This window comes from Glycine max, chromosome 17 (assembly GCF_000004515.6).
Source record: "Glycine max cultivar Williams 82 chromosome 17, Glycine_max_v4.0, whole genome shotgun sequence".
Taxonomy (NCBI): Eukaryota; Viridiplantae; Streptophyta; class Magnoliopsida; order Fabales; family Fabaceae; genus Glycine; species Glycine max.
The window spans coordinates 34985795-35057883 of NC_038253.2; the positions used below are offsets into that span (position 1 = coordinate 34985795).

Genomic DNA, 72089 nt, shown 5'->3' on the forward strand with positions numbered 1-72089 from the left:
TGGTGGTCGTGGGTGGTGGAGATAGAGATGTTAAGATTTAGGTGGACGTTTCAAGAGGAGGAGAGTGAAAAATCGTGTATTTCACGCTGAAGAACATATTTATAATCTGCAGATTTCGCTTAGCAAACTCGTCTCACTAAGCGGGAATCCAGTTTTGGCGTTAAACATGACTTTTCACTCTGAGCGCAATTTCTCTCGGGTTGAGATTTGCACTGAGCAAGACATTTCATGCTAAGCGCAATTATTTTTGTGTTGAACGCAACATTTCGCGCTAAGGAGGAATTGCGCTTATTGTGCTTCTCGCACTAAGCGAGATCCCAATGGTCAAACCTTGGGGACGTGGGTTAAAAACCTACAATCCAAATGTGAAGGTGATCCAACAGTTAACGAGTCCATGATCACAGTTTTATCGGGATAGGTTTAGGTAAAACTTGAAATGTCATAATTTCAACCTAAGTCAATAAAACTTCACATAACTCAACATCCACATCAAGCAAATCACACATGGTCAGTTCACACAACACCTCAACTTATTCAAATCAATCAAATAATCAAATAACATAGGAAAATACATTAAACATCGATTTCCAATTAACAAAATTTTAGGGCGTTACAGATTGTCTCCCTATTTACTCCACCATTTAAAAACCAGTCCAAATCCTCAAACCCAACAAACTCCACCCCTGTCTTCTCATGGGATTGTCAAACCAAACAAAAAGTATATCCTTCTAAACCATATCGCAAAATCACCTCTTCCTCGTAATCTCGTGTCGACCCTTAAAGACCCAAATTGGAAAATGGCTATGGATGATGAATATAATGCTCTTATTAAAAATAAGATGTGGGAGTTGGTGCCCCATCTGATTGATGTGAATATTATTTGGTTTATGTGGATTTTTGGACATAAAGAAAAATTTGATGGTTCTTTTGAGAGGCATAAAGCTTGACTTGTAGGTGATGGTAAAACTCAACAGGTTGGCGTGGATTGTGACGAAACCTTTAGTCTGGTGGTCAAACCAGCAACTATTCATATTGTCCTCAATATTGTTGTCTCCAAAGCTTGGCCTATACATCAACTTGTGGTTAAAAATGCATTTTTGCATGGAGAACTAAAAGAAATTGTGTATATTCATTAGCCCATGGGTTTTAGGGACCCAAATCATCCTAATTATGTTTGTTTATTGATGAAATCTTTGTATGGGCTCAAGCAAGCTTCTCAAGCCTGGTATAAGTGATTTGTTGATTATATCTCCACTGTTGGGTTCTCTCACAGCAAGTCAAATCACTCTCTTTTCATCTATAGTAAAGGTACTCATATGGCTTACATTCTTCTGTATGTGGATGATATTATATTAATTGCCTCCTCTAATTAATGATCTTCGCTAGTCTATCGTGTCACATCTAAGTTCAAAATTTTCCATGAAAGACTTGGGGCCATTGAGTTATTTCTTGGGTCTATTTTTATCTCAGAAAAAGTATGTAGAAGAATCATCGAACGGGCTTGCATGTCTTTTTGTAAGCCAACTATGACTTCGGTAGATACTAAATTGAAGCTGAGTGCTACTTCTAGCACACCTTATGCTGATACATCACATTATTAAGCTTTGCAAGTGCCCCCTGTCGCAACCTACCCTTCGACGGGAGGGCGAGGCGAGATACACGGGTGCGTTTTCCAAAAAGAAAACGTGTGGGAGTCGTCACCAATATTTATTCGAGGAAAACGTTAGAAAAACCAAAAAGAGGATCTGCAAATTTTAAAAATAAGGGTTCAAGAGTTATTCACGCGCAGTGAAGGTATTAACACCCCACATGCCCGTCACATGAGACGGAAGCCTTTAATCGAGTGTGCAAAATCATGACTTTAATATTATTTATTTTCCCTTTTATGTTTTTTTTTTACTTTTTGGGATTGACAAGAGTGTTGCCCTTGCTCCTACGTATCCTTAAGTGAGATGAGGAACTCAGACCTACGTAGTTATTTAAAAGCAAGAAAGTTATGCGTTACATTGATTTTAAACTTTTGAAAAGTTCATTTTAACCAACAAAAATATAAGAGACCGTTAAGGCGTTGAACCTTGAACGGATTCAAGCGACTTTTGTGAATGAAAACTCAATTACATGTTGAGTTCATCTTGGTTTCACTTATTTACTTTCAATCTTGTTAAAAGACAACTTGTGATGTAAATGATCAGTCAAAACTCACTTTACGAGAAGAAAAGAGATTACTGATGATAAAAGGATGAGATGAAGATGTGCAAAGCAACAAAGAGGACCCCTAAGGGTGCATAGATTGTATCCAAATTCTTAAAATAAGTACTAACCGGATGACAAACGAAGAACACCGAATGAAGAACGATGTAGAAGTCGATTACGGTCGCAATTCGGTAGTTCCTTGGCCTCGTTTTTCTCTTTTTTCTTCTTCTTCTCTTCAAATTTCACCGACTCCTTTCAATGTTTGAAATTTGAACCCTTTCTTCAACCCCCCTCATGCCTATTTAAAGGAAATGAGGGGGTTTTGGTGGATTTGCAGCTCGCCCAGGCAAGTTGTTGCTTCAACCTGAAGTAACCTTGCTCGCCCAAGTGAGCCAATGGTCATAAAAAGCTTTAAAATGACCCTTTTGCCCTTCCTTTTGGGTATTTTCCGCATTCCTTACTGAAACATCGAATAATCTTTCATCTTGTGCAACAACTGGTGTTAAACAACTCAATTCGGCTAGCGAGAATCAAAACATTAGCAAATGATAGTCCCCAAACGAAATTAGGGTCTGACACCCCCTAATATCTAACCTTCATGAGGCCCGACAAATCATATGTTGTGCAACAAATTTTCTTATTCATGCATAATCCGATGGAGGAACACATGCATGCTCTTAAGCGAATTATACGCTACATTTAGGGCACTCTGAATTATGGGTTGCATCTTTATCCATCCTCAACAACCACTCTCCATTCTTATACTGATGTTGATTAGGGTGGATGTTCATATACCAGATGTTTGACATCTGGTTGTTGTGTTTTTCTTGGTGATAATTTGATCTCTTGGTCCTCTAAATGGTAGGTTACTTTTTCTCGTTCTAGTGCAGAAGCCGAATATCGAGGGGTCACAAATGTAGTTTCTAAGTCTTGTTGGTTAAGAAACCTTCTTCCTAGAGCTTCATTGTCCTATTCAAAAAGCTACATTATTCTACTGTGACAATGTTAGGGCGATTTATCTTTTTGGAAATCCTATTCAACACCAAGCACTAAACTTATTGAAATGGATATTCACTTTGTTCGCGAAAAGGTTGCTCATGGACAAGTATTGTCTTACATGTTATGTCGCGTTATCAAATTGCAAATATTTTCACGAAACGGCTTCCATTGGTTCTATTTGAAGATTTTTGGGACAGTCTCAACGTACAACAACCTTACGCGATTTGGACCGTAACATCAAGATTTTTAAGTGTCCACAATTATAACACAACTGTAATTGGGATTGCATCAATCGCATTTGTCCAAGGTTTACCGCGATATCAATAAATATGACAAAATCACAACACAACCGGGACCGATATTTAAAACTTCCGCATGTATGAGTAATTGTAGTTTAGTTCAATATCAAAAGAATATATGTATGATAGTAGCCTAGGCTGTATTCAGAAGTTGTGAATACCTATTTCATAGAGAGCTACTGTAGTATTAAGACAAATTTAAGAATTTTGCTACAGTTGTTTTTTACTCAATAGGTAAATGGATACGTTGAGAAAAAGAGAAAGGAAAACAAAATTTCAGTACCAAATTTTTTATTTTTAGAATACCAGAAAATTTCTCTATGTTGAATTGTCTAATGGCATGACTACTCATGTTTAGTCTAAAGATTTTGATATAGTCAATATTTAGATCAATAATTAAATTTAGAATTACTCTACTTTGGAAAAAATTAGTGTATAAATTAACTTACTTTATATGCAAATTTAAATGTTGCGGGGCGGGGGTACAATTTATCTTCAAATAAAAAATCCATGGGATTCATATTTCAAGGCTAGAAATGTGACCAAGATTTCGGGGGGAGAAATTGGGAAACGACTATCTGAGTTCTATGTTTAGTCTCCTTAACCATATAGAGTGCAAGATCATGTGAAATACATCAAATCTCTTGGCAGGGCGATTCAGTGTAAAATGTCTCCTCACAGCCTTCACTCCTTCCTTGAGCTTCCTATACTTATCTTCCGAAATTGCACTAAGAATCTCTTTCAACCTAGGAATATCCGAAACATCCACCTGCACTGAAAATGCCTCCCATTGCAGCACATCACTGAAGGGCAACACATAGTACTCAGACAGGATCACGGGCACGCATTCGGCGTAGATTGCCTCCACGATTCTGGGGCTAGCCACTTCGTGCCCACTTGGACAGAGACAGAACTTGGAGGTGAGCATGAAGGAGTAATAGTCTAGGTCTTTGGGGAGGTACTCGTAGACACGAATGACGTCGTTTTCGTCGTGGTTTTTCCAGTGGCCGAGGAGGGCGGGGCGGATTGGACCATGCAAACCACCGGAGAAGAAGGCGAGGTAGCGGCGGGGGGCAGTGTCCGGTGGTGGTGAGAGGAGCTTGGGGGACACTTCACCTCCGTAGAGGTGGATTTCTGGTAAGGATACGTCTTTTCGAGGGTTGAAGCCCTCTGAAGTGTTGGCGTTGCACAAGACACGGATTGAGGTGTTGTAGAGGAAGGGGTTGCCCTGTGATGCATGAGGACCCTGCAGAAAACCAGGGGACATAAAACAAATTTGTCAAACAAAAATAAGCAACCAACAGAAACGGAGAAAAAGTATACACTTAATAAATATAGATATTATAAGATGTATGATGTAATAAAAAGATAAAAAAATAACATGTATTGATAAAATATGTAAAAATTAAAATAGTGAGATATTTAAATATCATCTATTTCTAATAAAAAGAAAAGAAAAATGTATAAAAAAGAAAAAAAAAACCACTAGTTTTAATTAGATGTTTGAAAATTTATAGTATTAAAGTATCATAGCTCTAATTCAAATTAAACGAGTTGTTCATTTTATTTTTGTACAAAATTCTTGGTATTCCAAAGTTTGTTGGGTTTCACTAACAAGCTTTTTCAAAGTCTACTATCTTTATTGGAAACAATGGGAATGCATTACACCAGTGTTTTAGGGTATGTTTGGTTTGCATTTTTATTTTCTGTTTTCATTTCTTGTTTTTATTTTCTGAAAACTGTTTTCATTTTTAAAAGATTTAGAATTCTGAAAATATGTTTGATTTAACTTCTTGTTTTCTACTTTCAAGAAATAAAAACATTGAAAATGCGTTTTTAAAAAAAAAAGTTATTTTTAAATTTACTTAAAATTACATTCTTTGTCATCGTACTTTCATTTTATTCAAAATGAGGTTCCTAATTTCAACTGAAAATGAGATTTTATTGTTTCCAGTTTTTGGTTCGTTTGAAAAATATTTTCACTGAAAATAAAAACAGAAATCCAACTAAACACATTTTCATCATCATTTTCTATTTCCAGTGAAAATGAAAACAGAAAACAACCAAATCAAAAACCGCTTAATTAGTAGAGGACCACCACTTGCCTATTTTCCAAAGCTTTTGGTGCACGCTGCGGTCCATATACACGATGATTTCTCCTAAATTAGAAATGTCTAAGGTCCTCCATATGCTTAAACAACCACAGTTGGTAACAAGTTGTTCACTTTGACATTTCGGACAGGAAGCAAAATTTAACAAATGCATCACGCCTGCTTTAATGCATGGCTAGTGCTGGGCGATCACATGATTCAATTATATCATTAACATGGATAAATTATACTATGGCCTGGAATTATGTGATCTCAATTAGTTTATATATATATATATATATATATATATATATATATATATATATATTCCTTATTTTCTAATTTATTGGATCATAAACTTATCAATTAGTTTATATGTAATATGTAATCGTTTTTTAACCTATAAGAAAAGTTAATAACTTGTCATTATGTCATATATATGAAAATTAATCAGATTATTTTAATAATTTCTTCTAAAGGAAAATAAAAAAAAGGTGTAACAATCCAAGTAACTAAAAGTACCAATATAAACAAGAAAGGGACTAGAACTAACCCAATCATGACAGGCAAGCATGAAGTGGTCGGCACCATGAGTTATATTCCAGAAGGGGTGCCTTGTAGAAACGACTCTTACATAGTCAGAGACAAACTTCTTTAAAGGGGTGACGTTGAATGAGAGTGGAGTATAAAGGTACTTGACCATCCAAGTGACACTGAATGGCAAGAAGAAAACGTGAGCAGCGTTGGGGTCGTTGGTCCTAAACCTTCCAGCACCGTGTTCCATCTCATGGAGGAACCTCCCTTCAATGGAGTATATGTCCTTGCACGGGCCATCGTGAGCGATTGGTAGGTCACCGTCTGGGTATACGTACACCTTGAATATTTTCTCCATCTCCAAGTAGCTCCTGTAACAAAAATAATATTAGTTTTTACTTTGGAAAAATATACTTGGACTCCCAAATGTTATTAATTAACACCTAATGAGAGAAAAAAAAAAGAGAGAAGAAAAATATGCAATTATAATAGATGATATGATGTCATAAAAAATAATGAAAAGTGTTGATAGAATATTTTAAATTGTAAGATGTATAAATATTATTGCTGTTTTACTGTACCCCAAGATTTTTTAGAAATTGATTCGTGATTTTTGACATCTAAATACACAAACACTCGGTTAACCTTTATTATTTTTCACTATTTTGTTATCATGTTATCAACCAATTGGTTGCTATATGTGTAATGTTAATTAAAGACAAAATTAATATATATGCATGGATGATTGGAACCAACAAGGTGAGGAGGTGTTGGTTTTTGTTTGATATTTGGCCGGGCGTAGGCTAAAGGCGAAATGACAGTTTAGGGATAATTTTTTTTTTCTAAATTACTAAATGGGAATAAATCTTAAATATATACCAAAAAAAAGTAAGTGGTAAAATATCCACGATGGTTGAGTTGAAAGTCATAAATTATTTTATAATTTTTATTTTTTTTCTACTAAAGTCATAAAAACTATGATTTATGATTTTTTTATTTTTTTTAAATGCGACTTTAAAGTTATAAATTATTTACGACTTTAAAGTATTAAATAATTTTATTTAAATTGATATTTTTATTTTTAGTTTTATTTAATATTTTTATACTTTTATATATTTTATATTTAATATTTTCTATGTTTTCATATATTGTTTTATTTAATATTTTTATATTTTTTATATTGTTTTATTTAATATATTTTTTATAAATGAAACACTAATAAAATAAAGTTTTAGTTATATGTATGACTTTAAAGTTAAGCTCGTTAGAATATATACTGCAATTAGGAAAAAATATAAAAAATATTAAATAAAAAAATTCAAAAATATTAAATAAAACTAAAACTAAAAATATTAATTTAAATAAAATTATTTAAAACTTTAAAGTTGGATAAAAAAATAAGAAGTTATAAATTTTTTTATGACTTTAATAGAAAAAAATAAGAAGTAAAAGTGGTAAAATAATTTACGACTTGGTTTTGAGATATTTTATCACTTATTTTTTTTTTGAGTATTTATTTAAAACTTATTCCTATTGATAATTTAGAAAAAAAATTATCCCTAAAGGATTGTTTTGCCTAGGTTAGAGTAATAATTGCCTTGACCCACCTTTTATACTCAAGACTTCTCGTGTCGCTAGACTTGGCGTTTCTTGTGCTTACTAGGTTCCATCTTTATTAGCAACTTCATTTGGCATATTAAAAACAAAATTATTATGCACTAGTGATCAACCATGTGTATTAATTGTGACGCGTTAATATGTTTGGAACATTTGATCATTAGAAAGCTCAAACATGTGGGGAGAAATAAGTGGAAACGTGTGGTGTGTTTGGGAAGAGTAAATCGAATTCAAAACATAACATGATCGAAATGTAGGGTAATAAAATAATTAAAACAATAATTTAATATCTCAAAAATTAAAATGTATTTCAATATTTTGTAAATATTTAGGATGATAAAGATTAGTTAACAATAATCTCATGTGAAAAACCTCAGCGCGATGTCTAATTGTCTATAAATAACGTCAAATGTTAGCCAAAACATCTCATATCAAAATTAAATATGAATATCAAGGAAATTTAGTTCATTTAGTTGAGTGATGTGAGTCAATTGTTGTAAATTCTATAGTATTAGGGTTCAATTCCTACCTTTAAATAAAAAAAAAACTAATAATGATTTTTTTCTAATGAAATGATAAAACATGCATGGTCCTTTCAGGAAAAGAAAATCCTCTAGATTTGATATTTGAACTACACCCAGGGGATTTTGTGATGTGTGAGTGTGAAGGTTAGAATTTTAATTTAGTTGTATACTTTTTAATAATTTAAAAATCACAAAATAAAAATTGAAATGTTGAAATTCCAACCCTGGAAGATCCCGATAATTGAGACTTTTATCAAGTGAGACATTTTAGTCTTTCGATCTGTTGTAGCAAAGGTATTCGTGTAATAGTAATAATATTCACATAAATTTCTCTTAATACTTTTATAATAAGTAGAGATAAGAATAGAAAAAAGAGATGTGTAAAAAAAATTATTGTAAAATAAATATTATGAAGAATAACGTTATCATTCATCGGAATAAAATACTATTAATAAAAAACGGAATAAAGTATTTTGTCACCATCATTTTCCAATGTTGTCATATATTCAATTTGTTTTCAATTATTGCACAATTACTAATTAATCCTCATACATAAAGGTTTACCTTTTTTTGTGAACTCTTAAGCATTACTCCTATAATTTAGAATCACGTGGCTCTTAATGCAGTCCTATTAAATAGTTTTGGAATACTAATGATTTTTGTTTTAGAAACATTGGAATACTAATGATGATGATATATAACAGAAACACACAAAGGAAAGAATGTTATATTATATTATTCTATTTATTTATACTATTTTTTTAATGTACAAGGCCTAATATACCACCCAATTAATAATGGTTCAGCTGATCATCCTTTAAAGGTGTTGATTGGTTGCTTATTGAAATTAATGAATAGCAAACATGGTGTTGGGACCAGTCTGCATCTGCAATGATGACTACTAAGTTTCCAACATTGCATGCCAATCTGTTGAGACCGGTTAAGTAAGAAACACTTTAAAACCCCTTCCCTTTCTTTCTTATAATTTAAGACTTACATGAATTGAATCATGGAAGATTTGTATGTTACCACTTACCACTAGCACTGCTGGAGTAATGCAATAATAAAAAAGTTCATAAATTGATTTCTTCCCTATCCCTTTTTCATGATTCACAAGGATGAGTGTGAAACTACGAAGCGAATGAATCAATACTAGCGCACTCCGGCACTCCCTTATCGTACATCAGAAGAAAAGATCAAACTATAATGTATTTTTTTTTTCTTTTTGAAAAAAAAAAAGTGAATATCTTTTTTCGTGGCATAAAAATGTTATGGCCGGTGGCGGTGACTTGTAAGCAAAGAGTGAATAAGCTTTTCAATTTTGATTATAGTACTAGAGAATATTTTTAGGATTAAAGTACAGTAATGGTTTATTTTTAATTATTATAAAAAACACGCAAGCATAAAATCAATTACAATATTTTGATTTTAATTCTTTATTTTCATAACAATTAGTATTGCACTTTATTCTTTACATTTTACTTTTATAGAAGATAAATCTGTTTTAATAATAATATTAATAATTATTACTTATATATATATATATATATATATATATATATATATATATATATATATATATCCTATTTCGAAACACAATTAAACACGAGTATCTCTTTTTATGGAAAATTCAAAGTATAATAATTCATTACTTTGTAAAAAAATATCCTTTAAATTAACCAATACTTTAATTATTTATGTTTTGTTATATAATTTAATTTTGATACAATTTTTTCACACAAATAACTAATAAGATCAAATTTTACGTTTGATTTTTAAAATAACTATTATAAAAGATGATAATTATTAATTATATTATTTAAATATGTAAAGAAGAGAAAAAATTATGATCGCAGTCAAAAATTTAATTTAACATCAGTGCAATGATAGTTCAAGATTGTTTTTGGTATATAAAGAAGAAGAAAAAGTTATATAAAAATACAAAAGTTGAATCTTCATGCTTGAAGAGTATATTTCTTCTATCAGTATAAAATATTTTATTAGTATGTTCTCATTAAATTCTTTTATTATTAACTTATTACTAGTGTGTGGTAATATTTTTTTGCACTAGTATGCTAATATTGTATCTTCAAGTTTAGGTTTCGAAAGAGTGTTGACACGCGGACATTTTTACTCATTCTAGGTTCTGTCAGTTCTTATTATTTTTCTCTTTTTATGATTTTATCTATTTATAATACTTATATATATTTTTTTAATTAATCTCTCTAAATCTAAGTATTCATAAAATATTTTCCCTCGTGAAAAAAGAGGTGTTGGTGGAAGGTGTTACCGATAAAACAAGCGGGCGTTACGATAGATAGCTCCGGCGGGAACGTAGCGGTGGTAGCTGTCATCACGCGCGGTGGTTGCCACACTAAGATTGCTTCTCTCACCTTCTGATTCCGACGCAACCTTCCGCATCGCAGCTCTCGCTGCCGCGAGTCTTTGTTCGAGTTTTCCTACCTTCCTCTGTTCACACTCAAATCAACTCATAATAATCAATTCACTTATTCCCTTCGATTCTTTCTCGAAAATAAATTCATAATCAGAGAAAAAAGCAAACACTAAAAAGGAAAACAGAATCCAAATTAACGCCGATAATTAACGCAACAGAATCTGCCGTTTCTAAACTCTCGGAGATTAGTAACTCATCGAAACAAAATCAACGGGAGAGAGGGAGAGAGAGAGAGAGAGAATAAAATTAAATTAAAAAAAGTAGAACTTACGGTAGCTGTTCGGTTGCGGAACTTGTTCCGGCGAAGTTCGCCGGAGTTTCCGACGGCGTGGAGTTGATTCTCACTGGAGAGCTTCGTTCGGAGACTATCCAGAGGAACGGAATACGCAGGTTTTGAACCGGCAATAATTGGCGCGAATTCGAGTAACTGACATGGACGCAGCACCACGACGATGATGAACGAAAGTAGAATCAGCGACAAAATTGGAGAGAGGAGATATTTACGTGGAATCTCCATTAAACAGAGGTAGGAGCGTTTGGTTGGTGAGATTCTTTTTTTTTTTCCTCGAGAAAATGTGAGAAAGTGATCGGAAAGTGAGAGTGAAGTGATACAGATTCAGAGAGTGAATGTTTTAGCTTGTTGAGGCGCATGTCTCTGTTATATATGTTTGATGATTTTAATTGATAAATGTTTTATACATTTGTGACAGTTTATTTCACGAATGATTTTTTTATTCTCAAAATTTTTATTTTATGAAAATGTAACATAAAAATGTTATTTCTAAGTATTATTAAAAAATATTTAATTAATTATTAAAATTGATTAAGATTATTTTTTATATTTCCATTAATAATTAAAATTTATGTTTAGTTGAGTTTTTTTTTCTGAAAATATATATTATAATTATTAAAATATTTGTATTACAAAATTTTTTATTGCACCCCTTGTTTCATTTTCATGTGTTTCACAATTACCATAATTGAAAGAAAATCAAGAATTGTCTATTAAAAGAGAAGCATGGGAGAAAAAGGAAAAAAATTATCATAAAATATAAGAATGAAACTCACAATAAATCAAATTGCGGCTATATTAATTGTGCAAGAATAAAATTTACATGATTGGAAAAAAAATTAATTATATATCATAAAGGAACCATGAGATAGTAGTGAAATAGTGGTTAGTAAGAGGACATATATGAATTTTTACTTCTGAAGAAGTATACATGTCTCATGAGAATAATTTTTACTCACCACATTTGTCTGGACTAAATAGTGATAAAACATGAAATAATATCTTTCTCACTAATAAAATATCCCATGATTAATTTTTTTTATGATCTCAACGAATGTGGGATAATTTTTTTTTATGATGTATTCTTAAAAATAATTAAATAGTCCGTGAAACAAACATATCCTTTCATTTTGTTAATTAATGTATTAATGTGACTTACCAAGATTTTTTTTGACTTACCGGGAAATCAGAGGTAAATAGGTAATATAGAAATGTTGTTTGAGATTGTGTTTTTCTAGACTAAATACACATATCTTCCATGAGACAATTATGTTCAAATATGATTGAACCGCTGTGAGCGACAAATGCTTGAGGCTATTTGAATATAAAAAAAAAAAAACTATGATTTAAATATGCAAAACTGTATTAAAATTTAAAAATAATTTTTGAATTAGTTTAATTATTTATATGATCTTATATTTACACATTCTTTAGATTTTGTTTTTCTAACTATAGTTTTAACATCAAGTCCAATTAGAAACAATGACTATTTTTCATTGGTAATTACCAGTACACACAAAATAGATATTTTTATTTATTTTTTAACACGATTAATTTTATACTCAAGTGTTAATAGCCCTTTTAGGCTTTAGTCCATACATCTTAAAATTATTTGTTTTAACTCCCACATGTACACTTTTCACTCCATTTTTAGTTGTTAAACCATACACACTTTGTTTTTTATAAGAATACCACATACACTTTTTAAACCATTCTAGTTCTTACACATACATTTTAATTTGTTCAAGTTTTTGTCATATAAAATTGTAGAGATTAAAAATTCCTTTTTAATTTATATTTATAGGAATTAAAAAGTGTAATTTCACTACTAGTAAATATGTCTTTAACATCGATATGTTAACATCAATTTTTCAACAAATCCTTGTTGCTTGATATTGTTAACATTAGTTTTTGAAAAACTTGTGTTTTTGCTCAAATTAAATATGTTTCAGTGTTTTGTTCTCGTGGTCATTGTGACTCAACCAAACCCTCTGGGACTTCAAGGAACCTCTCGAGGCAAACCCTATGTGACTTCAATCCTTCACAACAGTGCATTTGAATCCCTCCACGACTTGAAATCCTCCATGGCAGCACTTATGAATTCCTCCACAATGGTGCTTCAAGTCCACTGCTTGCTGGCATGGTGTGAACCCACTGCTCTTCTCTCTCTCTCTGGGTAAGTTTGTGTTCTGAAGTTTTATTTTTTAAACATTATAAGATATCAATGTTTGATTCTGCATTGATGCGGTGGCACGGTCATTGATGGCGAAGGTGAAGGCTTTAACAAAGATCGTGGGGCTAGACATGGTGCTTAACGCGAGGGAGGTGTTGGTTGGGCTATACAGCAAGACGCTGAAGGAGTTCCGGAAGGTTCTCAAAGACGAAGGGTACCATAATGCCATGGAGAGCTTCACCAAGCACAGACTCAGCGTGTGCAAGGAGGAGGAGGACTAGGAGAACATCAAGAAATACCATTGTTGCGGCCAAGTTGAGGAGCTCATCGAGGAGGCTCAAGACGAGCTCAAGCTCATTTTGTTTTTGGTTTTTACATAGAATTAACTTTTCTTCTTGCTTGGTCTAGGAAAGAGAGATGTGGCTACTAGAAATTGTCAATTGTTGGAAAAGAAGGAAGGCATCTTTCACTAGAAAATGATGGGAAACAAGGTTAATTTTGCATGTTGCTTTGTCATATCACCATATCCTTATTTAGCAGTCAATAAAATTGGGATTCCCCATATTTTGCTTTAAGATTATCATATCCTGAGGTGACGATTGTAACTAGGTATCACTCAATGTCCATATTTGTTATTTTCTTAGTTTATGTTATAATTTTCTAAAGTGTATTCAATTTAGTAATATGATATAATATCACAACATGTATACATTTATGAATGGTTCTTGTTGAATTTGGAGGGAGTTAGGATAGAATAGCTTGATTGATATTGCTTGAGTGTGTAGTGCTTATTGTAATGCCTCAATTTATTTTTGTTGAAATATTGCTTTAAAATCGTATAAATAATAAATATTACAAAATATGCATCATTAAATCTAGTTGATAAAATATCTCAATATTTTTTTTCTTTTGGGAAACAAAGGAACACGTATACATATATATGTTGCACTTGATTAAAACATATACATATAATTAAAATGCTTCTGAATAAAGAGTATTATCAAAACACGTTTTCTATTTTAAAACCATTTAGAAAGTTATTGTCATTTTTCTTCCACAAAACTAAATATTGATAAATTGAAAGAAATACGTAATTATACATAATGATCTTCTATGGCCCTTAAGATATAAACATAGATGTACCGACACTATTAGAAAATATGCTTTCTACATCGGTTATTTATGACTTTCAACATCGGTTTTTGAACCGATATTGAAAGTACCAACGTTGATAGTATTATCGTTAACATCGGTTTTTTAAAAACCGATGTTAACGTAAAATTACCAACATCGATTATATAAATAACCGATGTTGCTAATATGAATTACACCCAGAAAATGTATATTAATGTTGAAAGTTAACATCGGTTTTTACAAAAAAACCGATGTTAACGAATGTGTTAATGTTGACAGTTAACATCGGTTTTCTGTAAAAAAAAAAAAAACGATGTTAACAAATGTGTTACTATTGACAGTTAACATCGGTTTTTTAAACAACCGATGTTAACGTTAATTAACATCAATTTTCTGTAAAAATCGATGTTAACGAATTTGTTAATGTTGACAGTTAACATCGGTTGTTTGTAAAAAACCGATGTTAACGAATGTGTTACTATTGACAGTTAACATCGGTTTTTTCAAAAAACCGATAAAAAACTGATGTTAACGCATGTGTTGCTATTGATAGTTAACATCGATTTTTATAAAAAAAAAACCGATGTTGTTTTCATGAATTTTTTTTTAAATAATGTCTCTATTTTTACAAAAAAAACCAAAATTTAACCTGTAAATTTAAAATCAGACCACACAGCATACAACATATATCATTTGCATTCTGTTTTCAAATAAATTTTAGCAAAAAACTAGCTATCAACAAAGGTTATTGAATGTTAAGATGAAACAACAATTGTAAAAAATGTAATGCAAAGTATGTAAACTAATTAATTAACCTAAAGTTACATAGTTGTCTAAAATCCTATGTTTGATGTTTAACTTTTAGATAATATTGTGCCCACTGTATGCGAAGTGCCTTGAATCTCTCTACTTCCAATGGTCTAACTTCATTAAAATACTGCATGATCAAATAAAAAAATAAATTAATAATGTAATAACAATTATAAAAAAACTAACTTTGTTTGAAATAAACAATTACCGTCTCCCAATTATTCCTGAAAGATCCTAAGATTATCGTGGACATCCAGTGCATCACGTAGTAGCCACATTCAGTGATTCCTTTTTGTCTATTACACTAAATACATAATGAAATTTAGATATTAATTAAACGTTAACTACAATTAGTGTACACACACATAAAATATATATAAGTAGAACTTTTATTTAAATCACGTACCTTAACAACAATCCACCAAGCAGCAGTCTTGGATTTCGGTTGTGGAGTATCATCAAGTCCTTTCAAAGCACTAGTGTTGAATATGAGGAACATTAAAATATTGATGTTGTTGAGTTATGCCAATGAAAATGTATTGAAAACAATACTGACCTGTTAATTATTCCTTTAAGGTAGTTGTCTGGCCTGTTATGTAAAGAACAAAACCAGACAACTAGGTTTTTCTTAGGCAGAATGACGACCATTTGCCAGTGTCCACTACAGTAGAGACGAATATGAGTTATTGTGGTAGTATAGATTATTTAAATTCAATTATTGTGTTTGACTTACCCATTCAGGTAGGCTCCAAGGTAAACATCTTTTTTTGAACTCTGTACCCAACTCTTGATGTAACTTTCGCATTCAAATTGTGATTGTCCAGATCTCTGAATGGACTGTGGCTCGAGAAATCCATACACATCAGAATTCCCCGCTCGCACACTTGTCTCAGTCAGATGGCTATGTTGTTAAGTCAAAGTTAATTATGTATGAATTTAAAATAATTACTTTGGTAATTAATAGTAATCTAAAATGACTTACAGAATCCACAACTGTATAACAGATATGCTGAGACATTGACCACCGTGTGCAATTTCAGGGAGATCTTCGTGCTTTATATACAACGGGAAGTTTTGATTAAACACCCCGAATATGGTACCATCCCACATAACCTGGAGCGGCTTCAAAAACAGTTGTGGGATGGTCAATGTCATCAGGTACAGGGGATCATCGACCTCTTCATCTAGGCTTTCTGGAGGTTTTGCTGGAGACACAGTTGCATGTTGATAAAACATAGTTAATTAGCAAGTTTTGATTACAGTGAACAAATTAATTGAAAAAAATAAACATATAATCAGAGTAAAATACATGTTCTGATAAACGCTTCACAAGATGTGTTGGCCAAGCAAGGAAGGTGTTAAGTGCCTGCCCCACTAAGGTAACCTCGTCAGTGGGTACAGGAACGAGAGCCTCTGCATCTTTAACCTCCTCAACACCAACCTTGACTTGGCCATGCAACAAAGGGATGTTGTGAACTGTTGTGGATCCCTCGTAAAGTCTTCCTAGGGCAACCAAGCGGGAAGGATTTTCTTCAATATATAGCCCGCATTTGTCTGAGTCACCCGTCCCTGGATCGTTCCCTGAGGGAGCAACACAACTCTCCTTTGTGTTGACACGAGGACCTGAGGGACCAACCTCTGGCTCTAGAGGTAGTGCAATTCCCTGTGATTGCATCTGAGACTGAAACTGGGACTGCATCTGGCTGAAGGATTCCATCATCTTTCGAGTCACTTTTTCTGTTGGGTCAGCTGTTCTAGGTCTTCAAGAGGCATGGAGGAAGAACCGCGGGACGTTCGTGAAGTTGATCCAAAGTATTGCTTTATGGTGACACCGGCTCCAACAGCACGAACACAGCTAGGGTGCTCTGGTCACCCAATGGCAGCAGTCAGGATATCCTGACGTCCATGGGGACGAACGATCCCTGTGACGCCTGCTCGTCCAAAGACTCCTGTATCGAACACATAATTGTCCAAGGAATTCACAAAATACACAAAGATAATTACAATTATTAATTAAAAATGACTTACAATCCTATCAGCTATTTCCTTTGCTGCCTCAGACGTCATCTGTCCAGTTTTCTTCGTGCGGGCCATCTTCCATTTCACGTGGCGTTTGATGGGAGATGGAGGGTCAATGATGCCCTTAGTGCTTCCAGACTGGGCAGCTTCTTCCAGTCTTTTCTTTGTCTTCTCAGTCATGAGCTTTTCTTCTAAATATTCATAACCCCCACGAGACAATATGTGGGGGGCAGTGTTTTGCTTCTGGGAGGCTTGTGCCTTTATCCTCACATCCTGCAAAAGTTCAAATAAGTTCAAATAACACATATAATAACATTCACATTCTAGAAAGTTCAAATAAGTTATCAATGATTTTTTACTAATTTATATTTTAAAATTTTAATATATTATAAAACACGTATAATAACATTCATATTCTAGAAAGTTCAAATATTTAATAATTCACTTCGTATACCAGCACCCAAAATACAGTAGATAAGAAAACAGTCAATAAATATTAAATAGAAGTAATAAATAAAAAGAGAAAGAAAGAGCATGAGATTGTAGTATAGGGATCCGTTGGCATTTGGCAATGGCGGGTCTCCCCTTTCTCCTCTACTTTAAATCTTGACTATCAATTTTTGTCTCAAACTACAAAATACAGATCCCCAACATCACCAATCTCAATACCAGTTTCTCCTTAATTTAATAATTATAAATCTCTCTCGAATCTTCGCTGTTTCAGTTTCAGTCTCAGTCTCCCTCCCCTTCCATGCACAGTGACTCCTCACCCTTCACTTCACTCACTCTCACGCGCTTCCCTCAATCAATAAATGCAGACCAGAAGACTAATTAAATGATACAGTGATAATAATAAAAGAAAGAAAAAGGTATGAAGAAGAGAAAGTGGACCATTGCACCATGCCAACTGCATGTATATGATTGCCACGTAGCAATTCCAAATTGGTAGTTCCACTTTAACACACTTATTTTTGTTGGTGATCATCATGAGTGTCCTTTGCCTTATTTTTGTTGCTCGCAAAAGAAGCAACTTCCATGAAACCCGCAATGGCCAAGGCTCCACCGAACACAACAAGCCACACAATCCCACCTTCGCCGCCAATGCTTAAGCTTCTAATTAATGGGTGGATTTTCTTCCTTGCTTGGTTATTTGTGATTACGGTCCTTTTGTCCTCCATGTTTATCTTTTTGTTGCTTAACCTTTTCTTGTTCCTTTGTTTCTTGAAAGTGCAAAATAACACCAAACCTAGGGATGAAGTTGATCTTAAAAAGGAGGTTTTATCGTAGAGAATGAGAGTGAGAGAAACATGAGAGACAGAAGCGGGCTTGTTCGTTTTGTCCAGATTCATTACTTGCATGGCATCTTCTTAGGCCACCCACACATCAACAAGAATGATCCGTGAATTCACCCTTGCGTGACACATGCTTGCATATCAGCCACGATTTGTTCTTATCAACTCTCCCCAATTCTAGCTTGTTCTTCTAGCATAACCATCGACTAATAAATGTTCACTATTCAAATCAAGCTACTTAATCCTGCCTTGTGTACCTATCCCTTGTTCCTCCATAAATACCCCATTGTATTCCTATCCCTTGTTCCTCTCACTTCATTCATTCACTCCTAACACACTTACCTTCTACTTCTACCTCTCACCCCATACCCCTCTTTTCCAAACTCTCTCCTCTCTTTTTGTCCCACCCGTGTGGAAAATAACACCAAACTAAAGCAAAAACAATAATGCCAACACCAACATCAACGACAGTGTTTGCTGGTGTAGAAACTCCTAATGGAGACTCTTCTAACACCAATCCTCATCCCAAACACACCCCTCAAGAATCGCGTGACCTCTCTCCTTTTTTGTCTTGTTCTTACCCCCATCACTCTTAAGGTATTTATTGTTACATTATTATACACAATAACTAATTAATAAACGTACTGGTGAAGCTTCTTCTTCTTCATTATGCGACAGTGAAGCATGTTCTTCTCCGGCGTGGACACCCACACCTCATTCTCTGATATCGGGACACTGACATGGGCTGCGACAGGTCCAAGGTGAAGGACTTCCCCACGGTGGTTCTGTGCAGAGAGCGAAAGGCGTTCCTCAAAGCCGCATCAGAGCAACGCTACGCTCTCACCACTGCACACGTGGCGTATTTCCATTCGCTGAGTGAAATCGGCGACGCCCTTCACAAGTTCGCCGAACAAGACCTCACCACCACCACCGGTTCCTCCTCTTCGGTTCTCACATTACCCTCGGAAACCAAAAGCATCAACAATAACAAACTCTCACATTACCCTCTTCCCCTTCTATAGCATCTAATGAAAAAAAAAACTATGAAAAACAAAACGAATGGCTTAATTCACTGGTCAGCCTATAGTTGTTCATGAAATATGTGACACTAATTTTGAATAAAACCCTAAGATAAAGCATTCAACAATATAAATAAAATTAGGGCAAAAAACCAATGACGTGTACCTCTATGCTGATTTAGCTCTACTTTGTGACATAATTTTTAAATATTAGAGAAATAGACCTCATAAATAATTAAAAATAACATGTGATAGTCTCAATGTTTATCATAACATCATTTTGTCAAACAAATAAAGTTGACGGCAAAATCTAAAGATAAAGAAAAGTTTGAAGACTTTGACAAACCAAATGTTTTTTCAAATATTAAAATTAGAATTTAAAAAAAATAGACTGAAAATAATTAATCTGAAATGTTTTTTCTTTGTTTCTTCTTTCCTAAATATGATTACTAAAATATATTTAATTGAGTATTAAAATAACTTTTGACAAAAAAAATTCATCACTATTTAAATATAATTCTTTTACTTTGTTTCTTCTTTCCTAAATGATTTTTTTATTAAATTTATTAACAAAAAATTCACATAATTAACAAATGTGGTTAAAAATAATAAAAAAATGACAAATGTAATAAAAATAAATTACATGTGGATTATAATTAACTCTAAATTTAAAGACTTAAAACATAATTTTCGTGTCTCATGAAAATATTTTTATTTTTGTTCTGAAAATTTTGTTTAAAAATAATGAAAATATCATATTTTTTTTTAATCCTACAAATATATGAGATAACTATAACTATTTAAATTAAACCACTGTAACATATATTTTCAATAAATCAAATTAATATATACAAATATTTTAATTTATTTTTAATTTAAAGATAATACGATAATATAAATATAGTAGGATTTCATAGAATTTTTAAACAATATTCTCCATTTACCTTTTTATGAAGAATTTTTTTTATTTTTATAATAATTAAATCAAAATATATTAGTAATAAATTTTAATTTTTTTACGATATAATTGATTTTACCAACATTCTATAAAAATTCAATAAAAGTTAAACTCTATTATTAAAAACAATTTTTTTTTCAAATTAACTAATATCAAATAATTTATATAAATGTGTGTTATATTTAAATGATAATCATGAAATAATAAAATTAAAATTACGAAATTCATTGTAAAAATTTAATTTAATTTTTAAATGTTTACCTTTTGAATTTATTATTTTTTATTAATTATTATATTTTTTTAATTAAAATATAATTAATAACGCAATATATGATTTTTTTTAAAATATATAAATAATTAAAAAAAGTTTATATTAACATCGGTTTTTCAAAAACCGATGTTAACGCGTGATATGTTAACATCGGTTTTCCAAAAAACAGATGTTAACGTGTATGCATTAACATCGGTTTTTTGGAAAACCGATGTTAAGAATGATACTTTATTTACAAATATGCCACCACGTTTAACTTAACATTGGTTTTGTCCAAAACCGATGTTAAAACTGCTTTTTGTAGTAGTGCGAAGTCATTACAGTTGTTAACATGAAATAAATATTCATCGCCCCCCTGAAATTGGTAGTTGCAAGGGTGAGTCCTTCACTCCTCGAACGCCATAAACAATAAGCAATAGTAAAACAAAATTAACACATACAATCTACGTAACCACTGAGTGTGTTGTCTAACAAACAACACTCTCGCATCCTAAGTGTGTAACTATCACACTTAATTCACTGTTGGACCCAATCACTGTCACCAATCCTCCTAGATCTTGGAGGTCTTACAAAATCACGTGGATGACAGTCAAGAGCGACCGCTATGTACGGATACATCGTACACCAATCCCTCATCTCCCAACTCAAAAAGCATAGTCTCGGAGGCTATCGAGAGTAGCAAAGTGAAGCCTGTGAGTTACCTGTGCTAAATGAGTGAACCAAATGTTAGGTAATCACCACTCCCTAATTCCCCTAGGTTCTCCGAACCTCTTCACCCACTACACCCAGTGTATCTCTGTTCATCATCCATTTCCTCAACACAACACAACCTCACCTTCTCATAGAAGGAAATAGAACCAATGGTTCCTTAATCTCTATCCAATCCTCTTGATTGTTGCCGCTGCATCGCGTACATAGCCCTCGTGCCACGTGGATCAATAGACACGTACAAACAAAATAAATAAACAAGAAAAAGAGACGAGGCTCAGGCCTACGTACTATTCTTGGGGAACCTGTCGTGGCCCCTTAAGCAGGAAAACCATTTCTCACGCAAAATAATCGGACAAGATAGCGGCTATAATTATAGCTATCTAAATAAACATAAACAATTTGTCAAGGGACACACACACACACACACATTATAAAATAAATTTGGATGTCACAAATATAATTGTCGGAGTTCACACTTTGTCAGCCTTATCATTCAGTAATCATGATAAAATACAGGCACACATTTCAATAATTTTATCAGTAGAGAATCATCACACATGCATTAGTCATCAGATCTTGCAGATATCTCAACCATATAATAGAAAATAAATCAGCAGTTCTGGAAAATAAATAATTCTAAGATGATTTATACATAGGCATGGATTCCAAAGTTAAGCTATCAACCGCCTAAAATCACTCTATCGTTCGGTTTTTTAAAGTTTTGTTCCTAACTTATTTTTAGTGCTCTCGGTGCTCCAGGAGTCATATTTTCGTAAATCGTTTATGTTATCCTACATTTTCAAACCTAAAAAACTCATTTTTGAGGTCAAAACTTTAATAAAGATAGTCCATACTGATGTAACTTTCAGCCCAAATTCGGGACAGATTTTCCCTTTTAACAAAGGTCCTTAATCTTGTTTTTATTTGTAACTTTTGCTAGTAAACTCTAATTTGGGTGAAATTTAAGGCTAACTCTATGTTTTAACATGTAAAGAACTCATTTTGCATAAAAAAAACTCAAGAAAAATAGCTCAGCACACATATTCAAGACATGACAACAAGCTCAAAAATTTCAAAGCAACATGTTCAAGGAAGTCCAACAACAAAATCTTGAAGGAGAATGAAGAATATTTAGGTTTTTCAAAGTTAATTTCCCTTCATGAGTAAAACAAATGATAACTCCGAGTTATTAGAGAAACTAGAACAAGAGAATGAAGAGGAATCAAGTCTAGGATGAAGAATGAAGCTCATTTACCTAAACTTGGTGACTCAAGGGCTCAAGAACACAAAGGACCAGCTGGGAAGAAGAAGAAGAAGAACTCAACTCCCTTCCCTCAAGCTTTAATTTCATGCACAAATGAAAAGATAAGACTCCAAAATATTTTTTCTTCATGAAGGCCAATAAGCTATGGTATAAGCTCTCTTTGACAAGGCTTTGTGACACTTTGAATGACCCCCTTGGCAGCCAATTTTAACATGCCAAGCCATACCACAAATGGGTAGTTTTGCTTTGGCAAAACTACCAAAAATGGAAGGGATAGAATTTGCCAAAAATGGGTATTTTCACTTTTTACCAAAACTAATAAATCTTATCTTAATCGTCTGGGTTATTGTGCTAATCTTCCTAGGCATATGTGTACCCAGAGTGATCCTCACATACAGAACACTCTCACACATAGTTAAATTACACTTCCGTTCAATACATAGTGCAATTTTGCTACTGATGAATTTTTTTTACTTAGGTAGTTTTTCAAATTTTTGCCAACTAACTAAATAAATTATTTCCGCTAAAAAAAATAAAACTAATTGTAGACTTATATAATTAAATTAAGATCATAAAGAGTATATATTAAATCACACAGTCATATAATTAAATTACACAGTACCAAATTTTCACTATCTAATCTTTAACAAAAAATTTTTATACGTGTACAAAATAAATGTAAAAGAAAATTTGAGGATGTTACAATTAGGATATTCAGAGCATCTATATATATATATATATATATATATATTCTTAATAGACTAAGTGAGAACTATTTTCTTGATAAAGAGTAAGTGGGTGCTACTTCCTATATACTAACTCCTATCATGAACTGCATATCATTCCAATGGTTCTATGGAAGTGAATATTTTGGTGTTTTATATTGAACTAAAATGCAAGTCCATACTAGAGAGGGCGGTGTTGTAATAATAATAAGTAACTATTAAAATAAATTCCACTGAAATTAAATACCTTAGCCAATAGGTTTATGTGTCCTCAGACAAAGGCAAACAAAAACTTCAGGTAATAACATAATTTATCGGATTTGTTCATCGGTAGAAAATTAAACTTTCAAAGTGCATGCATATGAATTGAGTAGTTTGATGGGGATCACATTATCTTGCTACATGTACAGCTGGAACCTGTTATCCGAAAAATGACCTTTCTTTTCCATATAAATATTTTTGATTGAGAGAGCTTCAAAGCTTCAAGCCCATAATTATCTCTATCATTTTCTTTGTCTTATAAAACCTCTATTTTGCTTGTGACTCAAGAAAGCAGGTAATTAACTATGGCCATCCCTAGAAGCACAGTGGTCTCAGCTATTCTCTGCTTCATCCTTATACGAGCTGAGGTAATTAAAGTGGTTCATTCATGATTTGTTTTTCATTATTTATCTAGTTGATAATGTTTTTTTCCTGTATTATTGTCCATTATATTATTCCCCAATCCTTTTCATTTTTCTTATAATAAAACATAATCTTGAGACAAATGAGGCAAATTAACCCCAGTACAAGATGTACAAAGTTCAGCAAATACTAATGTTTTGTTACAATAGCCTAATAAACAACACCCTCGTCATGAGATAGAAATAAAAAAGGCCCCTCATACATCAAAGATAGATCACATGTTAGAACAATCAAATGGCATTCCCGCTACACTTGATACATGCAAAAACCAAAAAACTCTAGAATCCTTGATAAATTAAAACACGTAGCCTGTGAAGCCGAGACAACTTGCTCCAATAAAATGCAAAGCAAAGAATGACACACTAAGTGATGAGTATGAGGATAAACGGTTTATCCAGCAATTGATAATTCCAAAAAAGAAACATACTATTGCTACGTATTGTGTAAGTAATAAATGACGGTATTGTGTGTCAACCCTTGCAAAATACAAATTTGCAAACCTTTGTTGTTTTGTCATCAACCCTTCCAAATAACTTTCTTGTATATTTCATAAGAACCATCTTTTCCCTTGGCGTGGCCCATATAATTTAAAGAAGATTAAAAAATTGAAATGGAAAAGGAAGCATTTTGCTATAAGTATAAACTGGATAATAATTTTTCTACTACAAGCCTGCAACCAAATTTTGGCCTCATGATTCTTACCAGAGCATCAGAAACATAGAATGATAAATTGCTTTAGAATGAAGTGAAACGTTTGGAGTTTATTAAGTACTCCAAACAATAACATGCTCATAACTGATTATTATACTGGGGTGTTGCACTGGTCTTATTGGACTCTCTACATTGAGTAGGATAACTCAATATTTGGCCAGGGAGTATCTTCTTATGGGTGGAAGCATATAAATGATAGAAGAATCGCTGAAGCTAGCATTTGGAGACAACTATTAGTTCATCAAGGATAAAAGAATAGTTGCAGTGCAAGCTTTATCTGGGACTGGTGCATGTCAACTTTTTGCCACATTTCAGCAGAGATTTCATCCTAATACCCAAATCTATATACTAGTGCCTACCTGGGCCAAGTAAGTATTTAGGACAAATCTTCCTTTAAATTTTAATATACCTATCAACTTTATGAGCCTTCAGTTTTTTATATTTTTAGTTATGAATTTTTTGTTTGTCCCTTGTCTTGCCTAGATATTTAATAGGACTTGTTGGATCATATGCGGAAAAACATGGGACTTTATGGCCAGTGAGCTGGATGCAAGAGGTAACTAGACAATTTTAAACTATAACTAGGGTGCAGAATGCTATGAATAGGCTCTTCAGTGACATTTCTTGTGGTTAGGGAGTGCATATGTTAGACCTTGATGATACACCTAATAAATTGGATGTTGACAACCTGCATGTGAGCTAAAATATGGTGCTAATAGTATCATTATGTTAAAATTATATGATATTTTGTTATTCAATACAAGTTTAAAAGTTAAATTGATTTTGATACCTTAGCTACATAAGGTCTATATGAGGGTATTCATGGTATAATAGTACAATTCAGGAGCTGAGAAATCAAACATTCTAAAAGTGGTTTTTAAAATTATTTGTAGCTGCAATTGGCTTCAATTAATCTATGGATGAAGAAGTTATGGAATTCCTAAGTGATTTATTAGAATATTGTCGTTTCTATTATAATTTTAGCATTTTAGAATATTTATAGACATTATGTTGATTAGATAAGATTAGAATAATCAATTACTAAGTATTAAGCTAGAAATTTTTTTTAGTCAGCCGAGTTTACTATCTGATTGTAAACAATCAATGAATACCAGAACATGTGTAGCATAACACATCGTTTCTCTTAAAATTTGTGTCTTTCAACAAGTCTAAAATAACAACAATTAATCAAAATACAAGAACTGAAAGTAATTGTTTTAAATGATAAAGTATCAATAGTCAAGCTTTAAAGGAAATGTCTACACATTATTATTATTATTATTATTATTATTATTATTATTATTAAAATATATGTAGTAATGTATATTGTTTCTGCTGTACAAGAGATTTCTTAGGTAAATAAGGCTATTTTAACAAATAATTCATGTTAGGAAATTGGAGAATCTCTGGTTAAGGTAGTGGGCTAAACATTAGTTAATGATCTTTTTGGAAACCTATTTTGTTCACATTGTTTTTATTGGTCTAAAAATTTCCACATAGCCTACACTTTATAATTTACTTATTATATACTACTTAAAAAAAATTCTAAGTCAATTATTTTATGCTTTTCAAAACAATTTTGAATTGTCTTTGAATTTTTCGTTGTGAAAAGTATTAACTTTTCACGACAATTTTTAAACCGTCTTAAAATTTCAATTTCTACATTGGTTATCTTAAAAATCGTCTTAGAATGTATTTTTTTTAAAAAAAGTTATCTAAAAAAATTGAGGATTTGAAGATGGCATTGTGAAAATCATCTTAAAAACTCTACTTTCTAATACGACTTTTTAGAAATCATCTTAAAACTCTACTTTCAAAGACGGTTTTTACAAAATCATCTTAGAAACTCTACTTTCTAAGAAGACTTTTTAGAAAACCGTCTTAGAAAGTTTGACTTGCTAAGACAGTTTTTCATAAAACCGATATTTTTTTATTTTTATAATGCTTCTTTAGTTAAATTGAGTTGGTGGGCTTATTTACGGGCATGGTCAACTTTGCCCACAACAAAAAAAATTTGTAGCCTAACTAAACATGCAATTAGTTTCAAATTTCAATAAATTAGTACCTTGCTAAAATATCCAACTATTAGGTTATTGTGTGAGTCATTTAGATCCAAAAAGGAGAATAACAAATTCATCAACTGCCTAGAAAGAATGAGGTCAGCACTCCTAAAATATTACTAACCAATAAGGATTTAAAAGGTTTTGATGTCTTACTTCCTCATCCTTTATAAGAGTTTTGAGTATGATATCAACTTCACTAGTAAAAATCTCACATGCAATAAATGGAAACCTATTACAATAGCAATAAGATATCACTGCAAATATTCATCTAATATGAACTTGATCAATCTTCAATTTGAGCAACCTACTTACAAGATCACTTCTTTTCAGCATCCTCAGGAGCTTCTTCAATGACGTGTCATGTCAATTGTTCCACTTGTGCTCTTCCAGACAAACTCTAACAGACAACATAAAATTTCATTAAGTGCAAATGAATTAAAAGAATGTTGTGGTCAGCCAATCACATAGTAATGAAAGACCACAGCTGAAAAGAACAAAAAATGGAGCAATTTATCACAAACACAACTATGTTATTAGAATCCAAGCCAAAGGAATCTATATTTTAAAAAGCTTGCAGCAAAAAAAGATACTCCAAAGTTCATCAAATATAGACAACTTTCCAAAACTACATTAAAATCTATTCCTAAAGACCTATAATTCATCACTATGCCGTTTATATTATTATTATGTTTAAATGCAAGTAACAAAAAGACCATTTTCTAATAAATTGTACTTCCGATCTTTTATTTGCAACGAACTTATTTTCATTCTTGTCAAAAATAAGAAATAGCAATTAACATAAGTTTACTATGAGCCTAATGCACGGGGCCACCCTTCTTAACATTAATATGAGTGACACTATAATTAAGAAGAATCTCTTCATCCTTTCTTCACTCTCCTGATTCATGAACCAGATTGACTTTTAGATAAAGGCAAGTAGATGTAAATGAGTATTATCTCAATGGTTAGTTATTTTACATTTCACAATAATTACAATTACGACATGCCAAATAAGTATCATCCCTAATTCCCTATTCATTATCACAATCAAGCTGACAAATTTTCAAGTTTTGAATCAGATTATCAAAAACTCTAATAAAGAGAACTCACAAGTCAATAAAATGGAAACTTAAACCAATATTTTGTTTCTAATCTAATTAATTGAAATGTAAAGGCAAAAGTCCAAATTGTTAGAAGACAAAGTAGGGTTCAATTCTGTTATTTCAAGCATGTCACTTCATAATCATCTCCTCACCTCAAAACAATACTATTAAGCCATAGTAGTTTCAAATAAGAAATACATTTGTAATAGCAGAAAAGAAGAGTGTTACAAATTTATAAGGCGACTGTCAAGAGCTTTGCATTCCTGAATAATTTCATCCGTCAAGTAGTTCATCCAAAGTAAAATTCTCCTTATCCAAAATGGTTTCCACCCGCAATATAATTCACCAAATAAAAAGTAAAATTGTTATATGCGTATACCAATAGGTATCTACATATCATTTTAAAAGTTAAATTAAATAAATCTATTTTAGTCTCCCAAAGAAATAGGCAATAAATGTAATCATGGAAAGATGACATCAGAAATATCAAAGAAAATGTTAGAGATGTATGGGATACTTGTGAGTTGTGGCACAATGCCTTCTAAAAAATTCAAGTGGACAATAAGGAAGTGACTAAAAAAAACCCTCCAAATTCTTGCCATATCAATGATGGAAAAAATATTTCTAGCAACAATGCAAATAAAACCAAAACAAGGCCAAGAACACAATCCTATTTCACAAAAAGGAGAAATGAACACCATTAAAAATGTAGGCATTTCTCTCCAACCAAATACACCATATAACTATGTAGCTAGACTAAGCAACACAGTTATCAAATGTTTAGATCGGGAAAAGATATACAAATCATTATAAAAATCAAAGACGTCAACGACAACAATTAATGGCAGCTCCTCATCTTTACCCTATTTTAGCATAATTGAAAATTATGACCAACACAGATCATGTAAAAAATAGTAAACATTAGTTTCATTCATCTATCCACAAACGACAAAAATTCTAATCCATCCACACTACTCGAGTGATCATTCACACACTCCTCATCCTCTACTATTGATCTTGATATATCACTTTCACAATCATTCAAAGGAAATCGTACAATCCCATACTCTTATCAGTTCATTATTGTTCAGAGACTACCCTAGTGTCCTCCACCTAATATGACAGTAATTACAAACTGGCCAAAACATTAGACTACATCACTGCATAATTAAGCACAAATTTAAACACATCAATTCAATTGCTCATAGTATCTGATTCTAGATTAAACAAATTTGATTAAAAATGACACTAAGATCAACATGGAGTGAATTAAAGACACAAAACCCGCATGTATCGTCACAATTTCCCATAAAACAAACCAAAAAATCAAATCTAGCCATGGACAAACACCGCATCAAGAAAACATCCAAAACCACCACCAATACACAAGAATCAGTGTTCGTGAAGCTTATGCGAGGAATGAGAGTGTGAAACTCATCAGAGATGCCGTGGACAAACCAGCCATGCACCAAAACATGGTGAATTTCTAAAGAAAGGGCGTAGAATCACAAAACCAAAAATCCAAAAATGGATCTGGCAGCTCAAAAACCCTAACACTTTACCCCAAATTGAATTGGAGGAATCATTATCAGAGGGAAAACCCTAGAATCGTCAGTAGGGTTCTTACCTTTATGATGATAGTTGCACACGACAGTGGCGCAACACAAAGGAGACACCTTCGATGGCCGATGAGTGAGGGAGGGAAGGAGGGTGAGTGACTAAGTGAGTGAGTGCATCTTTAATTGGTGATCAGTGCGCAAACCACGATGATTTTTCAAAAAATCATCGTTGAACACAACCTTCTAAAATCGTTGTCATTGAAATCATTCATATTACAAAATTGTCACCACAATTGGATTTAAGACGGTTCTTGGAAACCATCTTCATTTCGTTGTCACAGAATGCATTTTTTTAGTAGTGATATCTCCAACTTTGCTACTTTTGATTTAGGGGTTTATTATAAAACTTTATTTATAGTTAATATGTCGATCCAATGGCTAGTGAAATAGTAAATCTAAAAATTGTATACTAGATCATATTATAGGTTGGTCTAATTAAGTTGGATCATATTTGTGGCAACTGGACTGATATTGAAAATAAAAAAGTATTGAGTTTGAGTTGAAATGCAAATTAATAGTTATTAGAACATTAATTAGCTCTTGCTATTAGAAAAAAAATATTTTAAAAAAATTGCTTAAAACATCGGTTGGTCTAAAATCAATGTTCTAAGTGTCATATAACATCAATTTTCTCATAGTCGATGTCGTTTTTTCTTTTTTGTATTTATTTGCTACTATATTACACCAATTTTGAAGAGAATGAATGTTGTATAGTGTATTTCAATATCATCTTTATAACCAATGTTAAAAAAGACCTACTTTTAACGACGGTTATTTTAATATCAGTTCAAAACAGATGTTGAATGTTAAGAAAAATTGATGTTAAATGTTAATTTTATAATAGTATTTTTAAGTGTATAAAATAAAATGTAAAGATTAAATAAAAAAATTAAACCTTTTTTATTGGTGATTTACTCCTTAAAAATGGTCAATTTATTATAAATAATTATATTATAGGAGCACGGTGCATGGAAATATCTAATCATATAAATATTATATTAATAATATTACGTTAGAATTCGTGTTTAAGATTAATATTTTAATTTTATATTTTTTTTATCCTTTTATATAAGAACTTTTTTTAAGATTTTTTTGTCTTTTTCTAAGATTCTTTCTAAACTGTTTCTTATATTTTTTTTTACTAATATTTTACTAAAAAAACCTTTAATTATTAAACATAATATTTAAGTGTATAAAAATAAATATTGTAAATTATTAAGATGGATTCTTTCTATTAGTCTTTCTCCATGCACTAATTAATTAAAAAGAAATAACATTGTAAAAAATTAGATGAAATTTTAAGGATAATTTTTTTAAAAAAAAATTGTTAACAAATTTAAGATTACTGAGTAAATAAACTTTCTTAATTTACATGAATTAGTTTATATAATAATTAAATATAAAAAATTTAATGATTATATATATATATATATATATATATATATATATATATATATATATATATATATATATATATATATATATATATATATATATATAATCATTAAATTTTTTTTATCAAGGATAATGGATAAAATAATGACTTTCTAAATATATATTTAGGCTTCAACTAATGAAATAATATTTAAAAAGTAGAATTAACTCACACATATATTAAAATCTATGTACTATATATTTATATATTTGAATTTTTCTATTTTAGAATATTTATATATACTAATTGTTTAGATAATAATAAAATAAATAAATTTTTTAAGGTATATTTTAATGTATATATATGTATAGATTTTATAATAATTATTTTTTTTTATCTTTTTTAAAGGAATTAATTTTTATCTAACAATAGATTTTTATATACAAAAAGTTCACACGTTTAAAAAAATTAGTTTTTAATGATTGAATTTAATAAATATAAAATTGATATACTATTTAAAGTAAAAAAAAACTATGTATTTATATATTTAGATAAATAGTATATTAATAGTAGACTTAATTCCACATTTCGACCTTATTTTTATAACTTGGCAAATTTTGCCACATTTATTTATGGGCTTGACTGATAAGCTTGTAATTAAAGTGGACTCGTTCAAGCAAGGCAATGGAATTTGAGAGTTGTTATTGGCCTCAACTAATTTATTATTGGTTCCTATCATTCTATAAATGCATAAATTATAACATGTTTTCGGTACATTTTATTGAAGTTAATTTAAATGAAGAGTAAGTTTTTTAAATTTAATATCTAGAGTAAACTACACATATCATTTCTGAAGTTTGTCTTTATTATATCTAATATCTCTCCATTTTTGAACTTTACAAAAAAAATCCTTTAATTTTTTAGATTTGGTTACTCCTCTTAGACGTAAAAAAAGAATGTTACACCAACTCTTCTTTAATTAGGAGTGTTTAAAGTAACGTAAAAAAATGAAGAAATATCGGGTAATAAAAGATAAATGAGCAGAAAATGAGATAGATGAGGAAGTGTAAATTCCTATATTTTTCATGAAAAAAAAATTCTAGTATGAAATCATAATTATAGAAGTTACTCTGTTTCTGGACGAATTCCTTTAACAAATAAGTCAATGTAGAAAAAATAATTGTACTATGATTTTTTCTTGGTGATAAATAAAAGTTTGAAATCAATCAGTTCATGCAAATTACCAAATTTTCTCGTTGCTAGTGCTACTCAAAGGATTTGTTCTTTAGGGGTTGGCGAAAGTAATGTGATTGGTTAGAGTTTGCTTGTTCTATATACTACATATAACCTTATTCTGTTATTCGGTGGGGGAGTTTTGTATCATGCTTGGTCTTGTGATACTTTTCTTGGTCATAAATTGTGATTCAAGTTTACCTTTTAAATTCTCTAAATACAATTCTTTGCTTATAAAACAAATAAGGGTTACGGTAAGAGCATTTCCAACACTCATTGTTTAACTAGTTATTTATTCTTAGGCATTATTGTTTAATTTTTTATTATTAGAGGTGATTTATGCATTATATTAAATTATTTAAAATTAAAATCTGATTACTTATATAAATTATTGTTGTTTATGAATAAAAAAATGTTTTCTTGTCATTTGTTTAGGAAAATTTTCATATCACTTAAGAGGATAATTTTAAAGTTACTTAAAATTATACTATTGGAGTAAAATATATATAAATTATTTATCTAACATATAATATCATAGGAATTAATTAATATAAAATAAAGAAATCAGAATGAATTACTTTTACACTAATCGAAGATACTCTAATCCATTCCAAGTTATTACTTTTGAGGGAGGGAGGACCACATGCATATCTAAGTCAACCCCTAGTAATAGAAATAATTATTTAAGAACTTTAAAGGAACACACTCTAGTTTAGAGAGTTTCAAAAAGAACTAACCATTTATGTATATGAATCAATTTGCACGCATGCAACACTATGGTATGTAGCAGGATATAAGAGTAAGAAAATAGTTCAATACTGGATAGGAGTAAAAAAGAGAAAAATTAATATAGGTATGATATCACGTGCTATAATATAATAAGAAGGGATAAATAGACCAAAATAATATATGAATGCCATGATCCATAGGAATAAAGGGCTGTCAATGTTGCACAAAAATTTCAAAGCCAAAGTACACTTAGGCTTGAAGTTACGCCATACGTTCCAGACACGCACCATGACCATGCGATGTAGTGATATAACCTCTGCATTTTCATTATCTTGGTCCAAAAAGTCATGCTAGCCATTCCAGAGGATCAATTAATTCAATCAATGATGATGTGTAGTGTGGCCATCTCCCTATGGTAATGACTTGCTGAACTCTCTTCATTCAATCTTGACTAAATTGTTAATTGTTACTCTCTCAGTTTGAAAATAGTTAATTATATCATTTTCAAGATTTTAATAATTTTTTTAATCATTTGAATTTTATACAATTAAGAATACAATAAGTATTATTTTAAATTTATTATTTGTTTTTTTAATCTTTATTTGGTAGAATGAGAGAATATTAATGGAGTGAAAGAGTAATATAATCCGATGAACTTATACTCCTCATACATGCATTAGGTACGTTTTGGTCAAAAGAGTTCAAATTCCTTAACTAAATACACATAGATTCAGTTTTGAGATTCATGTACTTATAAGACTAAAAAAAATTAAGAAAGGTTCTTGTTTTAGAAAACCAAAATAAATAAATATATAAAACTCATGAGAAAAAAAAGTTATTAACTGTTTGTATATATGACTTTTTAGTTATTAACTTATTACAAAAATCAAAAAATTTACCATATATATTTGTGGTTGAATGATAATTGTTTTATTACACTATCTAGTCATTAAACTCAAAATTTATACTTCCTTTGAATTGAAAATATATTTAATGGCCTTCTTAATCATTCATAAATTTAAAATAGTTTGTTGGAGAAACTATCGAGGTACTTAGTATTCCTAGCCGGAGAAGATAAACACAAAGAGCCACGGTTCTTCCAATGTTAGTATCAAAGAAGTACGTGGAGTCACAAGTTTAACAGATAAACCCGCTAATTCAATTATTCCCACTCGTGCAGAGAATATTAAGATGGTAGCAATAATGGAACTGAACAAAGATATTGTGATGCTGAAAATGAAAAACTGGAACATGGCATGATTTAGGTTCTTAGCTGTACCATCTGTCTCGCCGGTACACCTATACATGCTGCCATGCCACTGAACCGGTAACGATGAGGGTTGAAACAACTTGAAGTGTTTCCACCGTGTCTTTCAATAGATTGGTTCAGTTCCGGAGAGACTCTTTTCACTAGGTTCATTTTTTCGTCTCTTCCGGTCTCAACTTAGTCAGTGAAATTGAAACTTTTCTAAAACATGATAACAGACTTTAATGCAACCCAAGTGAGTGCCTACATATAGTTCAAATTTTTTTTGTTGAATGTTAATACTCAAATTAGGGTGAATATTAATATTCCTATATATTACATTTTTTTGTCTTTCTTGAACCGTCACTATTACTAACGATATTATTTTTTTTATGAAATGTCCTAAGAATTATTATCACTCTCGTGCAAGTTTCTTCCCAACCTAAGTTCATGTCAAATTTTGTTTATAAAAACACCATTAACTCACTCCTCATCTCCTTCGTCGCCTTTGTCAACCACAACAACTTCATCGTCCCTACCTCCTTCGATGCCGTCAATAGTCTCTTTCAGTATCGCGACAACCTCACCAATGTTCAATGCTCTTGCTGTGTGTTGCATGCGGTTACCTATCTCGAAAACCTCTATTTCACCTCTTGCGACAGTGCCAGCTAGATAGCTGTTTCACTAAGTATAACAATGTCATTTTCATCGGAGTCAAGAATGTGATGACAACACCACTGGATCCTCATTTCTTTCTCCTTTTTTCTTGTTATCTTTGATAGTGTTAGTAGGTCAGGAGGTCATGGTGTATGATAAAAAAAAAGAATAAGATTGAGTGTAATAAACATTAATCTTAGGGGTACGAGTGTAATTTGCTTTTATATATATATATATATATATGTTGTTTGACTGTACATTGTTCGCCTTCCTTTACTCCGAAGACTGCAATAAGATAATTCTAAGTCCTAAGATATGATGCTATGGTAATTTGAGTTGACCCACCTTCTTCGTAAAAACCGCATGGACGTGTATCATCTTGTTAGAAAGGCTCAGTAGCACGTATATATAATTTATTTACTTTAGTGGTGATTGGTGCATTAAAGGAGTATATAAATTTTTAAACTCTAATAATATAATAATAATAATATTTAAAGTGAAATGATTAATTGTAAAAAAAGTATAGTTTAAGACAAAATATAATATAAGTATAGTTTGAAACAATAATTTTAAAATGTTTTAAATCTTGCATTGATGAGGAATGGTGAAATTAAAGTGTATAATTAGGGGACAATTCACATCATATAAGTTCATTTTGTGAAATGGAGTTATGATCAAACTTAAATTCTAAAATGATACTAATGCTTATTCGGTAATTGTTCTTGGGTTTATGAGTGACTGATTATTGGACTATTGTTGGAATATCTGTAGATGTCCAGTCTTATAAGCTTCATGTCCATGATGTCCAATCCTTGGTACGAGGAATGTGTGTTGAAAATCCAATTAATTATATGATCAAATTAAAGTATTTAAGATGAGGTTAATTCTTTCTTCCCAAGTCGATTTTATGGATTTGAATTAAAGACAAACAAACTCAAATTCTAATATGATATTAGAGTCTATTTTATCGATTAATATTGGATCTATTGGTTACCTAATATCAAACTATGATTGGAATACATGTATAATTCTAGTTTTACAAACTCCATTATTTAGATGTTCAATCCTTAGTATGAGTTGATATATGATCAAATTAAAGTATATAAGTTAAAAATAATTCTTACTTTATAAGCTAATTTTGTAAGGATGAGTTAGACTCAACCCATATAATAAGATAAATTATATAAATATTTAACCATATAATTTTAATTAACACTATAAAAAGAAAGGTTTTTTTTATGATGCACTTTCCACGTTGATCCTTGAAAACTGTCTTTGTCTTATTATAATAGACAGTGATAATTTTGTAAATATGATCTGTTAATACTACCACAATTTTACGAAAACTATCTTCAAATGAAGCTACAACAACAAGTCATATTATAACCGTAGTAGAAATTTGAAATCAACAACGTTTTCTGGAAAATCGTCGTCATATGCACTGTCAATTAAATTGCTGACCCTCGTGCCCTCAATCACTCACAGACCCTCTTCCTGTCAGTCACCCACCTTATGAATTTTTCACTCACTCGACATCCAAAAGTTGTAAGATTTATTAAGAAAAACTATTCATTATTATATAAAAAGTGTAATGAAGTTTTATTTTCCAATAAAATCTTAACATTTTTTGTTTCTTAAAATCAATTTTTAAGGACGTGTGGATATTATAACTATCGTAGAAATGTGAAATCAACCACATTTTTTAAAAAATTTGTCGTCGTATGTGTTGTCAATTAAATTACTAACCTTCGTATCCTCAATCACTCACAAACCCTCTTCCCGTCGTCACCCACCTTATGAATTTTTCCCTCAACATCCAAGATTTATTAAGAAAAAATATTCATTATTATATAAAAAAAGCGTAATGAAGTTTTATTTTCCAATAAAATCTTAACATTTTTTGTTTCTTAAATCAATTTTAAGGACTTGTCAATATATTTATTTTATGGAAAAATTAATTATTATGGATATATTATAATTTTGTTTGTTAAAAGATTATTTAATTAATTTGAATTTCAATAACTTTTTTTCACTGGAAAAACAATTATAATGTTGGAGGATATGAAGGTTTGTTAGGATTATTCTGTAAAAGAAGCTCCTGTTTCTAATTCTCTTATTAGTGATGAGGAGAAGGAAATAAAAATAAGAACTAATTATAGTGTATAGATTGTTGTTAAAGTCTACTGTCAAAAGGGAAAACCATACTTTTATGGATAAAACATTTTATGAGGAATGAGAGCCATGGGGAGCATGGATGCGATTCTTGTCTTTGTGGTTGTCAAGGGTTGTTTTTGCTGCTAGATCACACAAAGTCATTTTAAAAAGTGTTTTTCTTTATTGTAATACAGATAGCTAGAGAGACTACAATAACTTTTGCGCATGTTATTTTAATAAGCATTTATAGGAATTTGAGTTTATTGAACAATATTTTGAGTTTTAGTAGAGAGAAACCTTGCTAGTTTCCTCTCAGCCACACTCTCCAAAATCAATAAGCTCTAGAGTATTTTGAATATGGGTTTTTGCTTAATTAGAAATCTTCCTAAACATATGCTTTATAAATTGATAACTTTGCTGTCATGAAGAGCTTGCTACAATTATTCTACGTTGGTTTGAGTCCAAATTAATCATATATGGTCTAAAAAAAGACAGATGAGATATTACTTTTGCAAAAGGGGAGAAAAAAACCCCTAGAAACTTCAAAATTTTCAAAATCTATCAAAAATATCACATACAAATTATTTCTATCGTATTAGTTGTCAATGCAATTTTTTTAGTCTCATGTCAATTTATATTTCTAAGAAAAATAACCCTAAACTTTTTCTTAATTACAGTAATTAGAACATTTAGTTCTTCATTGAGATCTTGAGGTATTTAAAAAAGTTTCAGTTTTTTTTATTATGAGATTAATCTTTAATTTAGGATTTAATCAGTTTTTCATTCATTTTTAAAGATGTATTCTTCTGGGATCAAACATAATTACCAAGTTCTGTGCATCTGAAATATTCTTCTTCAAAATAAGTAAACAAATCCCTGTCTAACAACGATATAACGTCGTCTAACCTACCATATTGCCAACACTTATCACTTATTTGTTTATTTACTAATTTGTTGATAGTTGATTTGTCAATACCTCAATGACTCATTAACTAACGCAATTATTCTGGAAAATGCCACTCTAATTTGTTCACATCCAAATGGGAAGTCAACAATTTCCAATAATGAAATAAAATAGTATTCTTCTATCACCTAGCGTAAGAATATGGATTTAAATATTCAGAAAACAATTCTCGTGGATATGTTGTACTACTATTTTCGTGTTTGTGTGACTAAAAAAATATTAATTTTACGGATAATTTAAATGGATTGAATTAGGAAAATCACATTTTGAAAAAGTTAACGAAGCCATTTAATTATTTGATTCAAACTATTAGTTTCTATTTATACACACAAGTTTTTCTCATTTTCTGTTTATAGAAAAACGGTGTTACTCCAAATTTCATGGTTTGAAAAGGAAGCACATGCCCAAAAATTGTAACACAAATTTAATGCACGAGAATGCATTCACAGAATTGAAAGGGTGGGAAGAATTTAGTGCACAAGAACGAAAAATAGGAAAGAAAGGGAAATGCAATAAATAAATAAATAACCGTTTAACAAGTACCGAGTAAAGTTGACATGTTTGAGAATTACAGAACAAAAACTTAACATTGACTCTTCGTTTTTTCCTATGTTGTTTCTTTTTTTCCACCCATTTTCTCTGCCTTTTCTGCCATTGCAAGAATCCTCCAACCTTCCCTGCAAAATAATCTTCTCACGCAATTTTGTAAGCAAAGGTTGACGATTGTGCTTCCCCATGGTGTTGTTCTTGTGATGGGGTTGTCAAATTGGTGTGTTGAAGGGTGATTTTGGAATCTGTCAGAGGAAGCAACGTGTGGATCTTTTCAATTCCTTTGGTTTTTTTCATCTGGGTGTAGTTGTTTTGTTATGGGGTGGAGATACAAGGCAGGGTTGTTCCTTATACTTACTGTGGTTGTCATATGGGTCACCTCTGCTGAAGTCACCCAGGTAAAATTTTGCCAATTCCATGCTTCCAAAATTTACCCTTTTTCAAGCTTCTTTAGGCATGTAATTTGATTGGATTTTGTTTTGTGTATGGGGTGGATGCTTTTTTTCGTAAATGTGCTTATGTGTGTATGTTTTCCCACCTTTTAGGGAAAAAGGTTTCTTTGTTGTTTTTATTGTTGTTGTTTTGTAGATATGTGTATGTTTGCATTGGGTGAAAATTATGTTTTTTTTTTCTCCTCAGGCATATTTGGTACTAGTTTAATTTTATTAGATGATTGTGGGGTTATTGTCTTGGTATATAGGACCTTCAGTACCAACGAGGGTTGGGTCTAGCAGGAGGGACTAGTCTTCCTCCGACAACATGATAAACCATGGTTTGAATCTCTGTTGACATAGATTCCCACATTTAGTGTTCAACAATCAACAATGTCTCGAGCAAGATTGTTTCGTAGGGAAAATACCTGTGTGAAACAAAACTAAAAAAAGACCTTCTGTTAATCACACAACAAATAATTAGGATGATGTTTTTGCTTAATGTTAAGAATCAACCTTTATATTGATACACTACTTGAAGTTGAAACTTCACATGGTCAATTATACAAACCTCTAGGTGAGAGCGGAAGTTCCATTGCCTAGAATGATTTGTTTACGAATAGTTACCTGAAAACCATGCCGTTCACTTGGCTTTGAATGAATGAAAATTGCACACCTACAGTATAAAGTTTCATTGAGGGGATCCACTACTCCAGTTATATTTTGTGATATCGTGTTTTACATATGATTATATATGTTCATCAGAGTATATTATGCTGAGTATGCTTGAAGATTTTATGTTTGTAAGTCGTTGTGTTCGCTTCAGTTTATAAAATTTCTATATCTGAATTATCCACACATGGTCAAAAATATTTTGTTGAAACTGTTGAAGTTTGAAATTCTGCTCACGGGGTATCTTATTATAGGAGACCTGTAACATGCAATGTGCCACCATCCAAGCTTTATATGTATGAATGCTTTTCCGAATTAAAATTTTCCATACAGGATATTTTTGTAGATTACAAGCAGCCATTTGCAGTGACGTATCTTGGAGCTTCTCTTATGGTAGTTTACCTCCCAGTAGCATTCATTAAGGACTGGTTGTGTAAGTTATTTGAACACCGCTCTTCTAGAAGTGGAAAAAGTGCAAAAGTTGGGGATGAGTTTTCTGTCAGGTGTACCTCTCCTCTGAAGGGCAATGGAGTGCAAAAAAACATTGAAGTAGAATTGGGGGGCATGACTCGAAAAGATAGTGATGCAAACCTTTCAGCACATGAAGAAGTAAAGCCATTGATGGCTAAATATAATGATGCTACTGCTATAAAGGTCGAGAAAGAACATACTACAAGGGAAATTGCTACTTATGGATTTTACATTGCACCTATCTGGTTTATAACAGAGGTGAGGAAGTTAAGATTGATATCTCAATTTTGTAGTTAGGCAGAACCAAAGCATGCATAGGTTTGATGTTTAGTCTGTTATATAGTATTGTTATTTTATTGATTCATTTTTCTGTTGTTTTCAGTATCTATCAAATGCTGCCCTTGCGCGAACAAGTGTTGCAAGTACAACAGTATTATCATCTACTTCAGGACTCTTCACTCTCTTCATTGGTGTGCTTATGGGCCAAGACACTTTAAATGTATCAAAAGTAGTTGCTGTCTTGGTCAGCATAGCCGGGGTTGTGATGACAACTCTGGGGAAAACATGGGCTGCAGATGACGCGATATCAAGTGCTTCGTAAGCCTTTTCTATTGCTTTTAAAAAAAATCACCTTCATTATGCCTTTTTTTTTCCTTTCAATTTTAACTGATAACAAAAATTAAAGCATTAGGTAGTAGTAGATGGTCCTTTTTCATCCTATACTCTCTAAGCTGGTTAACAAACTGGCAGTTCCACAATCCAAATTGCTTATGTTTTCCACTTAATTACAAAATGGAAACAAAATGATTGGATAGGGTCTTATTTATTCAGTTCCCAATTACATAAAGTTGCCACCTTAATGTTGATTATGTTGACCATATTGATCTTGGTTACCTCTTCTAAGCTTTATTGACACCACTGACAGCAGTTTACTTGAAAAAAAAAAATTAATGGAAATAAATGTCAAAAATTGATTAAGTTTTCATAGTTTTTTTACTAGGGGTATAAATCCAGGCTGTTAAGAGGAGAGAGCCTCCACTATAAATTGGTGTTCCATGTCTCACACTTAGATAATATAGGACTTCACAATTCACACTCTTGTATTTCCCCCATTGAGTGTGAACTGCGGTTCATCTGCACTCTCCAGGATTTACAAAACTGAGCTTTAATACCAATTTGATGCATAGGAAAAAAAAGGAAATTTAGAAGTATTATTTTTCGGTTAGAACATTGGAAATCTGAAAATGTCTTGTGCTGCTGGCTGAGTACAAAATTTTGAAAGCTATTTATTCAAGGTTAATTATATATTGCTAAACCCACTACAAATGAAAGTATAAAACATACGAAAGAACATTATGATACACCATCACAGTCTCATTCACACTTCCATTATATTGGTGGAGGCCAAAGGGATCAGAAAAGCTGTGCAAAACTTAGCTCATTATTTTAGTCATGTTGCAGAATATTAAGGAGTCATATTGTTGTCTTTCATATATTATCAGCTGCTTGCTCTTTGTAATACTATTTTTTGGGCATTGACAGTTGATATTTGTGTTCAGCAATGGACAACGCTCTCTTGTTGGAGATCTTTTTGGCCTTCTCTCTGCCATGTCATATGGTCTATTTACAGGTTAGACAATGTCTTAGCTTTTTGTTTGTTTTTTGTCTTTGTCAGATAATTTAGAAGAATAATGACAGCTTCTTTAACGTTAATGCCTCACAGTGCTTCTCAAAAAAATTTCTGGTGAAGAAGGAGAACGAGTTGATGTGCAAAAGTTGTTTGGATATGTTGGATTGTTTACACTTGTAGCACTATGGTGGCTTAGTAAGTTTTTAACTAACAATGATTCTATAGACTATAGTTATAAATGTCAAATTATAAGGTTCTATGAGTCAACTCCTTTTTATGTGCTCATTTAACTTGGTTCTTGTGTTCAAAACTGATTGTTAATTCTCCTCTATACTTTTCTCAGTTTGGCCATTGTCAGCCTTAGGAATTGAACCGAAGTTTACAATTCCCCATTCAGCCAGAGTGGACGAAGTGGTTCTTGCCAACGGATTTGTTGGTAGTGTTCTCTCAGACTACTTCTGGTACATGAGATAAATTTACTAATTTACACATACATACGCACGCAGTTATCCAAACTCTTACATTAGAGCTTATTTTATCTTTCTAGGGCACTTTGTGTTGTATGGACAACTCCCCTTGTGGCCACTTTGGGCATGTCACTTACCATTCCTCTTGCTATGATGGCTGACATGGTGATCCATGGTCGGCATTATTCGGCATTGTACATTCTTGGCTCAATCCAGGTATTGTTATGGCTAAAAAGATGTCTGCAACTTTGATATTTTCTCAGCTCTCCTACAGTGTTGTTGGCCAGTGAGAGGATCTTTCTTTTATTTTTCCTCTACAAAAAATTTAAATTTAAATATGAAAAAACCAGAACCACTTCTTGGGGGATGCTGTTGGTAGCCACGTAGTGATGCAAGTTTGTGTACGCATGTTTCTGTTAACTATTATTGCATAGTATAGTGAATTTTGATTCTGCTAGTAAGTTATTGCAATTTCACTAATTTGTTAGTTCTGTTATATATTGGTTAGAAAGTTAGGTCTTGTAGACTTGTAGCTTCCACATGACACATTGTCTTCTGTTGTTCCAAGTTGTATATAAGTTGTATTCATTAGATGTATGATTCAGGTTTTGGTTCAATGAAACTTAGTAATTTACCACCAACATGGAGTATCTCTTCCACATCCATAATTCATTGTCATCTCATCTAGTTATGATTTACATGACAGAGTTGTCATACATAGCCTAGGAAATATTTTTGTAGTCTAGATCTAGACCATGATGTACTGGTTATTAACTCATGTTTGGATGTCACCATCCTTAAAGCATTCAACATTTTTGTTCACATATTAAAGAATTTGTTTTTGGCATTGAGCTGCAGGTATTTGCAGGCTTTGTGATAGCTAATATTTCAGATAGGCCAACCAAGAAGCAGGGATTATAGCACATTGTTTCCTATACTGATTCTTTCTTTGGTTGGTTATCTTTCCACAATACTCACACTGAGTGAGAGTCAACTGTTGAAAAAATCAATGCCTGGTTTTGTAATTTTCAAGGAAAGCAACAAGAGTGTGCTTTCCATCTTGTATTGTTCTGTGTATATTGTTCTAGAGTGAGAATTTTGTTGTAAATTTTAAGTGTCCAAGATGAGCTTGTGGTCATGGATGTAAAGAAGCATTTTTACATACATAGTGGCTACGTAAAGTAAATGCCTTCTAGAAGAAATTCAGGATTTCATTAAAACTTTAAAGTAATTGGAAACAATTTAATCTTGTTTCCTCTTCGATTATAAAAACAACTTGTACATAAATACTTACAAAATAAATATATATTTAATATGCACTTAATTGTTTATCCAAATTGGCCTCAAGTTGTTTATCTATCATTTCATTTTTTTTTCTTTTAATTTTAATAATGATATGGATTAGAAACCAAAATTCTTTTACTTTCCATCTAAAACTCATTTCTTAAAACATATCATCAGGATCCTCATTCTCTCTCAACAGGTTGAGTCAATTCATCAACCCGTGAGTTTTTTGGTTAACAATATAAAAAAACTCGAGCCAACACCTCCTTTACAGAAAGGATAACCCAAAATATAAAAATACATTTTGGATTTCCTTTTTCGAAATGAAAGGACTGTTGCTTAAGTTTTTTTTTTTGGATGCAGAAAGTTAGGGCCTAAAATGCATATATAGGTTGGGCAGAAATTATAAAATACAGATTGATGGTTAGATTGAGTTAGAAAACATTTTGACCCATCAGGGATGAGTCAGATTAGATGTTGGAGGAGGAAGTTCCAAGCCATAAATTCTGATTTGGGGGTGATACTCACAAAGACAGGGACATATTATTTAGACTCTTATATTTTTAATAAAAAGAAGTGTGAGTTAGAATGTGAAATCAAAACTATTGATTAACTTGAGTTCCTTGAGGCCTGAGATATGAGGGGATTATGGGACCGAATAGGATTTGGATTTGGATTTGGACAAAGTTTATATAAAGTTTTATAGGTGCTTTTTAATCATGTTCTTCTATCAAAAATAGAGTTTTATATATATTGATAATTTATGTTAACATTTAATGTAGATTTTTGTTACGTAAGTCACAGAAACTTTTTCTGATTAGGAATTGATCAGAGAAAGAAAATATCTCAGAAGGTACATTTTTATTTTTGAAAGAATCTCAAAAAGTATATAAGAAAACGTATTAAGTTTTGTTCTTTAATAAAATTCACATAAAGATATGAGGAGATCATGACTATGTGATAAATAACTTTTGCATAGGAATAATAGTAATACATTCACTCCTTTTTTTGGTGAGTCTCCTTTTTATTAGTTTCACATGAACTCCATTTTTTTGGGTACAGTTTTATATATTCTTTTGGTACAGACTTAAATTTCATTTAATAATGAATAATGAATAAGAAAAATGGGTTAAATATTTTTTATGAATATTTTCAACGATAATTACCTTATTTATGAAAAGAGAACACGAGCATAAATTACATTTATATTTGTTTAAAATTTTATTTTGAAAATTTAGATGCTTTCAAATAATCATGGATACACCATCTTGCCATACATATCAATATAACATAAATAAATTGATTAAATTCTCACTATAGGGTAGGGAGCAAGGGATGCATTATCTGTCCCTATCTCTGCCAGATGCCATTTCTAATCGTAATTGTACCTGAATCTGAATGAGCACCCTTATCAGTGTCACGCATGTATCATTTTAGTTCCACCATCAGTTTCAGGGGATGCAAAAATATTTGCTTTACCTATTTTTTTTTATTTTTTTTTAATGTTTGGGTACTATCGACTATCGAGTTTGTTTCTTGATTGAAATAATTATTGTCAAGATTTTATTTATTTTTTAGAAGGATCTGTGTTGAGTGTTGACTTGTATCCTTTATAAACTAAGTTCTTTTTTGGTCACCTTTTATAACTTTGGATTGGGCGTGGAATGTTCATAAAACATTCGAATTTATCAAAGGAAAAAGATGGTGAAATATGAATTTATCCTTGTGAGGACATCTTCATATCCTAAGCAGGTGATTTTCTCCGCAGTAAAATCCAAGCAAAAAAGAGAATCCATCTGATTTTTTATTAATGAGAGTTGAGACTAGTGAAAATAATTTGTTTCTCACAATATGATTAAGGTTCGAATCTTATTAAAATAAGGGTGCACATTTAATGTTGGACAATATCTAAAAATAATTGCTTCCAAAGGATATATATATAAAGAAAGGTTGAATAGTTGGGTAGTATCTAAGTTTGATTTTTTATAGAAATATTTTTTGTTAGATTTTATTTACTTTTTGACAAAACTTTGAATTAATTAAGATTTTTTTCGCTGATGAATAAAAAATTAACACTCAAAATATAGAGAAACAAAAAAGAACCCAGCTTCCTTTCACCGATATGCCAAAAGAGACATCCCAGTGCAACAGAAGTAAAAGAAGAGAACCGTATATTGTTGTGTTTTATTGTTGAATAAACTACTTCAATCTCTATTTTTTTATTATAGAAAACTATTTTAATTTTATAAATATGTCATGTATTTAATTTTTTATATAAAATAGTAAAATATCTTTATTATAAATTTTGATATATTTTTTAAAATTCCTACTGTTTTATAAATTATAAATACATTATAACTAAATCCTTTTATCATAGTAAAAAAATTATTGTAATAAATTTTATTTTTACTATGATAAAATTATTAAAATTGTTAATAATTTACATAAAAATTAAAAACTTTTATTGCAACAGTTTTCAAATGATTCTTATTTTAAAAAAAATACAAACTAAAGTATATTTTTTTATATGTTTTTCCTAATGTTATTTTAAAATATTAATACTTTCAAAATTTTAATATAACATATAAACGTATTTATAATGTATTTTTAAAATAATAGAAAATAATTTTGTATAATGAGACAAACTTTGTCTTAAAGATATTTTTATATTTTCTATTTTTTATACTAAGATAAGGGTTAAGAATACCTTCAAAGTCAGTCAAACATTATTATAATTGGTATTTGGTTGATAGTTGACTCTAGGCTAGATTTATAATTTTTTTATATAGAAAAAAAAGTTAAATCTCATTGATGACTTTTATGTTAAAAAAATAGTTTCTAATTAATTATCAATTGAAAAATATCTTTGATGTCCACACAATCACACACACAAAAAAACTATAATAAAAAAAAAGTAAAAAATTTGAGTCATACTTATACCCTTAGAATAAGAAAAAAAATAAAAATATTTTTTAACCAATCATAACTCATCAAGTATGATAAATTTATTGATTTTTATAATATCTATCTCAAAAGTTATATCATCCATGACTCATGATTATCAGTCCATTATTAAACTCTAAAATAAATGGATAATAATTTATACACAACAATATAAAATAATTTTACATTATCATTTATAATAAATCATTTTATATGATAAGTTTGTCAACTTAATTTTTTTAAAAAAAGTTATGAAAATCATTCTAGCAATGGTTTTTATTAATTGATATTGTAAAAAAATTATATTTGCAATGTATAAAAATTAAATTAAAATAAAATATGAAAAGTTTTGTATTAAAAATTGAAAAAGAAGAAATGTTTATAAGTTGTGTTTTTTAAAGCTGTTTAAGTAGTTTATTTCTTACCATTTACATCAAATCAAATCAAATTGTTTAATACATTTGGATATTCTCATGTTATCAAGGGTTGCATATTGCATAGGAGAAAAGTACATAATTTTGTCAAAGACGAATCATAATTGCAAAATTCATTAATTAAAAAGTAATTATTCATAACACCTAACATTTTGACCACACCTAAAGAGAGAAACAAAGAAAAATCATATATAATAGACTATATAATATAATAGAAAGATAAAAAAATAATAAAAATAATAAAGTAATTAATATATGTTTATATACCATCACTCTTAATTAAGTTTAATAAAATATTTATAGAAATAGCCTACATAATGATTATATATTTCTTATATTATTATCTAATCACAAATAATTATTATATAATAAATGTATAAATTTATTAAAAAAATCATACAATTCTTTGAGTTTAATTCTTATATATTAAAGTTTTGTAGAGTTTAATTTGTGGCTGATATAAAAAAAACTTTACTCTATCTGTAAATACCTGTGAAGTCCGAATACGTGAAAAAAGGAAAAATATTGGTGCCGCACCAGTATTTGACACTGATACTTCACGGATACGATACGACCGGATACGTATCCTAGGAGTATCCAATTTTTTTTAAATACAAGATACCGCTGGGATACGACTTAAATACGACTTTCTAAGGCTACACGACTTCAATACGACTCCAATATGACTCAGATCCGACTACAACGTTTAACCCCCTTTTTTTTTTTTTTTTTAAACGCACAAGCTTTATTATTTCACAAAACCCATTTGCTTCTCTTCTTCTCCACGCTTACCAAGCTCAAATCCATTTTCTTTTCTTCTCCACACTACATGACAACTGAAAACAAAGCTGCAAAGTGATTCTCTTCCGCGTCGACGTGGTTCTTCTTCCTCGTTGATGGTTTTGCAGGCCATCTTCAACGGCGCCTTCTTCTCGACGACGGATTCTTCTTCAACAGCTCTCTTCATTGGCAGTTCTGCAAGTACTCTTGTTGTCGTCGATTCTCGTCATCATCGGTTCCCATCAGTGTTGTTTTCAGCCACTCTTGCAAGCACTCTTGTTGTCGTCGATTCTCGTCATCATCAGTTATGCAAGTTTTCAACCAGTATGGTGAATTAGTTCATGTGAAGATTCCACTTGGCAAGCGAGGTGGATTTGTCCAATTTGCGGACAGGTAATAAATATATCAAACATACCCCATGTGTGATAGCATTTATATTTTATTGGATAGAATTTTTTTAGAAAATTTAACTATATATAACTTTTCCAATGAAAAATCTAACTGTTTTAGAAAAAAAAATTTGAAACTATATATAACTTTTTATATATTTTATTAACATATCAAAGACGTATCGTATCTTTAATTTTAAAAATTTGTCATATCTTCGTATCTATGTCGTATCGTATCCGTATCTAGGCTTGATAGGTAAATACTAATTAAATTCATTTTTTTTATTCTTTGACAACAATATCATGATCATGATGATAGGAATAGGATACAAATGGATTTTCAAATGAAAGTAAAAGCTGTGTTTAAATCACAATTAACAAACAAAGAAAAGGAGAAAATCTGCAAATTTTCCACTCTTAATTGAAGTTAAACCCAAAGTAAAACCACATTACACAGTACCAGTGACAGCAACATCATTTATATATCAGTTTCTCAAAACAATCAAATTCAAAACAGAGTCCTTCCTTGTCTGTTATCACTGTGTTGCGAGCAGTGATCGATTCTGCGAACTGCGATTCGCATTGCCAATTTCAACAGCGTGCGTTCGTACGTCGGAGATGGAGTCGCTACCGACGACGAAGCGAGGAGGAGCGAGATCGAAGCCCGTTCAGACCTCGAAATCGTCCCTCGTCATGGCCTTCTTCTCCTGCGTCGCGTGGCTCTACGTCGCTGGAAGGTACGCGATAATCGTTTTCTCCAAATTGCTTTTGGATCCGTCGAATAAATCGTTGTTGATTCGTGATTCGCAACGCGATTCTGCTGTTCGTTTTCAACGAAACGGATTTTCACTTTTTTTTTGTTGTTTTGGAATTGTTAGGTTATGGCAAGACGCAGAGAATCGGAATTTGCTCGCTAGTCTTCTGAAAAAGAATTCAGCTCAGGTTTTTCTTTTTTAATTTTGCGTTTTGTATTATAATTCATTTTTAGTCTGCAAACTTATATTATTGTCTTTTTTTTTTTTGTTTTTGTTGATTACTAGAGGCCTAAGGTTCTTACAGTGGAAGATAAGTTAATGGTGCTAGGGTGCAGGTAAATTATTCTTCTTTTTTTTAAAAAAATTTTAATTTTATCTTGGGTTGATTTGTGATGTTTGATGATATTTTGTTTGTTTGTTTTTGTGATGTTAGTTTGGATGGATCATGGAATTGGAATTAATCTGTGTGTGTGTGTGTGTTTGTTGGTTTATAGGGATCTGGAGAGGAGGATTGTGGAAGCTGAGATGGAATTGTCATTGGCTAAGAGCCAAGGGTACCTCAAGGGGCAAGGCCAGAAAAGTAGCTCTTCCGATCCTAGGTTTCTTGCTGTTATTGGAGTGTATACTGGATTTGGAAGTAAATTGAAGAGAAATATTTTCAGGGGGTCTTGGATGCCCAGAGGTCTGTTTTTGATTTGGTTATTAGAAAAGAAATACTAGTTCTTGTAAACTTTTATGCACTCGATTTGTTTATTTGCATTTTTGGTTATGGAGAAGGCATGAGAATTGGTTGGTGAGTGGTGGGCAGGGTAAGGTAGAGGAAAAGTTTCCTCAGTAGGAATTGATCCTGGCCTGAAGGGACTTGGTGCTGGTTGATATAAATGCTTGCTTGATGCTCTTTTGGTTTGTCTTTATCGTGATCAAGTTCATTGGCAGACTTTGAGTATTTCATTGGTTTGTTTTTGTAGAAGATATTAGTTAATGAAGCATGTTTGTTTTTATTTGAATTTCACAGTGATTTGGTGCCTCAGTTCGGATTTAGAATTGATTTGGACATTGCTTGCTTTTACTGTAAATACTTTTAGTTTGCTTGTTCTTTCTAAGTTTCTTGAAGATTGGATTTGATCTATGCCCTGATGACTTATTTTCATTTTCATGATTTTAAAAATTATAATTTTCTATGATTGTATCCCTAGGATTAATTTTAGCATTTTCTGTAGCAATATGTTAAAACTATAGCACACTATATATTTTATGTGTTGAAAGCCTTAATAGTTTTTGTTCATATTTAGGTTATATCTGTTCATCTGTTGTACATGCAACTCATGAACTTTTTTATCATCATTTTGGTTTGGTAAGTTACGTAACAAAATTTGATATATTGCATATACTTTATGAATGATGGGAATGTAAACACTTGACTATTTTGTAGATGGTTATCTTTTTGGTTCAATTGTATATTACTAAGTCACTGACATCTTATCTTCTCTTTTCTGGCAGGTGATGCCTTGAAAAAACTTGAAGAAAGAGGAGTGGTCATACGTTTTGTTATTGGTCGGAGGTTTCTCCACTCACTTATCCTTATTAGCTATGCCTATTATAGTACTCACATGATTTCTTTTTAAGCTATAATGGTTATTTAACTTCTTTATTTCCCATGGTGCTAATCCAGTAGTTTATATGGATTCAAACTTATTTATGACCTAATACTTTGTAATTGACAGTGCTAATCGAGGTGATAGCTTAGATCGCAATATTGATGAGGAAAACCGCACAACAAAGGATTTCCTGATTCTTGTAAGCAAGATAAGATAGTTGTAGTTTTTTTGTAATTTGAATCAGCTCAATGTTTTACCTTGGATAGTGTGAGTGGACAGGAAACAATTAATTAAATTTGGTTTTATATAGATGCCTTATGGTTTAGGGCATTGAGGGATATATGAATTCGGGTGCAATTGGAAGAGTTTTTTTTTTATTTTTTTTTAAGGCCAAATAGAGAGATTGCTGAGGTTAGATGGTTATTGACATCCCAACTATGTTGGCACCCCAATAACCATCAACCAAAACCAACACTCCCTGAAATATATTAGCCAAAGGAAACGAAAAGGAGAACAAAACATGGGGGTACATACAGGGCTTATTTAAGCTTATAACCTTTCTTTAAGCTTTTTTTAAGCTTATTTCAGTAAGTTTCAAGTTCGTGGTTAAGCTTTTGATATAACTTCTAATGTGAATGTGATATGCTTAGGCGCCTAATTAAGCTATTTACTCAAATGCACCTTACATGTAATTGTACACATATTATTTGCCTATATTTGATGTTTGGTGTTTTTTTAAATATTGTTGTTCCTTAGTGAGCTTGAAACATTAACGTGCGGAGTAAAAATTGCATTTTTGTTTAATGTTTCAACAAAACCTTTTTTTTTTCATTTTTTTGGGGGGGGGGGGGGGGTTGGTAAAATTATTGACCATTGTGTTTATTGATTATTTTTTATTTAAAATATATTGATGTTCATTTTCAACATGCTTCCTTGTCATTGAACCTTGTTAAACAAGCTAAGTGTAGATCTTGACAATTTGTTTTAATTATAATATCAGGAAGGTCATGAGGAAGCTCAAGAAGAGTTGCCGAAAAAAGTAAAAACCTTCTTTAGCACTGCAGTTCAGAACTGGGATGCTGACTTTTATGTAAAAGTTGATGACGGCATTGATATTGATCTGGGTAAAGATTGCTTATATATATATATATTCTTATTTAGGAGTTTTGTTGAAAACTATTTTTTCCCCAATGTCAAGTTGAGACATTCTTTATTCTGTTCACTGGCCTGCAGAGGGTTTAATTGAACTTCTTGACCGTCGCCGTGGTCAGGATGGGGCATATGTTGGATGCATGAAGTCAGGAGAAGTGATATCAGAAGAGTACTTTCTTTATCTGAGTTTATTGTGATTGTATATCTGTATATGATAATTGATGTGTGGATATATTAGGCAGTTTTATGTGGTATAGATGGTTCTGATTATGCTAAAACCTGTGACATTATTCATGTTTCTGAATGGAACTTGTGTTAAAACTTATTGATTATTATCTATTTTATGTTGAATATGATTGCGTTGCTTTTATCTGAAGTTACCCATCTATGGGTGCTGTAGATTTTCTTAATTTTCACCCAATTGTTAGTGTGCCTGCCCCATTTTTGCTATGTATATTTTCACCCTTGATTCTGATTATGCTAAAAGCTGTTTGACACTGTTCATGTTTCTGAATAGAAATTGTGTTAAAACTTATTCTTTATTATCTATTTGATGTTGAATATCATATTATCATTGCAGTGTTTCACTTTTTATCTGAAGTTACCCCATCTATGGGTGTTGTAGATTTTCTTAATTTTCACCTGTTTTAAGTCTAGGCCTGCCCCACTTTTGTAAGTAAATTTGCATTTCCTGGAAGTTAGAGCTTGCCATCAGATGTGGATGCCTTTTTGCATTTTTGTTAATTTCTAATAACTTGGTTGACTAAGTTTTTATCTTCTGAATCTTTCTGCCTACCTACAATTAAATTTATTTGTTGCTTGTTATTTTCTTGTTCATCAAAGTTCAACATTATATTTTTCAATAAACTTTCACAAGTTGAATCCTGCGGTTGAGTTTTTGGATTCAACTAATAGCCATCTTATTTTGAGCGTTTTTCAGGGGAAAGCCATGGTATGAACCAGATTGGTGGAAATTTGGGGATGAAAAATCGTAAGTAATATATATACCTTTTGCACGAGAAGATTTGATGATTTATTTTATTTTATTGACGCTGGAATGATCTTCAATGTTATTGTCTTAAATAGATACAATTTAATTATTTTTTCTAGTTTGTATATTGAATGTAAATGAATTATCTTGACAATATATGACATCACTAGTCACTTCATCAATGCTAAGTGCTAACAAACATTAGAGGGAACAATTATTCGTGACTTATGCCTATTAAACATATACATATGCTTTGCTCTACCAAATGTTGAATTTTTGAAACTAATGACTTGTAAATCATAAGGATTACATAAACTGTTTCAATCATATATTGCTAAATATTGTGAGCTGATTATGCAATTGATGATTGAAAACTAAGTCTAATTTTGTTGCCTGTGCAAAGTGTGCATATATGATTATTAGTGGAATCGAATGGCCTTTGCTTTAGTTGTTTCTTACAAATGTCATTATTAGTGAATACTGGATGTAAGGCCAAAAACCATCTAGAGTCTAATGGATTGTTCTTATAAATTGTTATTTATCTTTTTGATATTTACTCCAATTAAAATATATAGGACACAAAATAGTTTATTTATTTATATATTATTTTATTTAATTCTTATCTGTTTTACATTAGTTTTTAATTTTTATTTTTTCTATCATTGTATCCAACACTGCTCAGTAAAATTAGTTGCCATGCAAACAATGACAAATGATATTCTCTTTATACCTTAGTAGATCTGTGGATGACATGTTATTCTGCTAATTTTATAATTTTTAATTTTCTCATTCGATACCAGGAGTACTGTAGATATTTTAGATGGTAGAATTCTTTGATCTGCCATATGTCCCTTAACTAATATAATATCTACTATTATGATAATTATATGTTACCATCTTTCTTTGATTTTATAGTTCAGACTTAGAGGTATGGTGTTATAACTTTTCCGGAGTTTGGATCTCCATACTGAATTGTTTTATTTTTGCTAGTGTGAATCACTAATCAATTATTTTGTCCTTAGGTATTTCCGACATGCGGCTGGTTCACTTGTTATAATTTCAAAGAATTTGGCACAATACATTAATATAAACAGGTTAGTTCTCAACGTCATATCTTTACAAGGTGGAAACTTAGAAACTGAAGTAGGCAGCTTTTGTTCTTGTATGTCTGCCTTAATTCAGCATTTAGGCTGACAAGGCATGGCCTCTAGATACCCATATTTGAGGAACTTGATAAAGAAGAGGGTTTGGATATTAATTGATTGTTGTACGGAACCATGTTGATAGCTGGTGTTTGAGCTAAAGCTACTTAATTTTCTCTTTATATTTATGTGTTCATAGGATTACACTAGACACTAAAAAATTCTATTGGCAAATATATATTAGAAGTACTTAATTTTGACTTTCAAATATGAAAAATAAAGCTACTTAGTTTCTTGTTACAGTAAAAATGAGGACAGCTGAAACTTGAAAGTGGACTGCAAGTCCTTTCCACCTTTCAAATTTTGGCATAAAGTTAATTTGAAAGCGATTTTTATCCTCTACCAAACAACATAGTAAACTGTGAAAGGACAAATTTGAGATTCCACTACTAGGGAGAAATGTTTCCTACTCTCTTTTATATCCATGATGTCTTTTCTACCAAGTACAAATTGGTCCACCTTTTGAAGGTCGATATGTTTGTGCATTTTTTAGTGCTTTTTTTCGGGGGTTTTGCTTTTAACTTCATGGTTTCTTTTGGAGGAAACCTAACATGCATTTTCCCCTCATTTTCAGTTAATATGTTTTTTGTAGTAATTACATAAATGCCACCTGGTTGTTACTTTTCACTTTGTTTCCTTTTTTCTTATGATTTTTTATAGAAAATAATGAAAATTACAATTTTTTCATCATTTCCTGTACAATGACTTGAAAACAGGAAACAAACGAAAAATAAGGTTATAAATAGTGAACCAATTGCGCTGTTCTACTCCCTTGTATTTTCTCTTTATAGTTGATAATATTTTTTGTTCTATCCTAAAAAACACTGCAGTGTATCTTTGAAGACCTATGGCTACGATGATACGTCATTGGGATCATGGATGATGGGCATCCAAGCAACTTACATAGATGACAGTCGGCTTTGCTGCAGTAGTATCAGACAAGGTGAAATCCCAGTTCTCATGTTTTGTAGTGGTTGTTTTCTTGCATTTAACTAGGGGAAAAGGGGTGAGGATGGAGAAGGGGTGTGTTTCTTAGCTGTGTTTTCTTTGAACATGAATTGATAGAAAATGAAAATGTATTTGTATAAAACAAAATATAGAAAAAAAGAAAAGAAAAAGAATTGAAGTATCTTTCATCAAACTATATATTCAAATAACAGTTTCATTTTTTATACCAACTCAAGTTTACAATTGAACTTTTCTCATTACCTGTGCCAATTTTCAGACAAGGTATGCTCCTTGGCTTGATTGGAGGATCACAAGCTCAACCTTCCCTACTCTTATGCGAACTCTCATAAATTTGTTTGAAGATCAGTATCAGTTGAATATTATGTTCACTCTTTTCAGTTGCATACTGCCTTGAGAGCTTTGTAGACAATAGCAATATAATTCCTTTATAGATCTAGTTATTATCTGTTCATTCTTTTAGATGTTAGCAGCGAAATTGAGGGATAACTACTGATTAACGGAGTTCAGCCATTGGTGCTCAATTAACATTTTCGGGGGTGCTATGATTGTAGTTTTTCTTTCTTATTGTTTATACAGAACATCTGTTGATGACCAAATATTGAAGAGGAAAAAAAAAACCTATATACAAAATATTGATGTATTGAACTGCTGAGGAACAAATTGTAGACTTTGTTGCATTGAAAATTTGCTGCAACTCAATTTTTTTAATGATGCTTTTGTCTTTCGTATTATTTTTTATGTCATCAAACCTTTGAACAATCTTACAGCCAAGATTCTGTTCAGCAATAAGTAAAATAAACGAAGAAAAAGGGACCGGTTTTTAACTCTAAAATATTTTTCATTAACAAAGGAGGCAATATTAGTATACAAGTAAATATTAAAAATAAACTCTTTTAACATACTCTTTTGAATATTTTTCTTTTTATTGGTTTAAATTTATTAAAAGTTACAATATATTTATGATCCTCACATTATATGTAATAAATTTCTCATAATTTTGTATTTAATAAATTTAAACCAATAAAAAGAGAAATGTACAAAGAATATTAAATCGTATGTTATTAATATTCCCCTTTTCTAGCACGATGTTTTATAATAAACTAAATAAGATTTAGCCTTCTTTTTTTTTGACAAAAAAATAAGATATAACCTTATGGCATGGGGCTCGATCGGACCAAAAAAGAAGTTGACCGTCCAATATCCAAAGTGATTTATTAAAATCAATACATAAATTAAAGATTAAATTTAATATTTAATACTTAATACTTAAGTCAATTTAATGAGATTATGATTTAAAATATTTAAAATTTAATGATATTAAAGTCAATTTAATATTTTTTTAATTACTACAAGTTAATTTAATATTTAATATATTAAAATATAATTTTAAATATCATTTTTCAATTTATAGTTTATTACTATAAGTGAGTCATTGTAAATATCATTTTTAAGTTTATGAAGATTTGACCATTTTTTTAGATTTGATTAAAGACTTGATTTGTGATTATTTGTTTGAAGTGTCTCAACTCAGCTCTGCCCATCTCTTGTATCTTTTTCTTCCTACACTTTTATGTAAAAAAGATAAAATTACATTGGATTTTATTAAATGTGTTTTTAATGTTTTCAGGACATTAAATGTATTTTATATTTTTATTTTAATATTTTTTTGTGTATATACTAAAAAGATTTGTACAAAACTTTGTAGAAAGATAACCGGATTACTCAATTATAAATACCTTTCACACCTTATGCATGTTATAGAAAAAGAATTATAGTAGATTTATTAAATGTTTTTATTTTATTTTTTCAGGACATTATATTAAATGTATTCTATCTTTCTCAGTCTATATTAATTTTTTTTAATGCTTTCAGAACATTAAATGTATTTTATCTTTTTATGTAATATTTTTTTGTATAAATATTAAAAAGATTTGGGCAAAAAATTATAGAAAGATATAGGATTACTCAATTGTAAATACCTTCTCACACCTTATGTTATAAACACTTTGATATTGATTAGTGAAAGATATGGATAATCCTCACACGAAAGTGTTTAACTGAGGTATAAACCAACATGTCTTTTAACCTAAAGTGTTTTGCTAAATAGTGTCTTAGGTATTGGTTAAGAAAATAAAATAAGTATTCATTATAGAAACCATAAAAGATTCCAAAAAAAAAATTATGAGCAGAGTAATTTTGTGCGTCCAAATAATTGTATTTTTCTTTTAGTTTTTTCACTAGTTCCTTTAAGATCACTAGTTAGCATTTAACCCTCACCAAAGACCTTAAATACTTGGTCTTACAGTACTTCAATGAGGAAAATTTGAAGGAAGCAGCACACAACACACATATGTGTCTCTCTCTTTCCACAACGCAAGCTAAAGCCTCATATTATTGTGTAGTTTTTATCGTTACCAATGATTGTTAATTCTCTTGCCATGTTGTTTTTCCTTCAATAGTGCAATTTTACTTTTCAATAAAAATATTTTTTTTTTTAGTTTCCTAACTAATATCCTCTAACCAATATCTTAAGGATATTGATTAACATTTAGTCCTCAACAAATACTTCAACTACTTGGTCTTACAGTACTTTAATTTGATGGGGAAAATTTAAAGGAAGCAACACGCAACACACATATAGTATGTGTCTCTCTAATTTCCACAATGCAAATTAAAGCCTCATATTATTGTGTGTAGTTTTTACGGTTATGAATTACTGTTAATTCTTTTGCCATGTTTTTCCTTCAATGTTTCATTATTCACACAAGGCTTGGGCGTGAAAGTGGGTTATACTTTGACTACTTGAAATATTTTGAGGACAAGGGGCTTGAGGGCAACTGGGATGAGGCTAATAACTATCTTTCGGGGTTCAAAAAGGACAAGGACAATGATTACTCTATCAAAATTATACTTTGATATGAGGAAACAAAAATACTTTGAGGCTTTGGATAAGTAAGTGTTTTCTATTCTAATATATATTAGAGTGTGTTCTATGCTCTTGTTTTTTCAAGAACTTGGTTATTCTTACCTATAACTGTGACTGTTTTTAACTTTTTATATATGTAAGGGTGTTCTTGTTTTGTTCAAGAACTTGGTTATTCTCATGTTGGTGTGTGTATTCTTATCTAAAATCTATTTATGTTTTTCCTGGTAACGATCCTCATAAGGCCCTAGATATCCTCTTGAAGGAAATGAAAGTCTTAGTACGCAGGAATGAAGGGTTGATCAAAGACCTTAATTAATTACCTTTTGACAGTTGATAATATAAGGTATAAGGTATATTTCAATAGTATGTGTTTATTCAATTAGATATTGCCTAACATGCTTACCCATTTATTTATTTTTTACTTTTTTTAAATTGTTGGTCCTTAATAGGGAAATTAAAGCAGAATATGAGATGCAAATCTTGTGCAAGGAAGAATTTGGTGGTTGAAATTAAGGAAATTTTAATTCAACATCCTCTTTTAGGTGGAAAGCTCAAACTTTTGGTCATTGAAAGTCATAGGCTTCACAAACTTCTCAATGAAAGGTTTCACTCTATTTTCTTAATTTCATAATTTGAAGTTGATATGCTAGACATTCATTCACACAAAACCGGCTTCACTATCAAAATCCTCATCAAGAATTAGACCTTTAAATGGACCATGAGACGTTACAGTAGTTCCAAATCAGAGTAACTCTTGTATAGGCACTACTAAAAAACTAGTTTTTTACAATGCACCTTCTAAGACGGTTCTCAAAAACCGTCTTAGAATGTCAGGTGGTGTCAATGTTGTAAATAACAAAAAATGTACGACGACGATTTTATAAAAATCGTCTTAGAAAGTGAGTTATCAAAGATGAGTTTGTTAAAACCGTCTTTGAAATGAATGACATTGAGTCTCTTCATACACCCTTTATTTGTGCTCCCTCACTCAAAATATCTCCTTGCGTCTTCTCCTTCCACGAACAACAACGAAGAAGACGATGACGAGCTACCCACTCGGGCGTCTCTCTCTTTCTCTTGATTCATTCATTCTCTTTCATCACACCTTGCATGGCTTTGGCGTGTGTGATGAACGCTCTGAGAAGCCCTCACTCCAATCCCTCGATGACATCGACCCCGAGCTTCTCTGCTACTTCGACAAGCTCATTGTCCCTCTTAATGAGCAGAAGCACCTCACCAAACGTCTCCATCGATGTCGTCCTCGATAGCATCTCCATCGCCACAACGCAGTGCAAAACCCTAGAAAAAGCTGACATCATTTTCTGCTTTATCTTTGAGGCCATTAAGAAGTTGATGAATGAGCAAAATGAGGAAAGTGGACGCGTCAGTAGAAGCATTGCTTCAAGGTTTGATTCATTAGCTCAATGCATTCCTCACTTATTGTTTGTGTTTGCGTTTATGTTTCAATTTTGATTTAACCATAAAGTTTTATTGTTTGCTTCTTTGTTATTTTAGGGTGAAAGTGAGTGGTGATGAAGGATTTAGGGTTTTGGTGAAGCACTAACATACTGTGAATTGTGGCGGTAGTGGCTTTGTTTAATGGGTAAGGCAGATCATAAGTATTCTTGAAGTGGTTGCTGGGATAAGCTTGATCATCTTCAGGTATGATCCACGAAACTAGCATTATCTGGAGATTCTCTCAACACAGATGTTGTTTTAAGTCACATGAGGGTCATGGCGCATCGTGCTTTTCATGGGGAGAGTTTCTCTAGCTGGTAAGATGTTAAACTTGGTTTGCAATTGCCTATTTGGTGTTCCAAAATTAGGATCATGAACCATTTTTTTATGAGTATTATGAGATATAATTATAACATTTTAATATCTTTTCTTCCTTTCTCTAGGGATGTCTGATTTGGGATCTTCCATAAAAAAAGAAGACTAACATTTGACAATAATGTACACAAGTGGAACAACTAGAGATCCCAAAGGTGTCATTATGTTTAATGAGGCTTTCATGGCTGAAGTGTTGTCTGTTGACCACATACTTATGTCAGAAAGTCAGAGTGGTAAGAACTATTTCATTTGAAGCTTCATTAGTTTCATGTTGTATAGGTTATACTACTACAAACACTCCCAGCTGCCAGGTCAATGTTTCTTTGGCTGCCATATTGATTAATGTCATAATGATTATCAAGTGGCAACATTGACAACATAATAGTTAAAAGCAATAATGGGGAAATCAAAACCCATTTTCTTTTTCAATTAATCGATGGTGAAATCCTGATATAAAGTAAGGTGGACAGAAGTGCCTATCAAAAAAATAAAAAAAGGTGAACATAATTATGCTCACCTAGAGGTTGTAAACAATTACTTTCCTCGCATCAGGCTAAGGAAAGTAATGTTATTCTCATCATTCCTCTTGGAAAAATATGGTACATATTTTAATCATATTCAAAATTAAAACAATGAGAAGATGAGTATGAGTATCAAATCTTTGTTAAATTAAACACTGTAGTGCTAAGTGCTAACAGTGACAAAACATTTTGTGATATTTTTAGGCAGGAGACTTATTGCATCACCAAGGGCTCATCAATAGGATTTTGGCAAGGCGTAAGATTTTGATTGACGTCATGGAATTAGTTTTTGGTCCATTCTTTAAGTGTTCTATTTTTTAATGACTCGTGTGGATTTTTCTTGTTGATTCAAGCAGGATGTCAGGTTCTGACTAGAAGATATTTAGGAACTGAAAACAACTATATTTTGTAGAGTTCCTAGAGTTTTTGACTATATTTATGCAGGTAAAACAAGAATGCTTCTTATGATCATCTTTGGTTATCTAAACCATGATCTTAAACGATGAATTTAAGATCCATATCTTTGTGTGACAACATTAACTATAAGTCGATGTAACTCATCCAGAATCTGGAGAGGACCCTTGTCCATCCATTGTAGTTGTAAGTATTTCCAAAGTCTTTTAACTTATAGCTGGCCATATATTTGGTCTTCTAATTACTGTTATTCAGGTTGTAGCCTCCCAGGCTGGCCAGGAGTAACAAAATATGTAGGATTGGTATGTGCTCAGCCTCATCGTGAGGAACTCAATCAAGACCTTTTTAAATGTTGGAAGGATCCTCATCATGGTATAATTTATGGTGGCATGATCAGGTACTTAGTAGCAGCCTAACCATTTTCATAATTGGATTAAGTGGAAGATCATGTTTGCCTTTTAATTTTATGTCTTTATTTTATTTTATTTTAGAAAATGTCTTGTTGACATTAGGTATTAAAAATATCTCCGGTTGACATTGTTTAAATTACCTAATTGGAATTTAAGAAGTATGCTACTGAAGTTGATGTGGATTTCATAAGAAAGGTTGTTTGAGAAATCAACATCTCCTTTCAACTGATCCAATGGTTTTATTTCTTGAACTTGAATCCAATCTATTTTGTTTGCAAGACATTGAGTTTTTAAAATTCATTAACATTCAGTTTTTAAAATGTTTCAGGGTGTGTTGCCTCAATTGTTTATTGAAATTTATCTTTGTGGTGTGAATCAACATGTATGACCTTGAAACAAACAAGGTATGAGACTTACTATTAGAAATAAATAATCTAAATGAATAATAAATTATTTTTCATTATGTCTTTTGGGCTTATGTATTATTTCGTTAGTATAGGTTGAGACCCTTCTTTTACTTTTCTGGTTTTTGGGTCCAAAATTCAAACTTTGCAAGTTATGGTATTTGTTATATATGCTACCTACACTTTGATTTTTAACTTTTGTGACTCAAAATGCTTGTTTTCCCTTCTAGTTTCTCTTATTAGCCACTCTCCAACTCATGAATTGGATCAAAGTTAGATGCTTTGTGCATTTCCTTGTGGACCCTAATATAATGGACTTCATTTTAGGAGTGAGAGCTAGTGATTATGTCAGATTGCTTTAATTGCCTACCTGTTGCTTCTCTGGTAGAAGAGAAGATCCCTTGCGTGCATAGTGGACTATCGCATGATCTTAAGCACTTGGATCAAATTCGGAGTATTAATCACTATTGTAAGTCTAAAGAATTTATTATCTTTAGTACAATTGAGTTTATCTGTTTCCTTTGTAAAGAATTTATTATGCTCTTTGGAACATTATATATATCAATAATCGGTTGTACTGAAGACAATAAGTCCACTAACATCCATAGTAAGTTCTAATACCTTGATTTTGTTTATCTGCATTGTAATATGTAGAAAATTTTTGATGTAATTAAGAGTATGTTGTGATGGAGCTAAAGAAGAAGGATATTATTGCTCTATGATTTGTATTGGTATAAGTTGTAATTTGACATTAATCTATGCATGTTTATATTCTTTGATTTCTTTTGTTTCTTTAATTGTTCAGGAATGAAAACTCAAGCATGTCTGAGGACCAGACATCGGACCATGTCATGGAAACCTTGGTTGTAGTTTGATTGAAGGTATGCACATGGTTCAAACCCATTAACATTACGCAGTTTTTTTATTTCTTGTGAATCTTTTTCTCAGTTTCTAACTCATATACAGTATTATGTTGTTAGAAGTTTTTTAAATAAAAGAAAGTTATTATTTTGAAATTATTCTTCGTCGTGATTATATTAGATTTGACATATTCTGCATTTATTTGTTTAAGTTTCTAGTTGTTCAAATCATGATTTTTTGCACTTTTTCTTATTACATAATCTAGAGATGTTGGAAGCATCATGAATAGGTTGCTTTAGGCCCTATATTTCTGCATTTCTTTTTTTCGCAACTTCTTTTTTCCTATATCTTTAAACTGTGGAAAACCCTAGGTACTTATTCTCTTTGGGATTAATAATATATATTGTTGTATTCCTTGAACCTTATTTATTTTATTTTTAAGATTAGGCTTTTAATTTACTTGTTTCAAACTTTATTTGTTTTCCTTCATTAAAGCATTTGACATGCATGATGTTGTGGAATATTTGTCTTGCCAGGTGTGTGCAATTGATGCCAGTGACATTGCCTTGCAGGTAATCGTCAAAAGATCATAGTTTTCTATTTGTACCAATGTTCTTTCCTTTATGTCCTTTTCTGCATTCAATCTCAAGCTTTTATTAATTGCTTGTTTTTGTTTCAATTGTTGATCCATGTATCCAATATATATGGAGATTCCCCATGTGCATATATGTAGTGTTTCTTGATTTACAAATTGATGATTATGTCTCATCTCATTAATATATATATCGACTTCTACATTTCTATAGCATGAAATATGTTATTGAGGGCTATAACAAGGTTAAAAAGGACCATCATTAGTTAATGAATCCTGCTTCAGAAGTCAAGGTAATTGCCCATGTCTAAGTAGTACTCCTCCATTTATGTTCTACCTTGATCTCTTGCATTTAGTTATATATACCAACTAGACATTCATGACTCCCATATATAGTTTACATGTAGGAGATTCTAAAACTATATAAATTTGAATTTAGCATCTAGGCCCAACCCATTTTGTTTCATTTACTATGGCAAATTATACAACACTAAGTTCAATACGTTATACATAGTCCAATGATGTCACACACTAGTATCCATGACTATGGGAGAGACTATCCATTATTATAAATACAATAACTTGTAAACCTCAAAACTATTTAAACTATATATTTTGTGTGCCTCTAAAGATTTTAATTAATAAATGCTAGATCAATTATGTTTGGGCTAATAACTATAAACGGGAGGGTATTGCTAAATACACCTCAATTAATTGTTAAAGGTACCCTCTAGTTTTTTCCATAATTGTTTCATCTAAAAATACCTCTTTCTAGAAACTAATTTCCAAATAATCATTGTTCAAAAAATTAGTTTCCATAATGTATATATTATGTATATTTTAGAAATAATTTTTCAACTATTTGTGATTTGATGATTTATAATTATAATGTTTGACTTACTTTGAAGTTTGTTCTATTCTTATTTTTTGATTTGATGATTTATAATTATTATGTTTGCCATTGTTTCAAATTTGTCCTTTGGTCACCATTAGATATTTTTGTGAATATTGGAAATATTTTTTTGCATATCAGTATTAATATTAATATATTAAATTGCACCTAGTATACATAGTATGTTTTATTGTTGCCCTTTCTCATACATTCAAGCTATTTTTTACTAGGTGATTAAACAAATTTAATGTCTTATCCATACAATTTCTTAATAATAATATTTTCAATATTTTATATTTTTAATTTTTTTAAAAAAACACATTCTAAGATGATTGTTAGAAAAACTATCTTAAAATTGTATAACTTTTTTTTTTATATAAAAAAGACATTTTAAGACAGTTATTAGAAAAATCGTCTTAGAAAGTTTATCTTTCTAAGACGGTTTTTAACTAAGAATCATATTAGAAAGATATCATTTTAAGACGGTTTTTAACTAACAATCATCTTAGAAATGTACATTTTTCTAAGATGAATTTTTATGAAACCCTCATAGAAAGTACAAACTTTTTACGATATTTTCTATGATGATGATTACTAACCGTCGTCGAATGTCTAAATTAACTGACGTAAAATCATATTATTTTAGTAGTGAGACACATAAGTAACATGCTAGATTTTGGCACGTCCTGTTAAAAAATTACACACCATTAATAAAATATCACACATATTTTTTGTTTGTCCAATCCATCTTTTTGCCTTTTTCTCTTTGACACCCTTAGTTCACCTCTTTTTGAACAAAAAATGAAAAGAAGAAAGAGGTGAGGGTGTGCAAGAGGGAGAGAGAGAGAGAGAAAAAAAGATATATCATATTTTTATTTTTTAATGATGTGTAATTTTTAAATGGATGTGCCTAAATCTAATGTGTTATTAGCCTATACAAGAATTGCTCAATTAAACTATCTACGTCTGCTATCACAAATTTAGGTATATTCTTTGATATTTTTGCTATTAGGAAATTGTGCTTGTTTGTCATATGTTGTCAATTGTCCACAACCACCCCCCCCCCCCTTATTTTTTTAAAAATATTTTTACCATTTTAATTGGCCAGATAACTATTTCATTCTAGCTTCGTGCTCATGAAGTAGCCTTTTATTTTTAGGAACAACTATGGATTGGAAACCTTCAACCAATGGAAGGTGCCCAAGTAAGGATTATTTTGATGAGGTTATATAGTTGGATGAAACCTTTAACCAATATTGGTTACTTATTGAAGAATTTTCATAACAAAAGTGTAACCCCTCTTCTTCCAAGATTCATGATTAGGAACCATTTATATATTTATAATATAATTATGTTTTATAGTATTTGACTTGGAATTCATTATGATTAGTTATATATACACAACATTTTGGTGTCTTATGTTGTATTTTGATATTGAATAATGCAAATACTATGGTGACTTATGAGTTTGATAAAATGTTGCCGGCAAGATTTTAAATTGCAGTCAATATGGTGGTTTTGTCGAAATTTTTATATCATGGGAAACTATGTGAAACTATAGACAATTACATTGCAACCATGACCACACTTGTTCATAATATCAAAGATTGTAACAAAACCATCACCGTGACTGCAATTTAAAACTTTACCCATTGTTACACCAAAATCATTAACATTGTGGCCAAAATCTAGTTTATGAAATATTTTTTAAAACTTGCTTGCTGAAATTGTTAAGATTTTAGAAGGATTTATCGTTGAACCAAAAATTATGAACTATATCTATGAAATATATTGATTGTAATTAGATGGTAATTGAACTAATGTTAGGGATATGTCTATGTCATGGAAGATCTTGTCATCTTAGTCTTACAGGTTTCGACAAATATAGTTTCAAGGAAAATTGCATATATTTGGTCCTTATCATTATATATGTGGACTAAAATATGTGTTTTCTTGATTTATTTTTTTGGGATCTTATAATATCACTTGACAACCAAAACCAACATGCCAAGATTTTGTTCAGAGAGACTGCAATTTAGTTTTGGGGTTTGCAAAATCTTAATCCACTGAAGAGTCCCATAACAAATCAAAGAATTAATTTGAAATTTGCACTCCATTTTAGTACCAGTTCTTGAAGTTCCCTGTGCATCCCAAAATAAAAGGTATGTAATTTATAGGGTTTATTGAGATGAGATATACAAAATAACTAACAAGTGGACAATTGGATCCCATAAGAAAAAGAAATTAATGATCATTAACTAACTTATATGAAGCATATTGTTACAACAAAGCGCGAAATTCAATTTTGGGATTGACATCCAACAATATTAATCTAGTTTGGATTTGCCAATGTACTAACTTTAACTTGGATTGCAAGGTAATGTCCTATTGACTAAGGTTTTCTTTCTTCTCTTTTATTCCAAATCTTTTAGTGTGTGTTCTTATTAACAACTAGTATTCTACCCATGCGGAATACTAGTTGTTAATAAGAACACAAACCAAAAGAATATATAATTGTGCATCCGCACGGACGTCCTTTATATTTATACATGTGCACATTTTTATTATCATTTGTGTAGTACTTTTAAGAATTTAATTGACTTAATTGATAATAATATGTGTAGTGTCTTTAACTCAATTCAATTGTATTTTAAGTTAGATGTGAAATCATATTTTTTATTTGGAAAGAATATATAATATACTAAGAAAGTTCGTGATAAGAATAAGAGAATTGTCGATAACTCATCCAAACCTAAAACATTATACGCTAAGGTAGTAACAGATAAAAATAAGAGGGTTGCTGATAATTGATTCATATCGAAGACATTATACCATAACTTATATAACTTATAATTATTATATGTATGTCATTGTAAGTTAGACATGCTGGCATTTTAGAAAAACCATTTTAGCAATGACAAACCAAAAGAGATACAACGATAATAAACACAAAATGTTATAATAAGTGAAACTAAACATTAAACCCAAACTCAATAACTCTTAGTTAACTTTTGTCACTCCAATCGCCTTTCCCATTGCAGCATCAAAGGTAAAGAGAATTTTGTCTCCCTTTTGTAGTTTATTATATTTGCAGTAACGCTTCCAACCTTTTCCAATTTTCATTGTGTTATTATTAAGTTGATGAATTAGACCTTTGCATTCAGTAATAACTCCACCCAAGAACTCAATAATGATTGAATCAGATTTAGCTTACCTTAAGAAATTCGCAACATGGAAGGGTAAGTTCTGCCAAAAATGAAATATAATAACCACCAAAATTTTTGGGTATGCAAAGAATTGAAATAATTGTATTGAAAATTAAAAGTGAAAATAAATAAGTGAAAGACAAAAAATTTAACCATATGAATTGGCTTCCTATTGCTTTGTACTTGGTCAAGGTTGCTTCAAATAAGATCTCTTCTTAGTTGGTTGTATCAGGTGACTGAGGTTTGGGAAACTAATCACATTCTCCACCCTCTTGAGGTTGAAGCCGTTCATTTTTTAAAACAATAATTAGGAACAATGAGTGAAAAGATATACAATAAAATAAAATATTGAACCTCAACCGTTGTTCTATCATGAAAATGTAACCCAAAAAATTAATCATTGGTAGTCTCGTGTTTTGATTTCCTAACCTGCAAATTCAATTACCTAATTGAGTAAATCATTGTATTGATCAAATTCATAAAATCTTATGAGTAATTCTTTTAGTGGTAGTTCAAGATGAGAACTAAAATTAAATTTAATTAAATGAAATAGAACTGAAAGTTACAGTAGATGTTTAGAACAACTTACATTTCTAGAAGAGTGTGAAACTGATGAATTGGACGAAACATCTCCAAAATCATCCATCACATTCTTGAAAGTAGAACTTGAGAATTGAAGTAAGACTTAATTCAAAGTAGAATGTACACCTCAATATTAGTTTGAACTACTAAAAGTTGGAAGTCATAACATAAAGTGCTTTTCATTTGTGATATAAACATAATTTTACCAATTAAAGATTATGGAACACTTCTTAGAAGACTACATTTGTCGTAGTATTCAATGGTCTTCCTTTCCTTATCATGTATCAAGATCTTTAACCCTTGTTTACTCTTAACTCTTGAGATTGCTACATATAGTTGACCATGGCTAAAAACTGGTCTAGGCAATAAAGTCCAACCTTTCGTCTGTAACGTGCATTTTTTGCTTTATTTAATGGATCCTCGAACTTGAGTGAAAGCCAATGCGTTTTCCGAACCGAAAGGGGGTCTTGAAAAACAAAGGCCTACCCCTTGGCAGGAGATGTTGAAGTTGCGCATGAAGTAGTCTCTATCTCCCGGTCGGAGACAAGGGATGGATGTTGCTAGGCTAGGTCAACTACATTCCAGTGATTGACCTTGAGATTTGCTTATTGTCATGGCATATGATAGCATGATAGGAAACTTCCTCCTAATCAGTTTAAAAGGCCATGGTGACTGTGATGGAAGCATACACAATATTTCCATTTTTTGTTTCCATCAATGAGTTTTGCTTGGATGACAAGGTTTGCTAATCTTGTCATGCTCAGTCTTGAGCCATGACACAAACCTTCAGATTGATCTATATTTCTTAAAAGCATGATCAGACTTCCTACTTTAAGTTAGCAGAGATACGAGCCAAGCATAAACAAAAAAACTAGCATGCCTTGAATGGTCGACTTGAAAAATTGACTCTTGCCCATATAAGATAATAACAAACCCTCCCATGATACCCATTTATTCTTGATTATGTCAAAAATAGGATGAAGGAAATCTTCCTTAGTTTTCCTTGGAATATTGGCACTCCAAAATAAACAAAAGAAAAACAACACCTTTAGATTTAGGCTAAATTATGTTTTTGTTTGGTACTTTATCTTATTTTTAAGATTCATCGTGGTCTTTTTATCTTTTTTCAATAGGCAAAGAGATTTACAAACATCAAAATAGGAACCTCTAATCCCAACTACATTGACACCAAAGGACCTATTTATCATCGTAAACCTAAATATTCTTATAAGCAAAAGAAAACAAGAAACAAAAGCATGGGGGACTAAGAGCCAAGATACATGGAAAGAACAAAGAGGTAACAAAACCTATAATAAGGAAAACTATATCTATCCCTAAATAGGGGTTCTCGAATAAAACTTGGTGGACAGTCCCACCAAGTGAAGCCCACAACAATAAATTTGGTCATTTATATTTAAATTTGGATCAATTTGGTCCTTTCAAAATTATGTGATTGTTTTTTATTTTGGGACATGATTAATCTTTTTTTTTTACTGATTTAAGATATAAAACTTGTCTCATTAAATTCAAATTATAAATCCAAATTGATGTTCAAACCAAAAAGGGTCATAAACATAGTAAAAATTGCATGAAAATTGAGTCTAGTGAGCAACAAAAAAAATATTAGATTCTTTTTTGGTTGCTTGAGGGACTCATTTTTATATGATTTTCATCATGCTTTGATCCTTTTTGGTTCAAATATCAGTTATGTTTCATAATTTTCATGTAGGCAAATTAATTAAATAAATTTCACACCAAAACAAATGTTTTAAATGATAAATGATCAAAATAAATCTTAAAAGTAAGACAAAGAAAAATAATAGTTTAACCTTAGATTTATAGACTGCACACCGAGCCAATGTTTTGGCTGTCATTATTTTTGCATTTTTTTTATTATTTCTATTTAATTTGTTTGATAATTAGCTTTTTTTTAATTACTAAAATTGTCAAAAAGCAAAGATACAAGAGATTAGAGAGATTAAGGATTGCATTTATTTTTTCTAAGAAGAGTAAATTATAAATATAAGAGATAATTGAAAAAATACAAAAGATAAATAATAATAAAAAATATCATAAAAGATAATAAAATAAATATGAACAACCATAAGTTGATTATTAATAGCATTTTTGTATTTAATTTTTTTAATATTGTGGTGTAAGACATCCACTATGTTGTCGCTTTAATTTTCTTAAATGGGTGGCATCAACAAAGTTGACTCCTTGCGTTTTGTGTGTCTGTGGAGTTACCATCGTTGAAAATCACTTTCAGTAAAAATAATATTTTTTTTTCTCTAACATAAATTTTGTAAGAATTTAGTAATAAATAAAATTTGAAGATATAATTAACCAAATGTAAAATTATGAAGACATAAAATATTATCCATGCTATTTATAGTAAATATAGAAAACTAAAATTAATACATATTTTAAATATTAAAATTAAGTGTTTAATTGACTTTACTACAAAAATTAATGCATATATTAAATTTTACATATGTATTTGTTTCGGTGTAAGATTTTAATAATTTTTTTATTAAAATTAAGTATTTAATTGACTTTACTACATACATTAATACATATATTAAATTAATACATATTTTAAATATTAAAATTAAGTATTTAGTTGACTTTACTACAAAAATTAATACATATGTAATTTGCTTAAATTAGTGGCATCAATACAGTTGACTCCTTGCATTTTGTGTGTGTGGAGTGACCACCGTTGGAAATTACAAGTCAATTTAGTAAAAATAATATTTTTATTTCTCTAACATATATAAATTTTGTAAGAATTTAGTAATAAATAAAATTTGAAGATATAATTAAGAAAATGTAAAATTATGAAGACATAAAATAGTGTCCGGTGTATATATATATATATATATATATATATATATATATATATATATATATATATATAAATCTCACGTTAACTAATAAATTAAGTTAATTAACTACATTTTAATTACATCAATTTTAACTAAAAAGTAATTTTTTTTCAACTTATTCTTTATTGAAATTTAGTATCAAGGATAAAAAATTTTATTGAAACTAACACCTCAATTATATGAAAGTTATTTTAGAGATAATAACATTAAATAAGTTAGTTCAATTTTTATTATATATGACACTAGAGGGAATATACAAAAAAAAAAATAATACATATTTTAAATATTAAAATTAAGTATTTAATTTGCTTTGGTACTATAATTAATACACATACTAAATTTTATATATGTGTCTATTTTAGGATGAGCTCCCTCATTTAGGATTAGAGATTGTTCACCCAAAGCATCAAAGTGTATAATCTGCCTTGCCTCTAGACCAAGCATGAGCTTTTTTAATAAACTTAATAGGATATAACCTGAACGTATTGTATCTCCATGATTCACAAATATCATATATGATTAGAACAATCACCCAAATTACCAAAATTAAACATAGTCATTAAGACATGATGATAGATACAATACCATTTGGGTTGGGTTGCTCAATACCCAACTCACCTGGGTAGTTGTGGGCCTTAGCCCGAAGACAAGTGGATAGTCCAATATTTGAAGTAGTTTATTAAAATAATATATATCACTACTAGAAAATAGGAATATAACATTACGTATTTAACATCGATTATATGAAAATCAATATTAACAAATACGCGGTGGCATTTTTGTAAAAAATTGGAAATTGTTAACATTAATTTTTTTGATAGAATCGATGTTAACAAAAACACAATGACATATTTGTAAATAACATGAGTTCATTAACATCGATTTTTGATGTTAACTAACTGGTCGTTAACATCGATTTTTCCAAAAAATGATGTTAACGAGCTCATGTTAACATTGGTTTTTCAAAAATCAATGTTACTGGACAAATCCTAGAAAAAACTCAACATCGATTTTCCAAAAATTGATGTTGAGTTACTTGTAACATCGGTTTTTCTTTAAAAACTGAAAAACTGATGTTGTTGGATCTTATATAATGATTGTCTGGCGCCTAAAACCCTTGAGCTCCCTCAGTTTGAACCTTTCTAACTCTCACTCTCACTCTCAACTCAACCTCTCACAGTGCTGAAACTCTGACACTGTCGACACTCTCACAACCGTGAAACTCTATCATTTCATTTTCTCCACCATTTTTGTAGCTCGACATTAGCAGCACCAAAACCACGTTTCGTGTGTTTTGCTATCTCACTTTCGTTCATACATACATGTTTATCTCCTATTTACTGTTCAGCTTCTCTGCTTTTGAGTGTTTTTTTTTTTGCTCTGATACAAAATTGTCTCTAATTTTGAATCTGAAAGTGCTTTTGAGATTCGTCGTTTTGCTTTATTTCCTCCCTTAAAAATAAAACAAAAAGTAGAAAGAGGAAGTTTTAGTTGTGTGTATTTGTATTTTGTGAAGTGTATGCACTTTTTTGGCTTTGTGTAGAGAGAAGAGGAATGATGAGTAGGAACAGTTGAAGCTAAAATTTAATTAATATTAATATTTAATACTTAAGTCAATTAATTTTTAATATTTATTACTAAATTCAATTTAATGAGATTATGATTAAAAATATTTAATATTTTCTCTGTCTTATTATTATTGTTGTGCAAGAAAAAAAATTATTTCAAATAATTATCATTTTAGTTTTTTAATGTAATAATAATTATCTTTTCTCATGTCAGTTATGTCTCTGTTAATAATAATGATGAACAAAAAAAATCTATTAATGAATTAATAACAATATAATGTTAATTTTGTAAACAATTACTCTTTTTTATATATTTATTACCTTTTTCTTGAGGACAATTATTTAGGGACAAACGAAG

At 30.9% G+C, this 72089-nt stretch overlaps 3 protein-coding genes across 4 annotated transcripts; 2 read left to right on the forward strand and 1 right to left on the reverse strand.

The window, feature by feature from the left end:
- Positions 1–3936: 3936 nt before the first annotated feature.
- LOC100794890 (probable glycosyltransferase At5g25310) lies at positions 3937–11325 on the reverse strand. Its single transcript, XM_003549242.5, has 4 exons — positions 10983–11325; positions 10547–10725; positions 6135–6486; positions 3937–4737 (listed from the first exon to the last, which is right to left on the reverse strand). Exons 1-4 carry the CDS (start codon positions 11226–11228, stop codon positions 4066–4068), a joined length of 1449 nt encoding a protein of 482 aa, XP_003549290.1. The 5' UTR covers positions 11229–11325; the 3' UTR covers positions 3937–4065.
- Positions 11326–38304: 26979 nt separating this feature from the next.
- On the forward strand, positions 38305–43339 carry LOC100776833 (uncharacterized vacuolar membrane protein YML018C). 2 transcript variants are annotated; one of them, XM_003550138.5, is made up of 8 exons: positions 38305–38864; positions 39903–40298; positions 40423–40637; positions 41600–41670; positions 41764–41865; positions 42014–42131; positions 42218–42353; positions 42996–43339. In XM_003550138.5, the coding sequence occupies exons 1-8, from the start codon at positions 38784–38786 to the stop codon at positions 43056–43058; spliced, it is 1182 nt and encodes a 393-aa protein (XP_003550186.1). In that variant the 5' UTR covers positions 38305–38783; the 3' UTR covers positions 43059–43339. The 2 variants fall into 2 exon arrangements, with proteins under 2 accessions (XP_003550186.1, XP_006601160.1); XM_006601097.4 differs by having other exon boundaries at positions 38727–38864; positions 39916–40298.
- A 4987-nt stretch (positions 43340–48326) lies between these two features.
- LOC100777367 (hydroxyproline O-galactosyltransferase HPGT2) lies at positions 48327–55342 on the forward strand. Its single transcript, XM_041010973.1, has 12 exons — positions 48327–48704; positions 48846–48909; positions 49008–49057; positions 49217–49404; positions 50223–50283; positions 50447–50519; positions 51321–51444; positions 51554–51641; positions 52413–52463; positions 53486–53557; positions 54496–54608; positions 54891–55342. Exons 1-12 carry the CDS (start codon positions 48586–48588, stop codon positions 54911–54913), a joined length of 1026 nt encoding a protein of 341 aa, XP_040866907.1. The 5' UTR covers positions 48327–48585; the 3' UTR covers positions 54914–55342.
- The last annotated feature ends 16747 nt before the right edge of the window (positions 55343–72089 follow it).

What these genes read in the sequence shown, in the direction of transcription:
- LOC100794890 (XM_003549242.5), bottom strand. Translation starts at nt 11,228, where the DNA reads ATGGAGATTCCACGTAAATATCTCCTCTCTCCAATTTTGTCGCTGATT. An exon ending in TCCGCAACCGAACAGCTACC is followed by an intron (nt 10,726 to 10,982) that starts GTAAGTTCTACT and finishes GAGTGTGAACAG; the next exon opens with AGGAAGGTAGGAAAACTCGA. An exon ending in TGCTTGCCTGTCATGATTGG is followed by an intron (nt 4,738 to 6,134) that starts GTTAGTTCTAGT and finishes GGTTTTCTGCAG; the next exon opens with GGTCCTCATGCATCACAGGG.
- LOC100776833 (XM_003550138.5), top strand. Translation starts at nt 38,784, where the DNA reads ATGGGGTGGAGATACAAGGCAGGGTTGTTCCTTATACTTACTGTGGTT. An exon ending in CCTCTGCTGAAGTCACCCAG is followed by an intron (nt 38,865 to 39,902) that starts GTAAAATTTTGC and finishes TTTTCCATACAG; the next exon opens with GATATTTTTGTAGATTACAA. An exon ending in ACATTCTTGGCTCAATCCAG is followed by an intron (nt 42,354 to 42,995) that starts GTATTGTTATGG and finishes ATTGAGCTGCAG; the next exon opens with GTATTTGCAGGCTTTGTGAT.
- LOC100777367 (XM_041010973.1), top strand. Translation starts at nt 48,586, where the DNA reads ATGGAGTCGCTACCGACGACGAAGCGAGGAGGAGCGAGATCGAAGCCC. An exon ending in GGGGTCTTGGATGCCCAGAG is followed by an intron (nt 49,405 to 50,222) that starts GTCTGTTTTTGA and finishes CTTTTCTGGCAG; the next exon opens with GTGATGCCTTGAAAAAACTT. An exon ending in CGGCATTGATATTGATCTGG is followed by an intron (nt 51,445 to 51,553) that starts GTAAAGATTGCT and finishes ACTGGCCTGCAG; the next exon opens with AGGGTTTAATTGAACTTCTT.